Genomic DNA, 63916 nt, shown 5'->3' with positions numbered 1-63916 from the left:
ACTGTCCAAAACAGACCGAATGTGCCCCGCAGTGTGATTTTGTGTGGCATGCCTGTGGGTTTTGATTTCCACAAGCGGAAAAATAAAATAACAATTTGAACCGAATGCGTATTAGATATTTTAATTCTATCACTAATCGATAATCTCGATGTTGGTAATTTTATTTCGTGTTTTTACATCACTATATAAGGTGTTTTTCAAATATTACAGTGTGAGAAGTCTTCTTACACTGTTTTGTTCTAATGCGCATGCTCCGCAGATCACGGGTTACGTGAGCGCGCGATTAGTGTTGTTCATTTGTTTAGCTATCGAAGTTGTTGCTGCTGCCCACTAAACTACTAGATACGCACTGGATGCGGCACTCGGATAAATCTAGGGGAGCATGGTTCTTGTGGACATATAGTGCAAAACACAGGGAAATGATCAGTTTAATAAATATTTTTGACATTACACATGGGCAGTGGAATGGCAGAGAACAAACTGTAAGATCTATTGCAGAATAGATCTTACAGTTTGTTAAGTGGTTAGGCAAATGATCCTTCAAAAAGTTAGCCTCTCCCATTTGTGTTCATGCTACACAACAGTATTTAAAAAAAAATTATAAAATTAAATATTACAAGCAAATATAAATAAATTAATAAATATATTTATATATCTAGAAAAATTGGGGGTGCTGCAGTGCCCATGCACGAGCTGCCCCTGAATGATTGTGTTCTGAGATTTGTTTCATCCATCTTATATATATAGTATTTGCCGACGTATAAGCTGCACTTTTTTCTTTGGAAATAAGTCTGAAAAACAGGATGCATCTTATACGCCGATACTAACAGAACAGATCTTAAAAATCAACTCAAGGAATTGAAAACTCAGCTGTAATTCCAGGAGGTCTAACTAGTCAGCTTCAACCTTTAGATGTCTGTATTCATAAATTTAAGGGATTTATGAAGGACAAGTGGAACAGCTGGATGCAGTCTTCAGATTTTGAGGTTATGCCACCAGGAAGAAGCCTAGCATTTCGCAAGTTTGTGAGTGGGTCAAAACTTCATGGGATGTATAAGCTGCACTTTGGTTAAATCATTTAAGAAGTGTGGCATTAGTAATGCACTGGATGGTACAGAGGACAATTTGTTGTATGATTCTGATTTAGGAGAGGTGTGTAGCTCAGTGGATGTGGCGTTTGCACACCATTGCGCTAGGCCGCACGAAGGAAGTCTTGGTTTCGAGTCTAGTCGGCGACTAGAGGAAATTTTTCTAAGCCTTTTTTCGACCGGTTCCCGAGTTAGTCGATCTCTGGCACGGGCAAGCAGGTTTTTCCTCCCGGAAACTCGGGTTTTTCGTCCTGTAAACTCAAGAAAATCGACCGTAGAACCCACATTATTTCAGACATTAAATATATTGTGTTAGGGTTAGAGACCACGAGATGGCGGCACATTTGAACCGTCTCTCTTCACTGCGTACCGCTTAATTAGTGATAGCCTTGGGCCATCTGTCTCTGATTGGGTACCAGTGGAGATTGAACTGCCCACTCAATCTCCAAAAGTTAGATAGGGCTAAATGGCCTCGCCTACTCCCGTATATACCGGAATAAAAAGGCGTTAGCTGATTCAAGTGTCTCTTCATTTACCTCTGGAGATGAATTTCTGGGTTTTGACGAAGATTAAAAGGTGGGTACTCTTTCCTAGTTAGATTAGTTATTTGTTGAAAGTAGACCTACTTATTGCTTTATATTTGCAATACTGTAAATTCATTATAACATTCAGTGATAAAGTTTTTTTTCCTAAAAAATGTGTACAAAAAAGGGGGTGCGTCTTATACGCCGGCAAAAATACGATACTTTAAATTGATTTTATATAATTTAAGCTGGTTTTTACTTAAGGTTCAATTTTTAACTTCATAAGTGAAAGTTAAAAATTCTTATCAAGTTCCTGTCTATAAATATTTTACTGATTCAAAGACGTCATCATGAAATGAAATCTATAAACAAGTATAGAAATGATCTATGTGAATTAAATTATCATAATCACATCATGCCACAATCCCAAAAGATCTATTTCTATAGAGCTAAGTTCTGATGTCCAAACTATTCTTCAGTGGAGTTCCGATCATCTTATTAATTTAATGTTAGAAGAGCCCAATATCCTGTCACATTTCTCATAAAAAATAGCTTATTTTCTAATCTTAATTTGACAATTACTGATATCTCTAGGAGATGAAAATTTTCTTTCTAGGATAATATTAAACTTCAAAATTCTTTGGCATAAAAGTATTGTTTTTATAAGTATTTCATACTAGTATTGCTCCCTTTAAATTAAAATGTTAATTTTTCTCTTCCATTCTAGGCATTACTTTATACCTCTGAACAACTAACTCTACAAATTCATCCAATTACTGAATAGTGGGAGACTATACTCAAGAGTCCCTTAAAAATATGACTCACTAGAGAAGAGAGCAATTAGGCTGATAAATGATCCAACTCTCATAATTTTTTTGTCAATTCACTCCTCTTTCACATAGAGATTCAGTATCTACCGCATGCATTTTATAGATATTTCCATGGTCACTGGGTAATCTAAATTCCACCAATCTTCTAAATCTGTTTAATCTTTGTAGCTACTAATCATCGTATTTTCAGAAGTCAACTCTAAACTAACCCAATAATTTTTTTTTTAAAATTTCCTTTTCATTCATTCCCTTTACTGATTCCTTGGAAAAGCCTTCTACCTTAATATACATTCTGAAGAGAACTCGAAAAGTCTTCATATCAGTACTAAGATGTGTCTTATACCTCCTCAATTTCTTGTTCATTTTCGCAGCAACAACAAACATACAAGATGAATAACCTCTTGTGTTTATCATTAAAAAAAAAGCCTAAATTGATATAAAATTTGTTTACACTATACAATATTACTGTAGAATGCAAATACAATTGTTTAAATTAAATACATTATTATTATTAGACACCTCCAGGGAGTCCAAAGACTCATCAAGGGAGGGTACTTTAATAGCAGTGTAATTTCATGTCCTTTTTGTAAAACTGATGCTAACAATTGTCTAAATTAAATGAAAATTAAAGTGGATTGAGAGATGTTAACAAATAAACACTCTTGGGAATCTGTAATTAAATGTCACTATAAAACTATGAATTTCATGTTTCTCCAATGATTTCATTCAATCAAGGAAATTTATTAAATGGCATGCTTTAATTAGATGTTTTTAAATTAACAGTTTTTAAAGAGGATGTGGGATATTTTCAGTGCCTTCACTAATTTTTGCATGTTTAGTTTATATTTAATACTGAGAAATAGAAAATAACATTTAAACTTCACATTCACTGCAGCTACTGCTATAACAAGCTGCTGGAAAGTCTTGACAAAAGCTTCAGAAGGTAAAATGTTATGCTAAGAGAAATTCATCATAGCAAACCATCTGCTATAACAAAAAATTCCTGTGGTCCCTATGAGTTTGCTACAGTGTGAGTCAAATGTATCTTAAATAATTTGGGAAGTCAATAAAAATCACTTCATAAAACATCAATTTATTTAATAAAAATCTTCAAATAGTTGAACAAGGTAATCACAGTAGTAACATGCAGAAGTTAACATTGAACACCATTATTATTATATGTGAAAAAAACTGCTCTAATGTCTTGCACGTATTCTACAACATTAATATCTGAAACCGGTTACAAATGATGTAAATCCCTGCACTGAGAACGTCATGCTAACTAGCATTCTATTCTCAACTATTACATGTTATTCCAAATGGCCTTTTTTCCCCCTTTTTTTTTATTGTTCTAAAACATGATCTACAGCACACTTATTTGACAATTATTTATAGCTGCTGGGCAACAGCTTTTTTTTCTTTTTTATGAATTTCATAAATTTCATACAGAAGGCCACTTCTACAACACTGTTCTATGAAGTTATAAATGGACAATGCTAAGAACCAATGCTCTAGATCAAATATTTATAGCTCATACATGGCAACTATAAACTCATTTAACTCTAAGAGATGCAGTTTAATAATAATAAAAAAAAACTAATAGACTACTTATATATGAAAAAAAAATCAATGAACTGACAATAGAGAGCAGGTGTTTTGATTATCAAATATTTAAAAGAAGACAAGGAAACAGAGTTGCTGTTTAAAACTATCTGAATATCTTTAAATTGTATTTAATCTACTGTTCACATGCACTTTTAATAGAAGCTTAAGAAATACTTATTGTTAAAGTATTGTTATATTAAAGCAGCATCCCAAGGTTTGAATAAAATCTAATTCACATATGGCGTTTAGGTTAATTCAAAAGAATAGCTATAAATAACAGCAAGAAGACAGAACTTTCACAGAAATGTATTTATGTAACAATCAACCATAAAGGTTTCATATTTCAGAAATGTATTAAGAACTTAGGTGACCGTTTTATGCATCATGCTTTGCTATATTTAAATTTGCTCACAAATTATTCCATCACACAATAACATTAACATTGACTGAATTGTTTATTCACCTGACATTTAATAAAAAAATTAGCTATCTAAAATATATAATCTTATTATCCTATGACAGTTTCTTCAACTTCAACCTTGTTTCTTCAACATTTTCCTAATTAAAATGTTACATAAAAAAAGTAATCATAGTGATGGAATAATTTGTTTAATAAATGACTGACTATCTCTATATATAATAAACAAGTTGCAATGTTGAACATACACAATTGGAAATTTAACCACTAATAAAAATTATGGAATGAAAACATGCCTATACATTAAGTAGTGAATTTAATATTCAGTGAATCTTGACAGTTTTTTCACTACATATTTATCTCATGGAAACACAAAATTACTGATGACGATTTTAATTTCTGTTGCAACATTTCCAACATATAGGAAAATTGCTATTTCCTATGGATTTGGCCTATAAACTACATCAAACTGCTAAGTACAGCAATAAAAAATATGCTCCAGTTTGTGCATTATAAGTACTTACTCAACAAAGTTGAGACCTCCAAGGAGCAAACACCCAAAGCTGCACCATATATATATTTATATTTATATATATACTACACTACTCCACTCAGAGGTACGAAAATATATCTGACCATGCTAATTTATTTATTCAGGAAACTTGGCAGGTGTGAGGAAAATTGAACTGTGCTACTCACATTTATATCATGAATGGCAACTATACCAACCATGTACTACAAACACCATAAAAATGTGTTAGGCAATTCTAGTAACTACCAGTTAAAAGTTAGTTCAAAGATATTAATAAAATACTCACTGTAGCAAAAAAGCATTTACTTTCCATCACCTGAGAACACACACACACATCAACCAGTGTATGCCTAAATACTAAGAGCTTTTTGTTTGTTTAATTCATGGCAAAGTTTTTTTTTTTTCTTTTTTCTGAATAGATATTTTAAATTATATATAATATATAGGTATGTATATAAAAGCAATATTTTATTTGAAAGACAAATGCTAGACAACATCTACAGTTTAATGGAATGCAAAAGCATGTATGTATTCTTATTTAATTTTTCAAATGGCACATTTACAAAATTTCACACCACGGAGTTAAGACATGGCTAGGACTAGAAAAATACTTAAAAGGAACACAGTGATATGAGAAAAAGTTAAGTGCCAAACTTACAAGAGAAGTGTTCTAAGTGTTTATGAATTTCAAGAAAACATTTACAAAAATCAGTTGACTAATGTAAAAGACTAAAATTAAATAACCTTTGATGTGTGTGAGAGAAGAAGGGGAGAGAAAATAATGCAGTATAATGAAAAAACTGAAGAAAAGCTTATTATTCAAGTTTTAGAGAAATAACAAATTTAAAGTAGAACTTCTCAAAAACTGTATATACAAACGCTGAAATTAAAGTTACCCATATATGTTTAAATATTAACAATGATAGTCAAGTTCTAAGATAATGCTGATACCGAACAGAGATGAATACCATAACCATAATACCTGAAATTAAATATAAATGCAATAGCAGCTATACACAACAAGAATTCAGCAAATTACAACAAGAAACTAGGTACCGTGAACACATCTGAGATTAAAGGGCACCTTCTCGTGATCATTTGTACTATCTAACAATCACAAGTCTATTGAATGGACAGACTAGTTTCAGTACTTATTAAGAACACTTTTCACCGTATAACATCATACAAGAAAACTGCACATCTGAGATTCTATTAAACAGCATAGGCAGAAAAAGAGGTCAAATACTAGCATCATGTATTATTCATAATGTAAATGGAATATATATATATATAATATACAATTCAAATAAAAATTTGTTCATATAAATGCCATCCTTTATTTGCTTTAGAATTCTTATAATTTTTTAAAATCCCATAAATACAATAATGTATGGCAATATTAAATTCAGCCACAGAGGAGATTCTCTTGTATTTGATTATGCAATATATATTAGTTTGCTGATCAAAACTTACTTCTCAGTAGGAATAAGAGTACACCTATATACATAACACACAAAATACTATAAAAAAATAAAAGCTGAAAAAACAAATATTTCCCCTTTTTATTTAAGCTAACTAATGACTAATTTCTTATTCACTCTCACTCCATATTAAGAAAGATTTGCTGACATTTTTTCCCCTTTCAAAAATTAGCATTTGTAATTTTTAATTATTAATCTCTCACACTTACAGGAACAAACAAAGATGGATAAAATGTGCAACTTTTTGTATATTACAAAATTTTTATTTTTATTTTATTTTATTTTTTTTACTTTCAATATGAACTAATAAAAAGGCTAAGAAAAAACAATGCCTCTGATTTTATCTATTTATTAAAAAATCTCCGCAGTTCATATTAAAATTTGCAGTATACGCACTGGCTGAAAAATGAAATCAGTGGGAACACACACAGATGTACACACGTTTAAATATATATGATAGTAAACATATAAACTTTTACTAAGTATATAGACTGAGTCTACTGAAAGAATCTAGAAAGTTGGGGAAAGGAGAAAAGGCATCATTCTATAAAAGACTGTGGGATTTTGTAACTATTTTAACGAGTCTGGCATTTCAAAATTTAGGTAAATGATATTGTTTCTCAGAAGTTAATGTGCTGTATTTACTCTAAAATACACCAAACAATCTAAGTTATTTTCTTTTAGAATTTTCACATACACAAGCACAAATATCCTTGATATGATTGGCGATGAACAAACATTTAAAGGCAAGTCCATAATCAATAAATATTGAAGTGATATACAGCTATATCAATTCTATAAGCAACTACATTCAACCACAAAGGTTCTTCTCAGGCATTTATATGTATACTAAAATTAATTCTATTTCAAATGACACAAATATAATTTAATGTACAGAGAGGAGAAACCCATAATATATATTATGTGAAAAAGCAATCAATATGCACATAAGTGAAGTTTATATTATAAAAACCATTCATTATTGCCTCTGACAGAGAAATAAATGTAAGTATAATAAATTATAAGTTCAGTAATACTTTCACAAATATATCAACAAATGCAAAAACCTCCTTTCTCTGTCACAGTGATTAATTTCACAGGTAACAATTATCAGAAAAATAGATGCTGAAGCGCAACTCTATAACGAAGGGCCTTTGCAATGCACACTAGTTTTTACTAAAAATTAAATATATACAAACAAAGAAAAAAAAAAGAGGGAAGAATACAAAGATTACATTTATTTATCAAGCAGAAGTATCCACAGAAAACTAAAAAATCCTAAAAACATTGGTTTGCAAGGAAGACAATGATAAGTATTATATACTGTGACAGGAATAATTATATTACAAGACCAGAACAATGTGTTCTTTAACACCTTATGTACTAGATGTGAATATCAAGAATCTGCATATCTGACTTAAAAAAAATGAAGCATTCAAATTACTTTTCACTAATATTTACAGATGCTGATTTTATATTTGTTTAAGAATCATATATTAACTTATCTAAATATAACATATATTATCATATATATATAACTCTTGCTAGGTTTACTTAGAAGCTGCAGGAATTACTAGAATAAATGTTCATACCCGCAACTGTCTTTATTCCTTACATCAAAGTCCATATGCACTAAAGAAATGGATATTAAAAAAAAAAAAAAAAAAAAAAAAAAGGAAGGGATGCTGAAAGACAATGTAATCAAAAATCAATAAAATGAACTTATTCTGAACATCTGTTTTATATTTAAGCAATCTATTCTCTATTGAGATGGATATAAACAACAAATATATTTAGTTGTATGACTACTGATATGACTTGATGACAACTCAGTAAAAACTACCATGACATAATTTAGCATGAACAAGCTGTAAGAATTTAAAAGCTGATTAATTATTAAATGCTGCAAATTATTATGTGAATGTTTCTGAATAACATGCAATCATGCAAATTTAAATCATTCTTTATCTGTTATCCAACAACAGAAGTCATGCAGACAATGTATGACTATTGGTTGTTCATTAGTCACAATAATAATAAAAAAAGTAGCAAAATTTTTTACAAGTGAAATAAGGTAATTAAAATAATTAAAAAAAAAATCCAAGTATTCAAATCCAGTTCCTGGAGTTGACAAAAAAGAATTAATTCTTAATTACAATTGATATAAGCTAGGCTTATGCAATCTGACCTTAGTCAAAATCTGCATATCTGATTTACCAGAAATCAAGCATAATGTGCTAAAGACACAAAATAAAAACTTAAGAATATATCACTGTTCAAATTCAAAATTAATGAAATTGTCTAACTTCGGTCAAAATAAACTGTAAGTAACTTTAACAACTTAAAATAGCACAGCGATACATGAGAATTAAAAATCTATGGTTTAATAATATTAAGTACAAAATTTCCAAAGACAATGGTAACTGGATTAAGGCCAACTGATATTAAAAGCTATTCTAAAAATCGTACTTCTTGTGATTAATGGATACATAAAAATAACATCCAATCTCATGAAAAATGTAGACAAATTGCTTATTTCAAATAAATGTTATAAGGTCATTTATTTCATAGTTATATGAAATAGAATTCTGCTTACTAGTAAGTGAATGGTTAAATTTTTTAAATATTCTAATTAATAATTAACTTTTTTGATTTATGCTGAAGGTGTTAGTATGTCTTATGTACTGTTGATTATTTAGTTTTTAAAAATGATAAAATTGATAATAGTAAGGTTTTAAAGTTTTAGTTTTAATATAATATTAAAACTAAAACCCTTTATTTCATTTACTACAAATAACCACATTTTAATATTTGTGGGCTGTGTTCTGTTTAACAGAACTAATAGCTTTTTTTTTTTTTTTTATAATCTTTATGCTCACATAAATGTTAATTAAAAAGAATAAATATTAAAATGTAACTACCTTGGATAATCATTTAACTGATGTATCTAGCATCTGTAAATAGTTCTGATTTGAAATGTTCATAAATTTACATGAAAAGTTATTTTATATTAAAACAGACATACTGCATGATTGTTCTGCATAAATATCAGTATGACTTGTTGGAAGTTTTTCCACTTGGGTATAATATAAATTAAAGATGCCAAGAAATTATATTCTTGGTTTAATCCTTTATCCAAGTGTAAGTAAAAAGTTTGCACCTGAAGTATTTTCAGGATAGGACAACTCATATATAGAGGCTAATGACTTCACATCACTTGCCTTAGTATCCCATAATGCAAAGCACATATCCTTGCGGGCATGCATAATGCTATGCCCTTAAGGATATGTGCTTTGCATTATGGGATACTAAGGCAAATGATGTGAAGTCATTAGCCTCTATATACAAGTTTTAAAAGAGGTATACCGTGAGTAGGCATATCGATACAAAATAAATAATGGAAAAAACTCATGTTATTTATTTTGTATCGATATATACAAGTTGTCCTGTCCTGAAAATAGTTCAGGTGCAAACTTTGTTTGCTTACACTTGAATAAAGGATTAAACCAAGAAATTAATTTCTTGGCATTTTTAATTTATATCAGTATGACCTATTTCATACAAAATGTTTGAAGAAATAACTTTAAAATGTGTTATACTTGAAATGTCACATAGTAATAGGATTTGTAATGTGATATTTAATTGAACTTTATATATTTAAAAGTGGTATACACACAAGATTGAAAACATTTATTATATACTGAAACTATTAGTGTGATTATCCCATGATACAGAATTATCTAACTAAATCAAATAAGTGCATATGAGAGAGTTTTAACAATAACTAATATATGAACCAAATAATGTTTAGCTACAATAATATAATAATAGCAATAATTCTTTAAACATTAAATTTATTCAGGTTTGCTGCAAAAGTCTTGCAGAAAATGTTAAAAATAATGCAAATATATCTGATTAAGAAAAAGGCAATGCCAGATTCTTTCACATTTGATTAACTACACACACACACACACATACACACATAGAGAGAAAAAGAATAATAAATACATCAATACTGGATGGCACATTTCAGATCTAAAGGCAACACCTATTCGCAGTTTTGTGTCTACGGCATCTGACACAAGGACAGGAAGTTGGAAAATGCAAGCTGCACATATTTTGGAATATAGCAAGATTTGAAGAGTTTTTTTTTTTCCCTTTTTTTCTCCATTATGTAATACTCAGATTCAAACAAGATTTAACTATTCCTGTGCAGTGCTGTAGGTATGCAGATAGGCACTTGAATTACTTTCAGTGTTATTCATGATTAACTTTTATGAATTCATGCTTATTAAAATGTATCTTTCCCCCCCCAAAACACATTTTAAATGCATTAAGCTATTACTACACACTTTAAGAAGTTGCTTCTGTTTATAATACAGTTCCAACTTAAAAATATTTGGAAGTCCACTTAGTCTAGACAATTACAAGTTGCATTAAAAACTGTTGATTCTAAAACCTTAAATAAATGGTTAAATGCATTAATGCCAACATTAAATGTGCATTACATTTAAGTTAGAACTGTAATATAAACATGGTTTGACTTTAAGGCTAAATACATATCACATCATTAATCATGTTGACTCTCTTGTATGCTTCATAGTTGCACTACAAAGGGTCACATTTTATTTGTTCACTACGATAAAACGACTACTGGTATGCCAGAATATGCCAATGCATGCAACTCTTCCATCCAGTCTTTTATACCTGATGAGGATGATATCAAGTACTTGTGCAGGTGAGAAAACAAATCTATTTAGTCATATATATATATATATATATATATATATATATGTATATAAAACACACACACATATATATACATATACACACACACACTATACTAGTAGCAAAGCTATAGCTATACAGGAACTTTAAAGTTGGTTAATGCATAATTTCTCTCTCTCTCTATAGGCAAAAACAACAGGCAGTTGAAATTACTTTCATCATACAACTGCATATACAACGTTATGAATTCACAGTGTACCTATTTATCGATGCACTTATACCAATTTTTTTTTTTCTGTTTGTTTGTTTTTACTTTTACTGTTTTAACTGCCGCTGACATGTATATTAATATACATACATTTTACATAAATCTCAAAGCTAAACAGCAATTCTTAAAAATGGATACATTTTAACATGTGCAATGAAAATAAAAAATAAAAGTAATATTGCACTGAGTATTTATATACATTGAAAATTACTTCTATGAAAGTTATCACACAATCCAACAAAGACTGAAACAGAGTTATTGCATTAAAAAAAAAAAGAAGAAAAAAAAAGACAAGCACTTAATCATGAGGCATTATTACACTTTTGAAGGTTTTTCTGGCATAGTATTTGTAATGTTTTTAGTCACCTCCTGTGCTGATGGTAGATGACATGAATGGCCAATAGTACTACTTGATTTTTTCCCATCAAAAGAATGTAAAATCGCTGGCTGTGCAATAGCTCCATTAGGGATCGGTGATGGCTTATTAGTAAAAGAAATACACGCAGAAGTAGTCGATGGGAGAGTTATGGATGATGTAACTGCTGAGGCAGAAGATGAGGAAGAAGGGACAGCACCTTTAGAATCAAATGTTAAGCCAGGTGATAAAGAATGTCCAGAAGCAAGAGCAGGATCTAAACTGAAGAAGATGGTGGTGATTAAGGCACACCACATGGCGGTACGGGCTTGTCGTGAAGCTTTGCTGAGCTCCAGTATGCTGGCTGCCAATGCCACAACATCTAGAAAAATATGATAAATAGCACTTGTATAAAGAAAGTCTTTAAAGATCAATCTTGGATTAAAAATTTCATTCAAAGATATATTTATATTCAGAAGCTCCTATAAATAAATCTGAAAACATGTTAAGTTTATTCTGGTCAACAGAATAAACTGAGATATTAATATAGCACATGGAACTATGATATTCCTAAATAATATGACAACTCCAATAACCAGCGCAAGTGATCTGCAAATACTTTAACAAAATCCAATAATACTACTACTCACACAGTGTTATCTACTGGATTCATGCATGTTTTTGATTAAATAACAGAAATAAGCAAAGACTAATAAATGTGTTCTTTGCTTATTTGATCATTAATGCATACTTTAAACATACTCTTCAAATAATGTAAAGCAGTTGAAAAATATACCAATTAAAACAACTTGCTGCATGGCCTATACAAGCAAATTTCTTACTAAAGAGGGATATAACCCAACTAAAACTGATATTTCTTTTATATAAAGAAAAATGAAAAATGCAGATGAATACTGAAGCAAGAGATGAAATAATAAAATCAGCAGACAATTGAGATAAGTTCCCCCCCCCCCCCAACCCAAGGAGCCAAGATTAAAAAAAGTAGATCTCTAAAGAGGAAAACATTTTTTTTTTTTTTTTTTTTGAGAACCCATTCACTAGAGTTTGGTCAACCTATATAGTACACTAGTACCATGGATAAGCAAGAAGGAAATTGTTCACATTTGATATAAAGAGTTGTGGATTGTATTCCACAACTTGTGGGAATACAATCCACATGGATCAGTCATTGTTCAGGCATGCACGATAGTTGGCAAAAAAAAAAGTTCAAGTCTAATGTGTTGAAAGATCTTATAAGTGACCTTATGATAAACCAAAGATGACCACCAAAGCCTCTTTGATGTTGCAGGTGCTGAAGTTGTCCTCTATGTAAGGCATGGAGCTCTTGTCCCATTCAAAGTTGTGGTGAGTGTCAGAGAAATCAATGCCAGGCCTTAGCTGTCTTCTCTGTTGTTACTGACATCTTCAATATGCTTTTTTTGCCTAATTTTCAAACTTCTACATGTTTTCCTTATGTAAGGCCACAAGAACACAGAATATTTTCAACTCCAGGATGTTTGTTATAGTGTTAGTTATCTTTTGTTACTTTAACTATCTTTTCAGAAGTTACCTCAGATATAAGGAATGGAAATAGTTTTGTTGTAATCTTGTGACAGGTGTAGGAGAAAGGCACGCAGCATTTTGTCATTTTTATACGGGTTATAGCCACTGGCTAAAAAAAATGACTCAACGATAACTATGGCAAGGGTTGTGTCACTAGAACAAACAGCCCTGGCTTCTGTAAGTGTTTTGAGGTTCCATACTGGGAGGATGGATGGTGGAGGTACAACTGCTTATGTAAATACATGTAGGTATAGGTTACCCATAAGTAGAAAAGGATAATGAACGTTTGGTAGAGATGTAATTAGTGTCTAGAAAAAGAAGACAGCGCCCCCCCCCCCATAGTAAAATTTAATTTTGGAGGTTGGCTGTTTAAATGTGCTAAAAATGTATGCAATATGTCTAGGCTATGACATATCGCATATCACACACACACACACATTGTCTATACGATGTTATATGGTGTTAAGTTTTATATGTAAAAATTGGCTGGAGGAGGGATGGGGGAGAATCCATTGTAGCCTTATTTAGCTGTTTGAATATTTTTATTTTCCTATAGTTAACTAAGAGGAACTATGAAGATAATAAAATTCTGTGGTTTCTAAAATAAAAATTAAAATAAACTACATCACAATAAATGTTTATGATCCAAGTATAGCAAACCTGGAATCTGTGGCTACTGTTATTTCTTCCAATTTCTATTATTATATATTATATATGTTTTTTTTAAAACATATATAATATATAATTGATTTAGTTAAAAGAATCTTTTAATAGGTAAAAGAGTAGGTACAGCTTCATGAATTCAGCACACCTCAGAATGGTTGGGGGGGGATGAAGAACATTATTGACTATCCATACTTTTTATGTGGAAATGAATTTTGGAGCCTCTTCAGGATCCAAAATTTATTTCCACAATCCAGACAACAAAGGAAGAGGAAGAAGGGGACTGTATATCAGGTGTGTAACAAATTTCTGACATCTAACATTATTATTATTTTTTTCTTTATTTTTAAAATAACAATACAACCTGCAAAAGGTCGTAACTATATGGTACATTAGTACTGGGTGAGCTAAGGTTTAGATAACCTTGAAGCCCTAATGTAGAGACAAAATGCAGTGCTTTATCAAGCTATTTGGTATCCATTTATCAAAGTGGTAGTCTTACACCAACACCAAGTTTTTTTTTTTTTTTTTTTTTTGTTAAGAGCAAATCTAAAAGATATCTCACTGCATTTCTCAAATTTCCAGTGTAACTTAAAGATGACTGCAAAACATTAATCACTGACCATTATTTGTGATGTGATGGTCTTATCTTTGTGGTTCAGATGCTAAATTTCCTTTCACTGAAACATAACTACAGCATCTATTTTGAGACACCTCAAAACACAAAGCACTCATGAAACTTTATTGGCCAATAGTCTTTTAATCAGCCATTGGTTAGTAAGGTATCCCTGAGAAGAGTTTCAAGTTAAGAAATATGCCATATTCATTGTTGAGTAAATTTCTTATCTTGGTCAATGAAGTTAAGTTCTCAGTATTAATATCCTAAAAGAAAACAACAAAATCTACCAGAGATTGCACTAATACTCCCTTTTTTCTGTCATAAATTCAGTAACCTTGCTGTTTCAAGTTTATGTAAAATAACTGCTTGTGGATTGTAATACAATTTTAATTTTTTTTTGTCAAATCTCCTCCATCAAACTAATGGCTTACCCATAATAGTAATGTACCATGCGTGAATGTAAAGGTCAGATAATTCAGAAATTCTGCTCTATACCAAACATGCAACTTTTTTTTTTCCAGGTTACTTCAGACCTCTAATATATAGCATGACTAATAAAAATTATTTACTGCCTAAAAATGTTAAAAAAAATCAATCTATACCATGGTGAGATTTGAACCCAAAGCTTGTATATTGGAAAGTAGATGCAATATCTACTCAGTGACACCGGAATTCAACATTAAACCATCTTCCTGTACTTCCTTCAATTCTAACTGCTGACTTACAACTAAAATAAAGACTACGTATTGCTTGATATAATGTCCCCAACTGACACCATATAACTGTAGCATTTTGAATAGCTTTCTTCTTAGCACCTTGTCATGCTTTTGCGGGTCTACAAAGAACTTAAATACAGATCTTTGTTATATTCCAGCGATTTCTCAACTATTTGTTGTAAAGTGAAAATTTGATGCTGACAATCTCTATTTTGCCTGAATCCAGCTTGTTCTTCACTCACTGGGCACTTCTTCAGTACTGGACTTTTATTAAACAGCCAGTCAATGGAGCTGTCAGTTCCTCAGCACTTTCTCTTAAAACATGCAATGAAATCCAATTCAATCCCACTGCCTTATTGACTTCCAAAGAACTTAGTATTTGAAACACATTCTTTCCATGCCCTTCTAAGCCTTCAACCCTTCACATCCTCCTTAACAGGCTTTGTTAAGCAAGTTATGTGGTTTTCTGGAATTCTCAGTTATTAGAGATAAGCCTGTCTCCTCGACTTGTACAGGTACTGCAAATGCTCTCACTGTAGTTAATTCTACCAGGAATTTTGTAATATTCATCTTCCTAATGTATTCCTAAGCACTGGAAGATGATTCACATCAAAAGGTGATCAGTAAGCACATGGACAGTACAAGGTAAAGGCAAGATGGGTGTGATAGGGAAGGCCAAAAGAAATCACAGCATTATTTCATTATGTGGGATGACTTTAATGAATGCTGGGGGCAGGAAGGTGACAGAAGCAAATGAAATAGATGAGTTACTGAGCGATCATTTGCAAATGCATACTACCCAGGTGAAGATATTCCACTGCCAGGAACACTAACTCATGGAAGAATAGAAGTAAATCAAGCTGTTTGTGTCTTGGTTCTGGGATGGTGCTAAGGGAATGGAAAGAAAGCAAAATAGATAAACTGTGCAAAGGAGGCTCCTAGACAGAAGGTGCAAATTATAAGCAAATCAGTATCATGGAGTAGTGGTTAAGGTATTAGAGAAGTTGGTAAAAGATAAAATTCAGGACTGCTTGGACAGGAATACAATACTTTATAGGGAGCCACATGGTTTTGTGAAGGGTAGATCTTGCCTTTGTATTTTGCTTACTTTTTATAATAAAGTAACTACTGAGTTGGATAAAGGAAATGACTACTCTTAGGACTTTGTGAAGGCACTCAGCAGCATTTAATAAAACTCTGTTATATAAATTGGGATGTGTATGAAGCTGGTGATTTGGATAAGAGAGTAGTTGATGGACAGATATCAGTGTATGGGATAGAGAAGAAAAGTTACTAGTGGTCTACTATAGGACAGTTCTTGGTCCACTGCTGTTTAATTTTTACATCAGTGATATAGGACAAGATTCAAGGGGAAACATTTCAGTTGTTTGTTGAAGATGTAAAGCTGGGAAGAGCAACAGTCAATGAAGATGGTGCAGAGATCCTGCAGGATAACTTAAACAGATTGGCTATGAGCCAATTATGACAGTTATCAGATTAATACATTCAACACCAGGGAGAGAGGCTACTTCTAATGATGCTGAACCAAGACATAAGACGTTTTTTCATTGTTTGTGTATCAGTGAACATACCACAAATTATGATGGGTCTTCAACTGAAACCAACAGTTCAACTTCAACTTTTCTCCCTACAGCTACAAAACTGTAGGGAGAAAAGAATCATGATATGTTATTCGTGACATATTCACCTCATCTTCCTTTTACCTTGGGTTTCAAGAGTTTGTTAATCATCGGACCTCAAACCCTTCACAGGATAAGGTGATCAGCCCTATGCCCCGGTGTATCCCATGTCCTGTAGTGTTGAGTTCTCAAGGCCGGTTTGCCTGGTTTGCAGGATGAAAAACCCCAGGATAAACTAGGGAAAAAAACCCCACTGTCCATGCCCAAGACTGGCTAACTTGGCTATGGCTGAAGAAGATCCTTCAGCTCCTCACGTCACTGGCAGGAATCGAACCTAGGACACTCCTTCCCCAGGCATATGGTTGCAAAGTGCACAGCCACTAGGCTAACTGGGCAGACATTTGTGACATATTAGAAACCATAAATTAAGGAGAATAACATCTGAATGGTATATTTAAATTGCTAGATGGTGTAAATATATGAACCAACATCAATGTGATGTGAGCCATGTAAAAATGGCTTGCAGATATAAGGGAAGGAAAGAACAGTTGTGAATAGAAATACTTTCATTAGTGACAAATGAATTACTAATAATTCACAGTTGCAGTATTATGTGTGTGTCCAATAAGTTGCTGTGGTATGGGATGAGCATCTGTCATCTAGAAATAAACGTTTGCATTTATGATGGGCATAATAACAATAAAAAACTTATGAGTACAATAATAATAAACAGCACCTATATTTATTGTATGCATAGTGAATTGTTATAGGAATGGGCTTATGAATGAACTAATGATGTCACTCAGATGATCCATGTAGGTATTTCATGAATGTGGGTAAGTTGATGAAGTAATAAGTGAGCAAATCATCTTGTACAAATTGGTGTGCTTGTTATATGCATTTCTATTAATTTTTGCTTTGTTTTCTAAGAAAAATTTTCTTTTATTCAGTAATAACTATTATGATTATGTATATTTGATACATAAATAAATTTATTTTAAAAATTCACAATTCAATTATTACATTATTTTGCAAGTTGTAAATGATGTCATGTCTATGCTATTTTGTAGGAGATCATCAGATGCTGTTTCTTATAAAACATAGGATTCATTTTTATTCACAGGAATAAATAGATTTTTGCTCACTATGCCTATTCTTTCCTAAGCCTGGAATGACAATGTTCCTGTATAGGAACATATATAATACTGAAGATGTAAGAGAAATTATGTAGCTTTATTGTATTACTAAATACAGTACAGAGATAATTACAGATGGGAATGAAGACTGCATACAAGCAAGCAAAACAAATTTTTGCTGTAGTGTCAAACAGTATCTAACTAAACCAATTTTGAGTTATGGAAAATATGTGATAACATCTGTTTATAATGCAGGCATTGGGTGCAAAAACCAACCAATTTATGTAAAGCAAATTTTTTAAAAGCAAACAAAGATATATGTATCAAAATCATTTGAGATTTTCTATATCATTAAGACAGTTCACAAACACTAATTTTACAAACAGAATTTAACTGCAAACATTCAACCAAGCATGCATTACTAAAAACTTTGTAAAAATGTGCCTGCTTAACGTAGTGGGGGACATAATATACCATCAAGCGAGGTTCCACTTGAGTGAAACACACAAGACATTGCCTGACATGAATGTGTTAACATGCCAAGTCTAAGGTTATACACTCTGAGATAAAGATATCACAAGTTGTGTATTGTACTAATGGAAATGAACTATAAGAAACTGATGTGGCAGAGATTTGGAATGGGTGGGGAATTATTGTGGACAGGGAGTTGAAGATAGAGGACATATTGCAAAGGTGGCCAAAACAGGACAGATTATGTGGCTGATGAACACGCAGACAAGTCAAGTCAGGATAAAGAGATTATTTCCCTTTATAAAGCTTAAATGCCTCATCTGGTTACCTCATACGGATCTGGTCTCCTGGACTCTAAACAAATGAAGTATTGAAGAGGATCCAGATGTAAGTCACCAAGATTATGGCAGATATGCAATGTTCCTTATGAGAATAAAGTTTGTGGCTTCAAAAACTAGCCGATAGGTGAATAAGAGGAAACATGATAGAAGCCTAGAAGTTTATTAATGGGGTTTAATAAGATTAACATCAAATAGTTTTTTCCAGTACACAACAGGAAGGGAGAAAACAAGGAATCACCCCTGGAAATTTTATAAGAGTGCAGTCAGCATGGGTTTTAGGACTAGCTGTTGTAAAATCTCACACGATAAGTTAATTTAGTTAACTTATCGAGCTCGGTTTTACAAAGGTGTCAAATCAAAATATTATAGAAAATACGACGCATTTTTTTTTTTTTTGATATAAATTAACTACTTTGTGTAATGTATCAGATATTACCTATGCAACTATAGTGTTTAAAAACAGAGGCCTTATTAGTATAGTGAGTCAGCAAAAAATAAAAGAAAGGATATTAAGCTGGCCAGATTAAAGAAGAAATAAGATAAGCACATCGAAAAGGAAAGGTTCACAACAACGTGCAAACATTTAGGCACCTAAAACAAAGACTTTCAGCAAAAGAGAACACGAGTGATGTTTTTGCGCCGGAGGGTGATAGCAAACACTTAGGAGTCGAAACAAAGAATGAGGAGGACTTTTAAGGGGCTGTAGAAAGAAGAAATGGGAGTGAGGAAGGGGAAGAGGAGATGAATAGGAGTTCTTTGCTGGAAGTTTGGTTGCTTGTACCTCTTGACCCTGAGAGAGGACACTCAAGATGTTTTGTTGGAGTTTTGTCGATGGTCCTTCTCCCTGAAGTTCTCTGGGCAGTTCCCATGGCATGTCCACCGATGTATCCTGCAGTATAGCAGGCCACACTCCCCATAATCTGAAGCATAACTGACCAGGGGCTGATGGATAAACATCGAATGCGAAATTAGTCTCTCCACTTACCTACTAGTGTAAACAACAGACAGTGGCCAGCCCCGAGGAAGAAAAAAAAAAAAGAAAAAAAAAAAAGAAGGATATCGTTTGCTACCTGGGCTAGGACAACCCTAACGGTATATAATGGACAGAACAAGTTAAAGAAAGAAGTATCCAGATCAAGACAAAGATATGAGATGTCTTGCTATAACCTTTGTTTTTAGTAAAGGACTGTTTATAAAGGAAAAACTGTGAGTAAGCACATCATATCGATGTTCTTGGATTATACGAGGGCTGTTCAATAAGTAATAAGACTAATTTTACTGTCGCGAAACCACTCATCGCAATATTAATTTCTATGGAATAAAGAAATGTTGCCCATATTAACAAAAGAGTTGATAGATGGCATATACGGGCTGATGTGCCAGAGTGTCACATGACTAAACGCAAGCTTGTTTCGGCGCGCCTATGAGCCGCGACCAGTCGTCGAAATGGAAGCGTTCTTAGAACAGTGTTATGCGATTAAATTTTTTGTGTTTACAAAAATCGGCATCGGACACTTTTAACATGATACGCGAAGCTTTCCACGATGAAACAATGTCGAGGGCAAGTGTTTTTTGCTGGCATTAAACTTTTAAGGAAGGAAGGCAAAATGTGGAAGATCTTGAATGTGAGGGAAGACCTTCAACGTCCATCACAGAGACAACGATCAACTCAGCAGCGATTATCATCAAGGAGGATCGCAGAATTACAGTATGCCAGCTGCATGTTGTCCTGAATATTTCTGTGGGAAGTGGTCACTCAATCATGGTTGAACATTTGCTGGTAAAATTATGACCGGCTGGTAAAGTTATGACCATAATGTTTTTTGACTACGAAGGCATTGTTTACCAACACGTTGTAGAACCCGGGAATACTGTAAATGGCTCATACTATGCGGATGTTTTACGGACAATGGTACAGCACGTCAAAAGGAAGCATCCATTGCTGAAGAATGGTTTCTTATTGCACCACGATAATGCAAGGCCACATATTGCTGGTGGTGTAGTGGACGTTTTGCAGAAGAACAACATAGATATCCTACCACACCCTCCATACAGTCCTGATCTAGCACCGTGCGATTTCTGGCTGTTTCCTCAGCTCAAGAAACCACTAAGAGGCCACCATTTCGAAAGCAACAAAGCATGTGTAAAAGCTGCGGAGGTGGTTTTGAAAGAACTCTCAAAAAACAGACTTTCACATGTGTTTAAGAAGTGGACGCAACGTTGGGACAAATGCATCACGTCTCATGGTAGTTACTTCGAAAAAGACCATGTAAATGATGACAGTTAAAGGTAATCTGTTTTCTGTATAAATATAGTCTTATAACTTATTGAACAGCCTCCGTAGATATGTATAACTGCATGTATTTGTTAAGCAAAAGTCTGTGCTAAATTTCTAAAATATTGAGTAGTGTGTTAGAGTTGCATGTAGGCAGAAATGTATATGTTGTATTTGTGCAATGTATTTTCTGAAATTAGCTATGTTATTTTAAAAACAGTTAATCCCCATCACTTGTCTAGTATGTAATTACAATTTTCTAGTTAGAATATATGCTTCGTTGAACAACAATTTAATCTGATCATTGCCAATGCACTATCTAGAAAAAAATTATGAACCTGTTTGTTAATTAGATATTGCCATGACTTGCTATATAGTTAAGAGAAATTTGACTAGATATTGCCATTGGTCCATTTCTTTGATTCCTCACTCTCTATTATTCAGTCTGACTGGCACAGTCATAAATCAAATAAATTTGTCAGATCGAAGAGTGTGAGAAACTGAATATACTGCAATCGCATAGCTGGCGATAATTATATTCAGAGTCTGCTATACATATAGGAGGAACAAAGGGTAAGAGCAGGAAAATTGGGGAGGGGGGGGACAAAAATTAAGATAGAGGGAAAGAACATCATAGTGAAGATAAGCTTTGTGAGGAAGTGCAGTCGATTCAGTATAGAGGACTAAACATAAGGTAAATAATAATTTCTTTAAACTAGCACAGTATAAGGAATGGAAATAATTAAATCATAAGAACAAAAACTCAAATATATAAACAAAAAAGGAATCAATAATCTACACCGTAAACAAGCTCAAGGGGAGGTATAATAGGCATCATGTTGGCTCCATGGAGATACCTGAGAAATAATAATAATAATGTATAATAATGTAATTTTATGAATTCCATATATGCATACTTTGCATTATCATCAACAGAAAAGCAAAAAAAAAGTACAATAATGATAAAGCTGTAATTAAATATGACTTTTTCCATATTAAAGGAGACTATATAAAATGGTAAATTTGAAGCGAAGAAATAGTGAGTTACATGATATCTCACTACCTCCAAACTAGTGTTAGGTTGCAAAAAGTGCAAATGGAATAAATGGATGATACAGTGTATATGTGTGTGGGAAGCAGAACTGACTATCCACATTTACTGTTCACTTTATGGAAGGTATTTATAGCACAATGTTATAGATTCATTAATTTTGCATTTTACTGTTAATGAAATACACACTAACTTTCCAATGGACTTATATTTTAAAAAAAGAAAATAACAATACCACAAATTTCTGTCCCTGAATCCATTTATTCATTGGACATCAACAGATGCCATATGGTCACTCAAATGCTCGGTGATGTGCCACAACAGTCCTCACCACATGTTCCTGTTGTATGCTTTTCTGGAGGCTTCAATTCTCTGAAGATCAATCACTCCAGGACACACCATCCATCCATCTGAATGATGGATGGAAAATATCCCTTAATCTTTTTTCAGGAACTTTACCTTCTATTACTGCAGAAATAAATAAATAAATGATGAGAAGTCTTCTTTCCATCCTTTCAATATGTCCAAAGTATTTCAAAGTGCTCAGTAATATTCCTTAATTCAGAAACTTCGTTGCAAATCCAACAAAGGGATAAAGGACCATAGGTCCAATCAATCCATCTTGTAAGAACAGTTAACAGTAATCTTGGATCTGGCTCCCACTGATGACATTTAATAATGTTTGTCTTGGGGTTCGCTTGCTTTCTGCAGAGTACAGGGGTTCTACTCAGTGGCAGGTTTTTACTTGTCACTAAGTGAAGCCACTGCAGAGTTTCCTGTCCTGGAGTGATGAATTTGGTACTGACCCTTTATGTCACTCAAAGAGATTTAGAGTGAGCTTATTACTCAGTTTTTAGAGAGGTAGTCTTGCACTTTAACAGTACCTCAATAAAGGTCGAACCCAACCTAGGTAGTGGCCCTTCCCATAATGCATAGTATTATACATGTCTGAAAGGATGTGTGTATTGCATTATGGGATATTAAGGTAATTAATGTGAAGATACTTCACATGCAAACTTTGCTTATAGTTATGAGAATATAATTTCTTGGCAAGGGTATATTTATAATGCATGTGTACTAATACTAGGAGCATTAAGAATAAGAGGGAGGAGTTTTGATTAGTCAGTTTGATTTAGTCAAAAATTATAGGCATTAGCAAGACAAGTAGAAGATATAGTCACTAAAACAGAATGTGAGATTTACTGCCTAATGGGGAGGATGGAGAGAACAAGATGACATGAGGATAGCAGCAGAGTCAAGAGAGGCAGTCATTTTACGCTATCTGGTGTGACAAAGGATCAACAAGATAAAAAATATATAGGCTGTTATAGGACCATGATGGGGGGGAAAAAATGTAGATGAATGAACTGACAAGTAAGATGAATGCAGAGCAAATGATCATTCTGAAACATTTTAATTATGGGGGACAGAAATTGAAAGGAGGAAAGAGGATATGGAATTTGTGAAGCTATGGGAAAGAATTAAATTACCTTAACCTGCATGTGATGATAAAGCACTTAAGAAATGAAAGTGCAACATTATGGGCATTAAAGGATGTGCCCATAATGTTGCACTCAACTGAAAAAGTGACTGTACAGATAGAGCACATAATTAAGACAAACTCAGAATGTGGCTCACAGCAATACTGCGGCATCAGAAATGGTCAAGTAATTCTTCTTCTTCATGTAGCTTCCTCAGTGAGAGGGTGCAGCACCATGTCCTTCCAGTTCTCTCTGTTGGTGGCTTTCCTTTTTTTTTTCTGCATAGCCATGTGATCCTGTCCATGATCTCATATCTTCAAGCCATATCCTTCATTTTTTACTTCTTGATCCTTTTCCCAGAATTTTTCCTTCTAAAACTGTTAGCATCCTCTGTACTGCTGAACCTCTGTGTACATGTCCCGCCAATCTCATCTTTCTCTGGATCATTTCCTGTAATAAAAATCTTTGTGTCTCATTCTCTGTAGGCCATCTGTATTTGTCGCATGTTCTGTCCATGATTAAGTGATTAAGTTTGACAAAAACAATATCAAAATGAATTCACGATTTTGGGAATTATATGGATGAGTAATAAATTAAGCAGGAACTGCATTAAAAGAAAATACTGTCATAGGAACATAGGAAAAAATGTGAAGAGCAATGTTACAAGCAATACACAGTGCAGGTGAGAAGAATAACCAGTAAGGAGAAACCCTGAGTTCTTTTGCTATATGATGAATAAGAGGAAGAATGATTATGGAATAACTAGCTTTAACAAAAGCAGATAGTAAAAAGGTTACATCAGCAACAAAATTGGCTTGAATTACTGACTTTAATTTGTCAATGAATCATTCAATGGGAAAGTTCTTCTACTAATAGTTTCACATCTGTGAGACTAGAAGTAGAACTGCAGGTTCTTCCACCTGTAGTCTCACATCTATTCACACTGCAAAATAACTATGTGAATACAGCAATGGGATTAGATGAAATATCGGCTTCTGTGTTAAGATAATCTATAAGTGAACTGCAAATTCCTGATCAGATTTTTCATCTTAGTACTGGCAGGGTCTCATGGAAGTAGAAAAAAGGTAAGATAGTTCTTTACATGAAAAGAATCCACTACAGCAGCCAAAGTATAATCCAAGACAAATTGTAAATGGTACGAGCCTTTGAAATTAGGAAACAGTGTCATCTTACTTTAAGTTCTGTATCAAATAACTTTTTATATATCATTTAAAAAATAAACAATATTTAATAAGCAAATTTTTAATACAAAAAATGTTAGTTTATTAGTTATTACTATTACGAAAAAGCATATTATACACCAACTATTTTTGCACACTAATGACCAGCTTCTTTCAGGTGGTCAACTGAGAAAGGATTAAAAAAAAAAAAAAGGAATGAAATTCAGATAAACCATTACAACAAACAATCAAAAGGAGGCATGAATCAGCTGACTCTTTGGATAGTTAGAGAAGTTGAATTCTAGTCAGTTGAGAGATCTTTTTAATGATTTCCATGCATAATTTGAGATGAGAGGCCGGTTTTTGTCAAAGGATCACATGAATGAATGACTGCAGTATACTCCTTGAATTAGAATGAAAGGAAACTGTCCTCTATATAAGAACTGGTGGCTGTAATCCAGCCTGCAGTGTTATTTGTGGTAAGTGAATGATGTGGAAACCCAGATTTTTCTTCTAGTCTATATTCAACATCGGTCAAATGTTTCCTTTTTCTTATTTCAAAATTTCTGGTTGTCTGACCTATGTAAGCTAAATCATAAGGACACAAAATTCTATAAACTTCCAAATGTTTATAGAAGGAACCAATGTCATTTGGAAATCTAAGGAGACTACAGACAGGTTTGTAAGCTATCCTAATAATATGATTTTTGAGCAGAACAGCAATCTTGATGGAAAGATTTTCAAAGTATGGGATAGAAGCAGAATCTCAATACTGAACATTAGGATTTTGGCAAGGAGGAGTATTAAAAATCTTCTGGAAGGTGTTCATGGAATACCCACTGAGAATAAAATAGCAAAGAAATTGGAGTTCCTATTTTCAGTTGATCTTCATCTTTTAAAACAGAGACTGCTTGTTTCTTAAGGTGTGAATTATATCTAATTTTTGGGAGTTATGGCAAAAAGAGACAAAACTGTTGAAGGGCTTCTCTCACTAGATGCCACAAGAGTGTTTAAACAACACCTTCAGTCTAAGTTCTTTAAATGAAACAAATGTCTTACATGTTGTAGAAAGTTTTATTACTGCTTACAAAATAAATTAAACTAGCCGTAATGCAGCTATGCCACATCATGCCAGTTCCAAGCCCAGGTAAACAGGTGAGGGTTGAGCAAAGGGCTAGCAACCCATCCTTGTAAAAAAAAGTGCTTTGCTATAGAAACCAGGACCAGAGAAAAATCTGACTATGGCATCCCCCCCTAGCAAAAGCTCTTATGGAGAGATTACAAAAATGAGGAATACAAAAGAAAATTTGGACAAGACTCAAAAACCCAAAGAGAGAGAAATTATTTGGTGCCAAAAAACAATACAAACCAGATATTGGAAAGTGAGGACTGTGTAAGAAACATCAAAAGCAATCAATATAGCCAAAGAAATGGGAGAGTACAAAACTGAAATGTTGGGAATAAGCGAGACAAAATGAAATAGAGAGGGAGTGATCCAGCTAAGTTCAGGAGAAACAATAATATATTCTGGAAACAAAGATGTGGGCAGTGAACATGCAAAAGGAGTGGAAAAATTATGTCCAGTAAAGCAAAAACACAGTTGCAAAACGAAAATGAATCCTCTCAGTGGAATAGACTACAAGCAGCTATCATAACATCTGCTAAAAACCACATCAATAAACAAGAAGGAAGAAAGAAAAAACCATGGATAACACAAGAAGTAATCAACCTTTCGATCAAAGAAGAACATGGAAAAGAGGAGCAAATGAAGAAGAAAGATTAAGATATAAAACATTGGATAAAAGAATCAAACAGTTATGCAGAAGATTGAAAGAAAACTGGATAAATAGGCAGTGCACTGAGATAGAAGAATTACAAAATAGGAACAAAACCAGAGAAGCATTCCTGAAAGTGAAAGAACTTAATGGAAAAGCAAAATGTACACAGTCTAATAACATCAAGGACAAAGATGGAAACATAATCATTGATAAGGAAAAGATAAATGGAAGATGGGTGGAGTACTTATCGGATCTGTATGATGATGATGATGATAATGGTAACATGTTAGATGATTCACGACACCTTAAGTTAAACTTAACAGCAGATACCACTCTACCAACAAGAAAGGAGATAGAACACATAATTAAGAATCTTACTAATAATAAATCCTGGCTGAGCTGCTGAAAGCTTTGACTGGCAATAATAATAACTATTTAGTGAAATCCATTCAGGACATCTATAAAACAATAGAATTACCTGAAGTTTTTACAACATATATTTTACCAATTCCAAAGAAAAATAATGCACAAAATTGCAAGGATTACAGAACTGTGAGCCTAATATCCCATGCATCTAAAATTATTTTAACCATTGTTAACAAACAAATTGAAAGAGCCTTAATCGGTGAATTGAGTGAACAACAGAAAGGCTTGAGAAGAGGTATGGGAACCATTAATGCTATCCTCGAACTAAAAATACTAATAGAAAGATCACTTGAAAGAAACAGGAACATTTACAAATGCTTCATAGACTTTCAGAAGGCTTTTGACTAGGTAAAACATAATAAAATGTTCGATATATTAGATAAATTAGACATGGAAGATGATGTACTTAAGATTATAAAAATGATTTACACCAAGCAGAAAATACAACTGTTTAACTCTGAGACTTCTGTAGTGAAAATAAAAAGAGGAGTTAGACAAGGTTGTATCCTTTCACCAAATCTATTTAATATCTATAGTGAGACAGTGATGAAAAAGATTGAAAAATAAAAAATAGGAATTAGTATCAATGGTATAAAATACAACAATCTTAGATATGCTGATGATACCATTCTAATAGCAGAAAACAAACAAATTAATCAAACTACTGCAGCTACTAATTGAAGAAGGTAAAGAATATGGATTAGATATAAATGCAAAAAAGACCAAATTTATGAAAATCTCAAAAGAAAACAGATCCGAGCCAGAAATATTCATAAACAATATGAAAATTGAACATACAACAGAATACAAATATTTAGGCACCTACTTTACTGCAGACGTAAAGCAAGATAAAGAAATAAAAATAAAAACAGCTATAGCTAAAGATGCCTTCTGGAAAAATAAAGATATCCTAAGAAGTTTTGCGAGTATCGAGACAAAGAAAACAATGATAAGAACATTAGTGTGGCCAGTTTTCACATATGGAGTGAGACCTGGATATTCAAGAAGAGACTAAGACAACAGATAATGGTCTTTGAAATGTGGTGCTATAGGAGAGCTCTGAAAATCTCATGGACTGAATATGTGACAAATAGAGATGTCCTACAGAGAATGAGAACACAGAGATCTTTATTACAGGAAATGATCTAGAGAAAGATGAGATTGGTGGGACATATACGGAGAGGTTCAACAGGACAGGGATACTAACAGTTTTAGGAGGTAAATTATGGGAAAAGAATCAAGAGGCAAAAAACAAAGGACATGGCTTGAAGATATAAGATCAGTAAGAAAGTTTTAAAGAGAATAAAAGTTGAGAAGCTCTCAGATGTGAACTGTAGACTAAAATACAAATATTATTCAAGAAAAAATGAAAGAATTGGAGAGCAGGAATCAAACCTTGGAGATTCAGTGGCAAGCCCTGAAGAAAACACTGACTGATTCAGCCAGAGAGGCATGTGGTGAGGTTGTGTACAAGGATAGAAAAAGCAGAACTCCACGGTGGACACAGGAAGTTAAAGAAGCAGTGAAAGAAAAGAAAAAAGCATATCAAAAGTTCCTGGCAAATAAGTCGGCTTGTGCTCTTAGAGAATACAGGGACAAATGTAAGAAAGCTAAACATTGTGTAAAACTGGCTAAACAAAAGTCAAGCGAGGACTTTGGCAAGAACATAGAAAATAAATATCAAGAAGGTGGCAAGATATTCTGGAGGTTGTTGAAGAAGCTCAGAAATGGAAGAAAGAGTGCTGTAAAAGGAATTAGAGACGATAAAAGTGACATGAAAACGGGAGAAAAAGATATCCTTGAAGTATGGAGTAATTACTTCGAAAAATTGCTAAATGAAACAAGCAGTGATAGCACAGTGGTTAAAAACACTCAACAGGCATGCAATCAGGAATACATATCCATACTTGAAGTAGAAAAAGCCATTAAAGGCTTGAAATGTGGAAAGGCAGCAGGAGTAGATGATATTTGATCAGAAATGATCAAGTAACAGTGGCTGCACTACATAGTTCAGAAGGCTTGGACAGAGGTACGAATTCCAGATGATAGTACCCATATATAAAAAGGGAAATAAAACTGAATGTGAGAATTACAGAGGTATTTCATTACTGTGTGTTCCTGGTAAGCTATATGCAAGTATACTTGAGAAGGATCGTGGAAGAGAAGCTTGGTGAAGAACAAGCTGGATTCAAGCCAAACAGAGGCTGTCAGGTTCAGATTTTCACTTTACGACAGACAGTTGAGAAATTATGGGAATATAACAAAGATCTGTATTTAAGTTTTGTAGATCTGGAAGAGCCATATTACAAGGCACCAAGAGAGAAGCTATTCAAAACGCTACAGTTATATGGTGTCAATGGGGCATTATATCAAGCAATACTTAGTCTTTATTTGAGTTGTAAGTCAGCAGTTAGAATTGAAGGAAATACAGGAAGGTAGTTTAATGTTAAATCTGGTGTCAAACAAGGACGTACATTATCCCCTCTGTTTATTCATTATATCTATATGGATCACATTATGAAAGAAAGTGGTATGAAACCTGATATCAAAATTGGAGGTGTTAATCTCAGCTCTTTGCTTTATGCAGATGATGTTATGCTTCTAAATAAATCTGCTAAAAGTCTGCAAAATTCCCTGACTAAATTGAATAACTGTTGTAATAGATATGGTATGAAGATCAGCATTAAAAAGACAAAGACAATGAAAATATCAACTGCATTATGAATGGAGAACCTATAGAACAAGTAAAACATTTCTGCTACTTAGGTACGATTTTTAGTGAAGATGGTAAATTAAATATGGAAATAGACAACAGAATCAAGAAAGATAGTATGGTAGGAAGTCAATTAAATAAATTTAATCGCACCCTGCTTTCTTCTCACTAGTCATTCGTGAAGGATTTTTCATTATGTATCTCAAGTCTTGTAAATAACTAGCAGTACCATCAACAAGGTAGCATAGAGGCAGCATGCCTCATGATGCAGCTTAATTAAGGGTGCTCGTTCAAGCATATTGCAGTAGGCGAAGTATTAGGGCAACAAGATATTTTACATCTGATGTAGATGCAATAGATTTATTTAAAGAATTAAAAATTCTCCCAAAAATAATGAAAGAAAAGTGGTCCTCACCAAATTTTATCTCTCACATACACACACACACACACAGTCGGGTCTCTTTTTATGCAGTAGATATGTTCCACAGAAAACCGCATATAAAAAATCGCAGGAAAAAAGCCTAACTTACTATAAGAAGCCAAAAGGCTATTTTACCGGTGACATAATTAAGTTTAAGGGAAATGATAAATCCCGTATTATTCTACAGCCGGGTACAAAACTAGGATCGAAATTCATCGTAATCCTAGAGTTTCATGCCGAAAAAACTATCTGTGAGCCCAAGTGTAAGTAATCACTTGGGTAGTACAACACCAGGGCAACTCAGAGCAAAGGTGGAGCAAGCTCCGTCACTGTCCTTAATATTCTCTCATAATGTAAAACACAGCTCCTAGGAGTTTGGGAATTGCTAAAACTAACGAAGTGCTAAACTCCAGTTTAGCAATTCGTTAGTAGAGGTATATGTAAGTTCGGTTCACTTAAAACCCTGATATTCCAGGTCTACCTACTCTGATGAGACCTCGAAAAGGGTTGAAACTGGCCTGGGTAGTGACCTCTTCTCGTAATGTAAAACAGTAACACATCTCCTAGGAGCTGCGTTTTACATTATGAGAGAATGTTAAGGACAGTGATGGAGCTTGCTCCACCTTTGCTCCGAGTTGCCCTGGTGTTGTACTACCCAAGTGATTACTTACACTTGGGCTTGCAGATAGTTTTTTCGGCATGAAACTCTAGGATTACGATCCGAGTTTCGTACCCGGCTGTAGAATAATACAGGATTTACCATCTCCTTTAAACTTAATTTATGTCGCCTGTAAAATAGCCTTTTGGCTGCTTCTTATTAGTAGCAGTAGTAATAACAATATATAGGTACATCAGTTTAGCAATTCGTTAGTAGAGGTATATGTAAGTTCGGTTCACTTAAAACCTTGATATTCCAGGTCTACCTATTCACTGATGAGACCTCAAAAAGGTTGAAACCGGTCTGGGTAGTGACCTCATCTCATAATGTAAAACAGTAATACATCTCCTAGGAGCTGCATTTTACATTATGAGAGAATATTAAGGACAGCTACAGAGCTTGCTCCACCTTTGCTCCGAGTTGCCCTAGTGTTGTACTACCCAAGTGATTACTTACACTTGGGCTCGCCGATATTTTGGGAAGAGACAGAAGTCAGAGGAGCCAAATCTCAGGAATAGGGTTGATGTTCCAACAATTCATAGTGCAGATCCCTTGATTTCCCCATTGTCGAAACAGCTTTGTGGGCAGGTGCATTGTCCTGATGAAAGATGATTTTTTTCTTCTGCAAACTGGGTCTTTTCTCCCAAATTTTTTCGTCTAGTCTGGTTAAAAGATCAGAATAATATTCCCCAGTTATTGTTTTACCCTTTTCAAGATAATTAATAAACAAAATGCCTTTAGCATCCCAAAACACCAATTTCATGACCTTTCCTCTTGATGGAACCAACTGTGTCTTCTTTGGCACTGAACAACCGACTTCTGTCCACTGTTTTGACTGTTGTTTGGATTCTGGTATGTAACGGTGAATCCAAGTCTCATATATAGTAATAAATCGATGCACAAAATCAGTTTTATTCTTCTTAAAATGCTCCAAGCACTGTTCAGAGATTTTCATGCATTTGCGTTTTTAACCCTTTAACTGCTACAGCGAGTTAACTTGAGCACGGAAAAAATGGCACTCTCAAGTAGACACTGCTTGCAGATTATGGAAATTTTATAAAACACTATTATTGCCATTTTTGTGAGTGAACAAGTGTATATCAAGAATGTATGATGCTGTTCAGACTTTTTACTTGGAAGAATTTTAATTGATTTTAATTATAATTTTTTTTGCAAAATTAATCCAGCACATGGGACAATGTCAGTAGAATATAAAATCAGCAGTTAAAGATTTAATCTGATGTGAGCAAGCCGGCACCCATCTTGCGCAAAGCCTTTTCATTTGCAGTTTTTCATGCAAAATATATCCTACATGTTCTTTTGAAATGCCTATAGTCTCGGCAATTTCACCACTCTGACTCACCGGTCATCCAATACCATATCATGCACTTGATCAATGATTTCTGGCGTCATTACACTTTTCGGACGTCCTTCACGTGGATCATCTTCAAGGCTGGTACGGCCACGCTTGAACCCTGCAGCACATTTCTTAATTGTCGAAAACAAAGGAGAAGAGTGCCCATAAACCTTTATGAACTTGGAATGAATTTTTTTGGCATTAAACCTTCTTTTACAAAGAATTTTATAACCGCACAATACCCAGTTTTATCCATTTATAGGGATACAGACAGCACTTTTGCTTCAGACAGCTGTATAAAACAAACTACTTGATAGAATGACTTGCAATTTTGTATAGATGATTATGACAGATATACCAACTTAGGGAAAAAAAAAAAACTTGCTGATAGTGTTGTCATCTATGAGAGGTGTAGTGAGGCTATGGCCAACGTGTCCCCGGTCATAGGCACAAAAATTGAGATTTTTAGTTTTTTTTTTTTTTTTAAGAATGCTGCAATTTCCTTTCCTGGCTATAGGTGCCAAAATTCCTCACGACGTCTCTGCCATCTATGGCCGAGAACTTTTCAGACCACCTTCATACACGAGAGACATCCAAATAGTAAGTTCCGTTTTTAAATATTTTTACTGCAGCACTGCGATCGCAATGGTGCGCATGCATGCTGAGTTCGTTGATTCCTTAACAAGGCGTTGGTGCCATTTTCAGACATTCTTGCAGTGCATATGTTTCTTGGTGTGTTTATAATGTCTAAGAAAATCAAATCACCCATGAAATTAGGTCAGTTATCCATTTCTTGAATGCGAGGAACGATGTAGCAGCTGAAATTCATCAGCAAATTATTGAGCTTTATGGAGAACATACAATGAGTGATTCAATGGTACGAAGATTAGTAAGAAATTTAAGGACAGGTGTGCACGATGGTGAACAGAGAAGATGACCATCTTTAGTGACTGACAGAATAGGGGGATTCACTATGACATCACTCTCGCTGCAATTTCCAGAACTCATGTTCATGTCTTCATGAAATTGTGTTGGAGAAACTGAATTATCAAAATTGTGTGCATGCTGGGCGATGAAGTTGCTTAGAGAACAATGCAAAGTGAATTAATTGGCTGGGCACTGCGTTAGAATTCTTGATCTGCTACCATGAGGATGGCAATGCTTTCCTGAGCAGACGTCACCGGGGACAAGACTTGGGTGTCGAATGCAACCTCTGAATCCAAACAACAGCCCATGGAGTGGAGGCACACCTCATCACCAGTCAAGACGAAACCGAAGACAACAGTTTTCACTCGGAAAATCATGTGCATTGTGTTTTAGGACAGACAAGGAATTTTGCCGGTAGACTTCTTGCATCAAGGCTCCACAATCAATGCGAGCATGTACTGCCAAACCCTTAAGAAACTGTCGTGCAATCTAGAATAAATTGCACGAATCCAGGGGCACTGTTTTGATTCATGATAATGCCTGCCCACACACGGCCGGCATAACACAACAACTTCTCACCACCTTTGGCTGGGAACAATTCCAACATTCCTCATATAGTCCTGACCTCGCGGCAAGCAACTTTCACCTGTTCAAACCTCTGAAATCTTTCCTTGGTTGCTGGCGGTTGTTTCAAGACAATGACGAGGTCAAAGAAGCAGTCAATATGTGGTTTGCATCTCAGGGCAGCAACCTTCTACGATGAAGGTATACAACTCTTGGTGCCCCGTTATGATAATTGCCTGAACAATGGCGGAAATTATGCAGAAAAGTAGTGAAAGATGTCTACTTTAATTTCCAATAAAGTTTTTTTTGTAAGTATATTTTTGTTTCTCTGACAGCCAATCGGAACTTACTTTCTGGACATCCCTCATAAAATCTTGTAGAAATTTATCCAAAAGTAACCACCGCCCTAAGGATATTGTTAACAATTCCTGTTGATGTAGCAAATGTGGAAAGAAGTTTTTCCAAGCTTAAACTGAGTAAAAATTATTTGTAAACAACAATGACCCAAGAAAGATTGGTCTAGCAACTATATTGATAGAGGCGGACATAGCTTATAATTTAAATTTAGAAGAGCTTATAAAGTTTTATTGTGTGATATCCCCATAGAGCAAAGATTTAATTAATGTTATTATGTAATTAATTGTTTTGCATTAATGTTTCTGTTGTAATAAAAACAAAACAGCAATTGGAGATTTTCTTATATTTTTGTCTTATAATCCATCAGGGACGATATTTAATTGTTTACCTCAGGGCACGATCTAATTTGGCGATGGCCCTGATTACTGGTAACTTTTGTTTGAAATAATGGGAAAGAAGATGATGCTATTTGGGGAGGATGCACACAAGGAAACTGCTCTCTAGGCCAGAAATAGCAATAGCAAATGGGAGATTCTTGGTAAGTCATACCCATGTTCAGTTTCTTCCTGAAAACTTTAGTTTCCGAAAATCCCTGCATATATCTCACACCCTGATTTTTTTAGCCTTAATTTTTTGGGAAAAAAGTGCGAGTTATATTTGAGTAAATATGGTACTAGGCCTAGATAAACACAAAAATATTATGCGATTTTCTTTGTGCTTCTCACAATGATGAGCTCTGATAAACAACTGCTAATCTACTGTTGGTTATTGACAGTGCTGCCAACCAGAAAAGACAAAATATTGCTACGAGTCTGTCAAATACTAAGCTGCAATAATGTTTGCTTGTCAATCGCTGCAAGATAACGCATTACAGGAAGCTTCAAACTTCCCTGTCATCACACATTCGTAATGTGGCGACTATTGATATTGACTTTATATACACATTCAAAACTGTAAACAATTGTTGAATAATAACACAATAATGTAGGCAAAATTACGGTAAAGGGAGAAAAGTCACAAAACAGAAAAAGGTCTGGCCTGGTGCATAAAAAAGTTCAGGGGACAGGCCCCGGCTGAATTTAACCACTGGTCTTTGATGAGTCTTCAGACTCCATGGAAATCTGAATCTGATTTTCCATTTCAGTCATTTCCAGCTGTAGGTGACTTTGTAGACATTGCCCAAAGTATTCGTGGTGAGATTTTTACAGAGTAGTTCACCATTGCTTTCCCCAACCCTCCAATTTATTTATCCATGCTCAGGACCAGCATATGGCTGGGACGTATTCATGATTGTAATCCAGGTGTGTTCACGGGACCAGTTTGCCTGTCCTGGGGGGACAAAAAACCTGAGTTCCAAGGTGAAAAATCCTCCTCCATATGAGACCGGCTAACTCACTATTAGTTGAAAGAGACCAGATAAAAGGTTTCTCATGTCACTGATGGGATTTGAACCCAGATCTTTCCGACCAAAGGGCTTCATCTATACTGACTGAGCTATGGAGGCTCTTGTTTGTAGAAGACTTTATGAAATTCTTGTCCCAGTTATCTAAGAGATGTAAAGAAAAAATACTCATGGAAATACCCATGCAATAATAACAATAATAAATAGTATTACACTTGGCAATTGATGAAGTCTATTCAGAAATATAATGCATTTTTGTGTGTGTGTGTGTGTGTGTGTGTGTGTGCATGCACACAAGCATTAAACTAAATTCCAAGCGTTCAAACCTTTATCCTCCTGTATGCGAGTGGTTGCATTACGATGACGATTTGTGGCATTGATTATCTCATCTCTACGACGTGCTTGAACGTTACGAATTGCCTCTAACCATTTCTCCATGGCAGTGTGGATGTTGGTGTGAACTTCAACACCACGAAGTTGTTCCATTTTTGCAACAAGTGTTATTACCTTTAAAAAGAAAGAAACAAGACCATTAATTAAAAAAATGGGGGGGGGGGAGTATTCAAATTATTTTTGAAACATTATCAGGATTTATATACCAAAGATAAAGAGCAACACACTTTTATGTCAGTGTGCAGAGAAAAAAAAGACAAAAGGTCAACAAAATAACAGCGTTTAAATATCACAGATTTTATATACATATGAAGATATGGATTTTGAAATAATAAGAAATTTAATAATAGATACTAAAAATATTTATGCATTCACACCACATGCTAGAAGTACCAACTGATGGTATCAAATCTGATGTTTTTTCACTTTTTTGTTGGACAATTATTTATTTTTATTTAGGAGAGAGTAGGTTGTAAAATGGATTCAAAGGTGGAAATGTCTGATATGAAATATTTTCATCTGAAAATAAAACCTGCCCATCTTTTATTTGAATTCTGTTTTCAAAATTCATAAGTTTCAGCTTGGTGTTACTCTTTTTTGTATTTTGTATAGTGTCTTTTTTTAAAATTTTTTTTTATTAAGATTTTGATATGGGTTTGAACAAAAATTAAAAATTTATATTTGATTTAAATTCAAACTGCGTTAATAAAAAAACTTAACACATGGATATGTGAGTGCAGAAATAAAAAGTATACAAAGAGAATAACAGTCCACTTAATAAACTTCTGTTATGACAAAGAGAGATCATTACTGAAATTATTTTTTGAAATATAAATTTAAAAAGGTCTCTAAAAAATGATAATTTTTGGGAATTTTCAAGCTGCAGTTTTCTTTTTTAATCTCTGCCTTTAATAGAGTCTGTAAAATTTATCAGAATAAAAATAGATATTCACGGTTAATAATGAAAATTAGATACAAATATTTTGGTTTAAGTTTCATAAATCAACAGTGTTAATGAGTGAAATATTAAAAAAAAAAAATTTAAGTGCATAAAAAATGGTATTTCTCCCCCCCCCCCCTTTTTTTTTTGTGTGTGTGTGTGTGTGTGTGTGAGAGAGAGAGAGAGAGAGAGAGAGAGAGAGAGCATTAGCTTATAAATTATTGTGGTATCAGGATCCTTTTCATTAAGAAAAAAAAATACAGTTTTTAATGCAAATTTTCCATATTTTTAGCAGAGATAGTTCATCACTGAGATAGAGATTTGAATAATGAAGAATCTGGAACTTTCTATGTAAAGACGTTCAAATTTGTAGGTGCTTAGCATTGTCCCACAGGATACTATAGCTAGTGTTATCAATTTTGCATTCGGTAAACTCATAACGCTTATTTAGTTCAGCATTTTACTAGTCTTCAGAAATATTTTTGTGAAAGAGCAGCCAGTTTTCTTGATAGACTGCAGGTAGCAATAACTATGGTACTTTATCATTTGGAGATGGTAAAAGGATATTGATTGGGTTGATGATTTTTGTATGTACTGAAGATGGCATTTCTTTAAGATATGAGCAACAAATTCAGAGGTTCCTGAATAGATAGATATCTTATGCTCATCTTCTCTTCTTATAGAATTACAAGAAAAATAGTTGATGATTTTGTTTATAATTCTCGGACTGTTTATGATTCCTCTTTGTTGTCTTTCCTAAATCTAAATATCAATGAATGCCAAAAGTATGAGAAAATGCTATTAAAAATCATATTGTAAAAACTGTATTTTTTAATATATACACAGGAACTGAAAAATTTTGTGCTATAGTTCGCCCACCATTTCTAGATCCCTTCTTGGGTTGGCGCCAAGAATAGTCGATTCATGCTGAAGGGGAGAAAGAAATTAAGGATGTACGAATTGGTCGCCAACATGCAAAATCACGTGCTTTCTTGTCTGTCGCTATACTAGTACTAGCTTGATTTTTGTTGTTCTCTTTTTGCATTATTTTTGTATTATTAATTTGTATGATGGATCCAGTACAGTCAACAAGTTCTATTGTTACACGTTTCAGTAGCTCTTGCAAAAGAATATTGAATAATGTGCTGACATTCTGCAAAAAAGAAGGCCGTCTTCTTGTTCCCCTTTCTCAAGTCATAAAACGTGCAAGTGCAATTACGGGCGTATCGGGGTCGACTGTTAAAAGAATTCGTAGGGAATCAAAAGGTGAAGGTAAGCCAAAATTTAAATCTCCAAAAAAAAAAAAAAAAAAAGCGCCAGAGCAAGAAAATCATCGAAACCGTAGCTTTGAATGATTTTGATGTAGACATTATAAGAGCTATTCACGAATTTTACGTGGTCAAGAAAAGAGTGCCAACTGTTCCGAAATTGATTCCTGTGCTTAAAAAAAAAAAATTAATTTTCCTGGGAAAAGATAAACTTTAAGGAAAATACTTCATGAAATCGGATTTTGTTTTAAAAAGTCCCAGAATAAAAGGAAACTTATCATGGAGCGAAGTGACACTGTTTTATGTAGAACGCAGTATTTGCATGTATTAACACTCTACGTACATTTTTTCCAACTGTTATACAAACAAAACAGTTACACTTTAAAAACAGCAATGTTCGTAAAAGAAAAATTAAATTTTCCGACCTGTAATAATAAACAAACTCAGTTTGTTTATTATTACATCCCAGAAGACAGACTGATTACCCTATTATCGGAATGGATTCTCCTTTTTCTGACATTCGCAGAAGTGTCGAGGGACATCAAATCGGTGGGCGAACTATACCCACCAGTTTGGCAAATTATATTGCTAGTCACCTGAATTTACTAGTTTACGATTGAACTGTATGTTCAATCGAGACCTAGAAAAGCTTTTTTGTTAAAGCTATGGGCTGAATTTTAACCTGCTTATCTATCAGTGTTGAAGGCAATAAGCTAATTACTTATATATTAGTGCATTTATCAGTCTATGAGACATGAAGAAAATAACTTATATTTTCTTACTGACATATATTTTCATGCAATAGGCCTTGAATCATTTCTACCATTTCTTCTGTGCCATTATTATTATTATTACGGGCAACTCCAAGGAGTCGACAGACTCATCGAGGGAGGCCCTAATATCATGTCAAGAACAACTATTCGTCTTTCACACAGTATCTATCATACCTCACCTTAAACTCATTCATGGTCATAGCACCCACAATAGACTCTGGCAGCTTATTCCACTCGTTTACCACTCTCCAAGTAAAGAACCTAGCTCTAACACCTCTGTTAACCACATTTTTCCCAGCTTCCATGTATGGCCCCTAGTCCACCCACCACCAGCCCTATTCTCAAAAATATCTTCTGGATTAATCTTATATTAACCCATCAGTAATTTCAATGTCTCAATCATATCACCCCTTTTCTGCCTATCAACCAATTTTTGCAACCCACAAATCTTCAATCTGTTTTCATAAGGTTCATTCCACACACCTAGCACCATCTTGGTCACTCGTCTCTGGATCCTCTCCACCTCCTCCCCCATCAAGAAGAAACCCTGGCACTCATATCTGGGCACAGTAGTCAAGATGGGGTCTAATCAGGGCTCGATATAGAGGAACAATAACTTGTTTGTCTCTGCTCGTTAAAGTATTTTTCAGTAACCAAGTGATTTGATGAGCTGTTTTAGCCACTTTTGCAATGTGTAATCTAAACTTCAATTCCCTATCCACCAACACTCCCAAATCCCTGGCCTTATCAATCTCCTGGAGTACGGGTTCACCAATGTGATATACCGCTGCTAATCTTTTCACTCCAAAATGCATACTGCCACATTAAATTGACATCCATTTTCCTTAGCCCAGTCCTCCAAACTATCCAAATCATCCTGCAAAATTTTGACATCCTGTGCACTCACAATTGCTCTACCCAACTTTGCATCATCAGCAATCAAGTGAACACTTCCTCTCAGATCCTTTCCTATATCATTAACGAACAAATTGCAAAGTAGTGATCCAAGAACAGAACCCTGCGACATACCACTAGTCACAAGCAGTCTTTTGGACTCCACTCCTGAATAAACCACTCTCTGGTATCTCTCCATCAACCACCCTCCTATCCATCTCACCAACCCTATATCCATCCCCATCTGCTCCAGTTTACTGATTAGAGTTCCATGTGGTATCCTATCAAAGGTCTTGGCAAGGTCCAGTAGAATCACTGAAAACCCATTACCCTTATCCAGTTCAGTCGTTACTGTGTTATAAAACGTGAGCAAATTATTGAGGCATGATCTACCCTTCACAAAACCATGTTGTCCCCCATACAGTATCACATTTTCATCTATCCAATCCTGTATTCTTCTCTCGACTAGTTTCTCCAAGACCTTGACAACGATTCCTGATATGCTAATCGGACAGTATTTTACAGCAGTAGTCCTGGAACCTCCTTTATGCAGTGGAACTATTTTCCCCTCTTTCTACCTGCTCGGGACTAACCCAGACCTGAGACTCAGAATGGTCAAGGGTACTGACAATTCTTTAGCCGCTTCACGTACGACACGAGCTGGTATACCATCCAATCCCACAGCTGTATTGACATTGAGGTTTTGTAATAGACTACTCAACCTCCACTTCATTCACCACAATTCCTGTATAAACTTTTGGTTCATTCGTTTCTGCAATGTCACCACCTGGATGATATACTCTTGCAAAGTGCTCGCTCAGTAATTCAACTATATCAACTAATTCAGTTACCTCCCTACCATCGGCATTCTTTAAAATCATTCTGCCATATACATTTTTTCTTTTACTAGCAACATATCGAAAAAACTGTTTAGTAATCCTTTTTTGCTATTCTTACCACACTCGTTACCCTTCTGGCCTGGGCTTTATACTGTTCATGTGTCTGCCGGTCACCTTTTTCCTTAAATTCCCTCCATAGTTGTTTCTTTTTTTTATACAGTCAGCCATTGCTTCATGCAAACACTTCTTAACCGCCTCCCATGCACTGTCAACTTCTAGCCCTTGCAGTTTTACATGCCATGGCACTGTACCAATCAATCTCCTAAGCTTGTCATATTTACCAGCCCGATAATTCCACATGCACCCTGTCTTAATTGTAAATTCTACACCTTAAGCCACCTCCCAAGTCAAGACCCTATGATCGCTCTCGCCAATTGGTTGCAACGTGGTCATATTCGTTACAGACAAATTCTCAGATGCAATTACTAGGTCAAGCATTCTCTGACCCCTAGTATTTTCCATTACATTCTGTCGCAGACAGTTATCCCTTAATAACCACATAAAATCCAATTCCTTCCTCCTATGTGTCCTCTCCTCCTTCCAATTAATATTACCATAGTTGAAATCTCCCAGAATAATTACCCTCCTTCCACTCATTTCTTCTATTTGCTTATGCATACTATCTCCACCATCTATTCCATCACCTGGTCTATAGCAGCACCCAACTGTATATTTTGTTCTGCTAGTTTCAATCTCACACCAAATAGCCTCAAAATGTGCTATTATCTCTATCCTGCGGTTCCACTTCTATTCTCCTTGGTTGTAGCTCACCTGCTATCATCAATACCCCCCCCCCCCCATTTTATTCTCCCTGTCGCTCCTGAACACACCATACCCCTCACATTTAATTCTACTAGCTGTGTCATCTTCTGTCAGCCATGTTTCACTAATGCCAATAACCTGTAGTCTGGAAGTGCCAACCAAGGCATGGAATGGTATGGAATCAAGTGGAAGATAAATGACAATGTAGAGATGATGCATGGACAATCAATTATAAAAAAAGAATATTGATGCAAAAATCCAGTTCCAAGTTGGGTACTTGGAATATTCCAAGTACCCAACTTGGAATCTTCCTATTTTAACCTTCCCTGGCTGAAAATCACTGTACCCATTCTATCAAATTTATTTGATCAACTTTCCTTACAGCAAAGTCATCATGCTCGGTAACCTAAATTTTTACAACATGAGCTGACTGCTCTTTCTCCCAATTGCACAGATTAAACAGGCAAAGAGACCGAGTCATTTGCTATACCAGACAATTCCAAACACTCTTCAAATACTATGGAAATTACCTTTCCATAAATGTTAATTTTCTCTGATCAACTTTCCTAAAAGCAAAGTCATCATGCTCAGTAACCTCAATTTTTACATGAGCTGACTGCTCTTTCCCAACTGCAGAGATTAAACAGGCAAAGAGACCGAGTCATTTGCCATAACAGACAATTCCAAACATTCTCCAAATACCATGGACCTTCTCACTAGTGACCACCATCCAAGTAGTTCAGACCACAATCTCATGCTGACCTTTTCTCATTATGAAACAACATGAACACAATCACTCACATCCATGCATTGTATGGCCGTACAAGAAATGCCAAGTGGGATGATCTACACAACTATTAAGCACCTTTTCCTTGGATGAATTATTACTTCTGGCCATCAGATCCAAACATATGTACTGAACATATCATCAAAATAATTCTTATTAGCTTGGAAACATTTATTCATTCCTCAGGTTTGAGGCTTAATGGAGTGAAACAGCACTAAGAAAGGCTTTAAAATGTTATTTAATTGTTCCAATGTATGGTTCATCTCAGTCACTGAGACACTGTCAGGGGATATAATGAGACCTGTAATACGAAACTAAGTGAAACACATGGACAAAAGGCTATAGTACTAATTAGGTGGGGGCATCCTCTGTGGGAGCCTAGGATGTAAACTACGATCTCGAAGTATTGCTGTTTCACATATTTTGGGAACTTTTATGTTACCATATTTATTTAGATTAGGATGATTTTTCAGAGCACTGCAGATTTCAAAAATAGTCTTTCTCTTCTAAATTATTGCAATGGAGCATGGTAGTCTTTTTCCAATCGATTCTATGAACTGTATCTAAAGCATGGTTCGGAAGGTCTGATTGACCATAGTCATAACTGCAGATGTATTTTTTTGTGTTCTTCTGAGCAGATTTTGGCTGATCTTCTCTGTGCACAGTAGGCCAACTTGTAGGAACAGGGCACTTCATATATACTCCAGGCACAGAGAGAGGTGATCTTTAATAGGATGTATAAGAGTAGCAAGCTCTTGGTAGGGCTTGAAAGTCATGCAGAGATTGCATTTTTTTCAGATTCTGGCTATTTTTTTTTTCTGAAGTGCCTCAGATATATGGAATGATGATAGCATTATTAAATTCCTTCTGAAGAGAAGGTCAAGGATTGAGGAAATGATTGGTCATTTTTTTGATACTGTGGGAAATATAGCCATTAGATAAGAAGGTGTAGTGAATATGATTAAGTTCTGCTGTAGAGATTCAATAGCTCAGTCGGTATAGACAAATCCCTTTGGTCAGAAAGACATGGGTTCGATTCCTGTCCAGAATGTGAGGAACCTTTATCTGGTCTCTTTCGACTAAAGGTGGGGTTAGCCAGTCTCATATGGAGGTACAGGTTTTTTCACCTGGAAACTCAGGTTTTTCGTCCCTCAGAAAAGTCAAACTGGCCCATGAACACACATGGATTTACAGTCATAAAATACATACTTAATCCCTCACTAGGAGGGCTCAAGCAGTCTTAAGGGATGGTTGAGGAACCCCACACGAATAAATAAAAAGTTCTGCTGTAAGAGAGCACTTACATTTTATTGTCCATTTGGTCTCATGGCCCAGATACATTAGACTCTTTTCTCTCTCACTTCAATAGTCTGCATCCTAGAATCCAGTTTACCATGGAAAAAGAAACTAATAATAGTTTAGTTTTTCTAGATACCTTGGTAATGTGCCTACCCAATGGTAACCTGTCCTTTTTAGTATACAGGAGGCTCACCCACAAAAGCAGATACATTCACAAACTCTCCCCCCCCAACAATATGGTATCATTAAAACACTAACTAATAGAGCTTAAACCTTTGTTCCGGTGAGTCTGCTGTTACAGCAGAACTTAATTATATACACCACACCTGACTAGAGTTCCCACAGTATCAAAAAAATAACCAATTCTTCCCCTAATCCTCGTCCTTCTTTTCAGAAAGATTTTAATAATACTGTCTTAAAATTGTAATCCCTAATGATGTCGCAGTGATTGAGATAAAATAATGGAAGAATTAAATAACATTTAAATTAATCCTTTCTTAGTGCTGTTTGACTCCAACAAGGCTCTAATATGAGTTTCTTCCAGCACTTAAGCTTTAACACACAGATTTATTCATTCCATCCTAAGTTCCCACCCCCTAACTAAACCTTGGTTCTTCCACAGTTGTGCCAAAGCTGTACAAGAGAAGAATCAACATACCATGACTAGTTTGCACCCAAAACTATATCCATCTACACTGTTTATACCAAAGCCTGGAATAGCTGCACGAAACTTGCATCCTGTCCAAATAGCAGCCATGGATTCTGGTCTCTAGGAGTGGAGACCACTCCTAGAGACCTGATGGCTCTGCTGCATCATCACCCACAGAGAAAAAAAAAAGTCAACCTCCTGGCTTCCTACTTCTCCTCCAATTCTTGTACTGCTAATTTTGGTAAATGCTCCAACCATGCAACACACACTATACTCAATACCAAGTGTATCCTTTTTCCAAAAAAGAGATCAGGAAAATTTTCTCAAAAGGGATACCAAAACATCTCCTGGCCTTGATGGCATTCCTCCAATTGTCTTCAAGATCTTGCTCCAGGGTTGGCTCTTTCTTGTGTATGTGCCATCTTTTTACACACTCTTATTCCCTGCAGTCTGGAAAGTAACCTACCCGTAAAGAGGGCAGCAAATCTATATCCTCAAACTACTGTCCAATTTCTCTTACTCCAGTTTTTTCTAAAGTAATGGAAAGAGCTTGTCATACTCAACTGCTACACTATCTTGAAGATTCTTAACAAATAAATGATCAAATATGGATTCGTCACTCTCAGTCAACAGGTGATCTACTCACTTGTCACCCATATCTGGACAATGAAAAAATTAAGTGTTTTTGACTAAACGCTCACTTAGGGGTGATGGTTCATTATCTTCTTATATAACCAATGCAGGGTCCCACAAGGCTCTTATTTCTTCTACATATAAATTATCAACTCCAGAAGACTACCAACCAAATGCATAATTTTTCTTGACAGCACACTGCATTCCTTTTTTTTTTTTAATTTAACAAATCTGCAAATGCACAAATTATTACAATCTCCAGAGTCTCAACCACTACCATCTTAAGTACTGATCTCCAAAACATTCACAACAGGGGGTAAAAACTTTCCCCTGCAGCCTTACTTTTGATAACATCCAAATCCCTATGCATGATGAGCTCTATCTTCTTGGGATAATTCTAACCTCAAGTCTCTCTTGGCACAAACATATTACAAATATTGCCTCCTCTGCCTCAGAAAAATTAGTTTTTTTTTTTTTGTTTTTTTTTCCCCATTCAAGACAACTTCTAACTTGATAGAAATCCATCCGACCATCGAATATCTGGGGTGGTTCCCTTAAGAGTTCCTAAAGATACTGGACTCTACAGAAAAGAATGATCAGACTGATATATCAGCCAATCCATTTCAACATGTTCAACAACTAATCAACACTCCCTCACAGTGTATCTCCAAACAGGATATATCCCTCAAAACATGATTTTTGCTGATATACAAGATGAGAAGGGTTTTCTGTCAGAATCTTCATATATCCCAAAAATCATAACAGGATGGTCAGATATATATATACGAGGTTACATACAGAATTATCTTGTATTTCCTGTGACACTATCTCCAGTCTTATTCATCATCTATATAGATTGCATTAAACTTGATATTAGAACTGGAAATATCAAACTTAGCTCTTTGCTTTATGCATATGATGTTGTATTCCTAAACACATCAAGTGCAAGTAGTCTCCAGGATTCTGCAACTAAATTGAATAAGAGCTTTAACAGATTTACATGAAATTCAGAACTAAAGAAAGACTAAAACTATAAAAGGTGGCAGGAACATAGAAAACTTTAATTGCATTCTGAATACAGAATCTTTTTATGTTGAGCCCATACACAAGAGGTTAGTAGATCAACCTATAGTATACGTTGTACCATATATGGGTAGGTTGGGAAAGGAAAAACTTGTTTACATTTGATTTAAAAGCCTGTCTATTGTATTATTTGGGAAATATATCAGAGGAAAGAATGTTCTACAGTACAGCAGTAGCAGGGATGGAGGATGAAAAAAATCTTGTTCTGTGGGTTTCAAGGTGTACTGTGAAAGGATGTTGAGTGGCAGCTGCATGTGTTCTAATGGACTTAGTAACGGGTGGGGGAATTATTGGTGCTATTTCAAATGAACAGTTGTCATGGAAATATTTACAGACTACATAAATTGCAGAGACCAAATGTCTATGTGAAAGTGAGAGGATTGAATTGGTAAACGATGGCTCATTTATCAATCTAAATGCTCTCCTCTGTATTGAGTCAAGCATTTTGAGGGAACTTTTAGGAGCCCCACTGCAAATGTGAGAGTAGTATTCGATAGCTAGGCAGATTTGTGATTTATATAAGGTTAACAGCTGCTTGAAAGTGAACTAATGTCTTGAGCAAAAGAGAATTCTTAGTTTTTTGAAAGCTGAGGATGCAATGGTTGTGATGTGTTTATGCCAGGAGAGGCCTAATGTCAGGGTAATTCTAAGAGAAATCTCATCTTGTCTGGAAATTTGAGTGTTATCAAAAATAATACTGGGGGAAAATGGTTCTTTTTTGTGGAAAATAAGACAGAACTGGGTTTTACTAGCATTGAAGTTGACGAGGCTATCTGAGCCCCATTGGAGGTTAGAATTGAGGGCAGTGGTGGTGGTTGATGTTCTGTAGGTCGAAGTGAGTTGTGTAGGGCAAGATATATCAAATGAAAGGGAGGAGTGCAATGTGCTGTCATCTGCAAAACTGTGTATTGGGTTGGAGGTCAACTGAAGTAGGTCACTGATATACAGAAAGAAGAGGGTTGATGAGAGAACAGAGCCTTGTGGAATCCCAGCATTAGTTGGATGGTGAGAAGGAACCACTACCATCACACATTGTGTGTGTGTGCGTGCACACATGAGCAGACAGAAAGCTGGCAATCCAACTGCAAGGAATGCAACAGTCCAAATGATAGGAGTTTGCTTAGTAAGCTTTGTGCCGGATCCAGTCAAAAGCTTTGGAGATATCAAGCGCAACCACTTGAGATTCGCCAAATTTCTCTATGGCATTTGTCCAGAGATGGGTGATGTATGAGAGTAGATCTCCTGTTAATTGGCAGTGACAGAATCCATACTGGTGGTCACTTAATAGCTGGGTGCATTCAAGGTAGTGTAGGAGTTAAGAATTGATAGTTTTCTCCAGCACTTTAGACAGGGATGAGGTGAGTGAGATAGGGTAGTAGTTAAAAGACAGCGATTTGTTTCCCTTCTTAGGAATGGGTTGAATATAGGCCAATTTCCTGGCTTTGGAATAGATACTAGTGTAGTAAGAGAGTATACACAAGTGGCATAGGATGGTGCGCAGGAGTGGCATGGGATGGTGGCACAGGAGTCAGTTCTGGTGCACAGACCTTTGGGACAACCGGAGGAATGCCATCAGGGCCAGGAGACTTTATGTTTAATTTAGACAATACGATTCTGATCTCTTTCTGGCAAAAGGATATAGGGGACATTGTATGTTGGGCAGTTGGAATGATTGAGGAGAATTTGCAGCTGTCAGTTATGCATGCATCGGGGGCAAAGTGTGAAGCTGTAATAATATAGGGTTACGCTGCTGTAATTGTAACAATATGGGAGGGCTGTTCTCTATATATTCTTATATCTTAACTTATATGTTTCTTTTACTTAATATTCGTCTTCTATTATTTCCCTTCTTTATTGTTCTACCTTAAGTATAATTTTTCTTGCCTGGGATCTCCAGATATTTGATTGAAGACTGCACCTCTGAAATTCCCCTATAGGCAAAAGAAGGTTTTTATACCCTAGTAGATCAATTAATCACTTATATCGTATTTTTGGCAATGGTTTGCAGTCATGGCAAAATTTACTCATAAATCACTACTAATCAATGGGGTTCCGCTATCAGGTCCGAAATAGTTTTTTTTTTTGAATCAGTGCATTGCAAAAAGATTGAATCGGACAACTATTTTTATCAACAATAACAACAAGTTTAATTTCTGATCACATAATTATATATATCACTTGAAATCACAACATTCATTTATGAAAAGTAATTCTTAGTCTTTCTCAATCACTCAACTTGGTTTCTATTAAATTCTCTCGCACTTACTTAGTTGGACCTTCAACAAGCATACTTTATAATACAAATATCAGGAAGTTATACCTATAACATGAAATCGTTAGTTGCACTCGACATTCCTAATTTAGCATCAATCAAAATACAACACACATGTTTACAAATATATCTCTCAGAATCTCATTCCTTTCAAACACTTAATCATAATCTAGGCAAATATATTTATACAATCCACCTCATTGAGTTTCAAACATTCCAATGGTATGATATCAGGAACATACTCTATTATAAGATTCAATCATAAGTACACATATAATCAATCAAAGAAATTTCAATAGCTCAATAATTTCTCCTAGGGAAATTAACTGCACTCATGATGTTTCACTAATTTTTGATTACACACATTTACGAGAAATATTAACACTCTAAATATTATCTCCTTAAACTAGACAATTTAGCAGTTCGATAGGGAATTCTTTCTTTATTCACAAACAATAAATGAATGTATAGACTCACATGGGTCTCTTCCTATCTTACATGTGTAATTCAATCGTAAGTACACCAATAATTCATTAAAGAAATTTCAACAGCTCAACATTTTCTCCAAGGGAAATTAACTGCGATCATGCTTCTTTCATTTTGCGATTACACACATTTGCTCTAAATACTATCTCTTTAAACTAGACAATTTAGCAGTTCGATAGGGAATTCTTTCTTTATTCACAAACAATAAATGAATGTATAGACTCACATGGGTCTCTTCTTATCTTGTATGTGTCTTCCGTCATTCTTTCCTTATTCTGGCGCTTGAGTGGCGTTTCTCTCCTCCGTTCCGTGTTTTGGGATTCTCCTCGAAGTGACACCAGGCACCAATGAATAGTCACAGCAGCAGGCGGGATATAGGGTAGGCGCTCCGGCCTCTTGAACTGCCCGACGAAGGATTTCTGCATAGGCCTAGTCGCACTTACTCTACTACAGGACCTTTACGGCAAGATTTCTCCTTAACTATCGCCTTCGGATATCTTCGGCTGTGACTGGAATGACTTCGGTGGATGGGTCTCTCCACCCCCCCCCTCTGGAAGTTACAGCAACTCGGATCCTCGATCTCTTGTGGATGGTTCACTAAGGATGAAGAAAAGGAAGCCCTTCTCACCTTCAAACCAACCCTTTTATACAACATAGTCTCTGCACCTTTGATTAAGTTTTTGGGACCCCTAGTGTCGCCGTGCGAGTCTTGCTAGTAGTTTGGAGAACCCTGTATTATGTTTCTCAAAAATTCGCCAACAAATCTTGCTTCCTCCCTTTACTGCCTTAATCTTGCCTACAAGCCTTTCTTTTTGATTCGCTCTGTGCCCTTTCAATATTGACCTTCAAGGTCACCTGCGATGGGTCTTGAAAACAATCTTCAAAAGACATGCCGAATTTCAGGCATGTTCTTGGTTTCAATACTTCTATATCCCTTCTTAAACAATGAGCGAGTTAATTCCCTTTGGGCTTATTTTGCTCTTTATACAGATGGCTTTACACAGAGAAATAAAATATACATTTGTACAAGAAAATTAAGGTGAACTCCTGTAAAAAGTCGATGTTTTAGATAATTTATTTGGAAACATCGAATTTTTACAAAGTCAGGAGATTAGCTTTTCCTTTGGGTGATGATGCAATACAGCCATCTGGGCATGATATGGGTGGGACTAGTGTAGGGCAAAAGTTATGACCTATTGCTTTGGCAAGAGACCAAATGTAACGACTGCCATTCGGGCGGGCTGCAAATTTTCTGCTTTTTTGCCATTTAAATTCTGTTTTGCAAGAATTCATAGTTTTCTTGCATCTATTTCGACTTCAATATAAGCATTGACTTGATTTAAGCCAGTTGTAGTATGCTTGATTTTTCATTTGTACAGCCTTGGCACATGTTTTAATATCCTCCGTAGCTCAGTCGGTATGGACGAAGCCCTTTGGTCGGAAAGACCTAGGTTCTATTCCAGTCTATGATGTGAGGAACCTTTATCTGGTCTCCTTCAACTAACTCACCTTTTGTCCCCCAGAACAGGCAAACCAGCCCTGTGAACACACACAGATTACAGTCATGAATACTTACTACAATATGTGGAAGAGATAGGGTCCTCACCACATGTCATTAAGCCATGTGTCACATCATGGTAGTCAACCTCCTAGATAGGAGACGACACATGAATGGGCAGTTATGGGATTGCAGTTCAGAGAAGTGTGAGGAATGTATGTTTCCATGACAGCGAGGATTACTTTGGTGATATGTTCGGTGCATATGTTTGGATTGGAAGACTGGAAACAATTGTCCAACTATGGGAATGAAGCATAGTTCAAGGGAGTAGTTCAGGTTATTTGGTTCACAGATATGAGTTCTGAGAAAAATTAGGAAAAAGAACAGATGGCATCAGCAGCTGAATCATATTAAAATGAAGATATTACAAAGAAATTTGACACTGTTAGCATTCAAGAATGTGTGAGCAGAGCTAATCTAAATTAGTATGGTCACTTAAATAGAATGGGAGAGGAAAGATTAGCAAAAGAGGTGTTTGATGCCACAATGGAAGGAAAAAGATCCAGAGGAAGACCTAGGGCGGACTGCCCTAAAATATTAGATATGACAACATTGAAGTTATAACAGACTAATTTGAAAGAAAAGTGTTGACAGGAGATTAGTAATAATGTAAACTTAATAACCATAATATCCTATACACCCCTTGAGGTACATATCAGGAACCTAACGATAAATTTTTTTTTAAAAAAGTAGAATTTTTTTCTTTGAAATATTTTCTCCACTTCTTTTACTTGTAGCAGTTGGAAGCGCACGCGCACGTGTGTGTGTGTGTGTGTGTGTGTGTGTGTGGTTTTTCTTCTTATTATTTTTTTAAATATCAACTATGCACATTGTAGGTTGTAATAAGTACAATACATCAGTGAAGCTGTGTCTGAAGATTTGGATCTGCTCTGCGTTTTTGCCACACAGATACACTGGCAAGAACTTCATGATCACCCCCCCACCACCACACACACACACCCAAATCTCCTGATTAAGTTCCTACATAAATAAAACTAAATCTAGTAACCCTGGGTTATAATGCAACATAAAAATCAAATTGCGTTTGCAACAAACTGAAGTAGGTCACTGACACACAGAAGAGAATGGATAAATGAGAGAATAGAGCCTTACAGAAACCCAACATAAGTTGCATAGTTGCATTACAACCTCCTGAATATCAGCCTCTACTACTCTAAATTCTGATCTTCAAACCATTCATCAGTATGGTCTGGATAATGTCATCAATTTCAGTGCTAACAAAACAGTTCTGCCATCTTTTCACAAAAAAGAAGTATTTTCTTTTAGTCTTACATATGACTATGGCCACAGCAAGACAAGAGATTTCTTTTCTTAGGTTCACTCTAACATCTAATCTCTCTCTCTCTCTTGGCATAAACAAGATTACAATTACTGCCTTATCTGTAACCAAAATAGAGTTTCTCTATTGCTCAAGGTGTTATTTCATCCATGAACAGCTATTAACTGTATACAAATTACAAATCTGCTGAATTGTTGTGCCCCTAAAAATACTTGATTTAGTATGGGAGAGAGCAAACAGAGTGATTAATGACCCATCTCTCACCAATTCACTACCCCCCCCCCCCACACACACACAGAAAGCCATCCACTTTCTGCTGCTTGTATCTACAGACATTTTCATGATCACTTTTCATCTGAACTGGAATTAACGTCTCTGTTAAATACATGGAAACATATGCAGCAACAGTAGTGAACAAATTAATTTGAACACTCACATTTTAAAGAAAAATTTTAATTTCACAAGAAAATAAATATAAAAATTCAACTCCAACTTTATCTGATGATTTATATATGCTCCTCTGTTCCTAATAAGTTTGTTAATTCGCTTAGACATGGACTCTACCAACACAGAACACATTTTTCTTATTTCTGCATCTCGAAACCATATTTTTATAATGGATCGTATTAAGTTATCCTTTGTATCACAATTTAATTTTCTAAGTCTCTTTTTCACTATTGCGGCCAAATTTTCTATTGGGAGAGTTACTTGGCCACTGAAGAAATTGGATGTTGTGATTTTCGAGGAACTCTTTCACTTTTTTTAAAGTGTGGCATGGAGTGAGATCCTGGGAAGATGAGTTCTTCGTCTTTCTGGATCTGTGGGAACCCCCTCTTTCCTCTAATATTTTTATGTATTAGTCACTTTTCATCATACTATCAACAGGCACAAGTAATCCTGGACCACCATGTGCAAAACAATCGCAGAAAATCTTTTAACTGGGTGTTTAGGATTTTGTTGAAGGTGGGCGAGAGAAATCTTCTCAGCTGCTGATTTGCAAACATAGGGTACTCACTCTCCTTGGACAAAGAAATGGCTAATCTGAGAATATGACCTTCTTCCACTTCCCAACAGTCCAATCTTTGTATACTTTTGCCCACTCGAGCCTCTTTTTATGCATAGCCTTCATCAACAGTTGTTTCTTTTTTTTGATCTGTGGGCAGTCCTTCCTGCTTCCAACAATCTTTGACAATCTGTCATGTCAGAAACATTAATTCCACTAGCTGCAAAGTCTCTATTTAAGTCTACAGCAGACAATCTTGGATTCATTTTGCTTTTCCAAACTAGTAAACGATCTTGAGCAAGTCTAGTTTTCCTTTTCTATCAGGAGAAAAGGTACCTGCCTCCCTAAACCCTCTTTAAAATCATATTAACAGTACCCAAACCAAAACCACACTCACTGGCAATCTGTCTTTGAGTCATGGATGTGTGCTGAGAAACAGTACATATTTTTGAATGCTTTCTTGGAGATGTATCCATTTTAAAGCTACACAAAATGAATAAAACACTATGAATGTCAACTAGTTTACACTATTAATAAACATCAAAGAGACAGTTATAGCATGCAGTATTCAACCAAAATAGTGAACTAGAACTAGGAAGTGAGCCCTCTATGTGCATTTAAATTAAGCCGGTTTTTAAGGCACCATCAAAATAAGCATTCAAGAGAAAAGAAATGGAATTAGCAGAAGAATTGGATAAGTACAAGAGTGACCAAATAGTTGTTACTGAAACACAAAAACGGTGAAATTTTTCTAAGCAACAAACAAGATGCTATATTCAGACAACAACAACAATCAGAAAAAAGAAAGAATATCTATAGTATTCAACATTAAATGTTAACATAGCCTTCTTGCATGGCAGTCAATATTGAGTAGTGATGTGGACAAATATCAGAATGGGAAATTGGACAATGAGACTTATTTGTGTCTATGATCCCACAGAGGGTTCCTTCTAAGGAAGAAGTGAAGGAATTTTTGGAGACATCAGAGAAGGCAGCCAACACTCCAACATAATGACATTCAGAAAAGAAATTACAATATGATAAGAAAAGGCTCAGTGACTGTTATCATTAATAGAGATATCATCACACTGGTTTAGGACCCAAGAGTATACAGAGGATTTGAAATTGGAAGTGATCACCATAGTTTTGAGCAGGATAAAATTGTATATTATACTGGAAAAGACAAGAGTGTAAAAAAAGTTCTAAAATAAATTAAAGTTGATCAGCTTTTATAGATGATCTGTAGACTCAAATACACAAATATTATTCAAGAAAAAATAAAAGGGTTTTGAAACAAGAACCAAACCTTTGAGATTCAGTGGCAGACCCTGAAAGCGAACGGTGAATGATTCAGCAGGAGAGGAATGTGATGGTATTGCTGCAAGGACAAAAAAACTCAGAAATCCAATGGGATATTCAGGAAGTTAGAGGCAGTTAAGGAAAAGAAGAATATTTCAAAAGTTCCTGGCAAGTAAGTCAGCCAGTGATCTGATAGAATACAGAGAAAAATGTAAGAAAGTGAAGGCACTGTATAAAACTAGCTAAACAAAACTCAGGGTAAGACTTTGGTAAGAACATAAAATATAAATATCAGGAAGGTGGCAAACTCTTCTGGAGGTTATTAAAGAGACTTAAAATATTCAAAGATGAAAACGGTGGCATGAAAACTGAAGATAAAGATCTAGATGTGTGGAGTAATTACTTTGCACAATTATTAAATGAAACAAGCAGGGACAGAATGGTGGTAGAAAATGTTCAAGAGAAATGCAATCAGAAGTACATATCAGTAATTGAGATTGAAAAAGCAATCACAAACATGAAATGTGAAAATTCAGTTGGAGTAGATATCTTAGCAGAAAAACATTCAAATATGGAGATATAAAAGTGTTAGAGTGGATACGCTGCATAATTCAGAAGGCATGGTAGGGGTCAAATTTCAGCTGATTGGAATAGAGATCTCATAGTGCCCATCTATAGAAAGGAAAATAAACTGAATGCAAGAACTTCAGAGGCATTTACTTATCAAGTGTTCCTGGTAACATTTATGCAAGCATACTTGAGAAACAACTAAGAAAAACTGTGGAAGGGAAGCTTAGAGTAGAACAAGCTGGATTCAGGCCAAATTAGAGGTTGTCATAGATTTGTCATTTTATGACAAATACTCAAGGAATAATGGGAATATAACAAAGAGTTGTATCTAAGTTTGTAGATCTGGAAATGGGGTGACAGGGTGCCAAGAGAAATTCATGGAGAGAACATGGAGAGAAGAAGCAAGGAATAAGTCTCATTGACTATGTTATTGTTGATAGTGATGATTTCTCCCTGGTGCAGAACACCAGTGTACAGAGGATTTGAAATTGGAAGTGATCACTATTTAGTTTTCAGCAGGATAAAATTGAATTTCATATTGAAAAGAATAACATGTAAGAAAGTTTTAAAACGAATAAAAGTTGAGCAGCTCTCGGATATGAACTGTAGACTAAAATACACAAAGAATATTGAAGAAAAAAGAAAGAGTTTGAGAACAGGAACCAAACCCTAGAGATTCAGTGGCAAGCCTTGAAGAAAACCTTGATTGATTCAGTCACAGAGGCATGTGGTGAGGTTGTCTGCAAGGATAGAAAAATCAGAACTCCATGGTGGACAAAAGAAGTTAAAGAGGCAGTGAAGGAAAAGAAGAAAGCATATCAAAAGTTCCTGGCAAATAAGTCATCTTGTGCGCTTAGAGAATACAGAGACAAATGTAAGAAAGCTAAACACTGTGTAAAACTAGCTAAACAAAAGTCATGGGAGGACTTGGGCAAGAACATAGAAAATAAATATCAAGAAGGTGGTAGGATATTCTGGAGGTTGTTGAAGAAGCTTAGGAGGAGGAAAGAGTGCTGTAAAAGGAGTCAGAGATGATAAAGGTGACATGAAAACGGGAGAAAAAGATATCCTTGAAGTAGGGAGTCATTACTACGAAAAATTGCTAAATGAAACAAGCAGTGATAGCACAGTGGTAAAAAACACTCAACAGGCATATAGTCAGGAATACATATCCATACTTGAAGTAGAAAAAGCATTCAAAGGCTTGAAATGTGGAACGGCAGCAGGAACAGATGATATTCAACCAGAAATGCTGAAGTATGGTGGTATAAAAGTGTTACAGTGGCTGCACTGCATAGTTCAGAAAGCCTGGACAGAGGGACAAATTCCTGATGATTGGAGTAGAGCTCTCATAGTACCCATATATAAAAAGTGAAATAAAATTGAATGTGAGAATTACAGAGGTATTTTCCTATTAAGTGTTCCTGGCAAGATTTATGCAAGTATACTTGAGAAATGGTTGAGAAGAATTGTGGAAATAAAGCTTGGTGAAGAACAAGCTGGATTCAGGCCAAATAGAGGCAGTCAGGATCAGATCTTAACTTTACGACAAATAGTCGAGAAAGCATGGGAATATAACAAAGATCTATATTTAGGTTTTGTCGATCTGGAAAAGGCATATGACAAGGTGCCAAGAGAGAAGCTATTCAATACGCTACAGTTATATGGTGTCAATGAGACATTATATCAAGCAATACTTAGTCTTTCTTTGATTTTTAAATCAGCAGTTAGAATTGAAGGAAGTACAGGAAGATGGTTTAATGTTAAATGTGGTGTGAGACAAGGATGTACATTATCCCCACTGTTATTCATTATCTATATGGATCACATTATGAAGGAAAGTGGTATTAAACATGATATCAAAATTGGAGATGTAATGTCAGCTATTTGCTTTATGCGGACAATGTTATGCTTCTAAATAAATCTGCTACAAGTCTGCACGATTCCCTGACCAAATTGAATAACTGTTGTAATAGATATGGTAAAGAACAAGGTGAGCAATAAAAAGACAAAGGCAATGAAAATAGGCAGAATCACTGAAAATGTCAACTGCGTTGTGAATGGAGAACCTGTGGAACAAGTAAAACGTTTCAGCTACTTAGGCATGATTTTTAGTGAAGATGGGTAAATTAAATATGGAAATAGACAACAGAATCAGCAAAGCTGGTATGGTTAGAAGTGAATTAAATAAATTCACATGGAATAAGAGAGAAATTAGTCAGAACACTAAATTAGCTCTATACAAGACAGTATTCAAACCAGTTTTAACTTATGGATCTGAGAGCTGGGTCAGAAGTAAAACACTTGACCAAAGACTAGAGACCGCAGATATGAGAGTCCTGAGAAAGATTAGAGGCGTGAACAGATGGCATCAATGGCAATATCAAATTAAAAACGAGGATATTAGGAAAGAACTTGACATTGTCGGCATCCAGGAATGCGTTAGCAGAGCTAATCTCAGGTGGTATGGTCACTTAAACAGAATGGGCAAGGAAATATTAGCAAAACAAGTGTTCTCTGCCAGGTTGGCAGGAAAACGAACCAGAGGAAGACCAAGATATAGGTAGATTGATACTGTACAAAGTGCCTTAGACGATAGAAATATAAGATCTGATAATGTTGGAGTCTTGACAAGTAACAGACTGATTTGGAGAAAAAATGTAAATAGGAAGTTAGTAATGATGTAAATTTGTCATGTAGTACTATCATATCCTGTACATCCCTTGAGGGAACATGACAGGAATTTGATGATGATGATAATAATTATTCCTAAATTACTGCTATCAAATTTGTGTACACTTGGAGTAAATGCATAATCACGCCACTTGAACAATACATCTTCGGTACGCATCCGCTTATGCATGTTTGTATCGAGACTTTTGTCACTATCTTGCTCACTTGCAACACTTACATCACCAGGATCTTCTTCATCTGAAGTACACAATTCACTTAACTCGGACAATTCTTCTCCCGATTCATTTGTTGTTAACAATTCATCAATTCGATCATCAGTAAGATAACGCAGATATTTACTGGTAAACGCCATATTGTGACATCCCTGAAATCCCCGCAGTCACATGGTTTATGCATCGTGCTGCATATGATTAATTGCACCAGTTCAATTTTTTTCTCTTTAGATGTCATACAAGGACAGAAACCTACCTGCGAAGTTTGAATATCTTACGACGATTCTTTCCATACTAAAAAATTGTCTGAATATGGGAGGCACGCCAACCGTACATATACAGCTCAGCAAAGTAGGCATGTATTTCCGAGCCCATAATAATACGTTCTCAGAAGTTAAAGGGTTAAATTGAATAACTATTGTAATCTTTTGTAGGAAAATCAGCAATTAAAAGACAGACTATGACAAAGGAAGGAACATTGAAATTATCAACTGAATGGAGAACCTATAGAATAAATAAAACATTTCAGGTATTTAGGCACAATTTTTGGTGCCTGCCACCAAAAAATATGACTTTCTGCCACTGTAAGGTGCAGTTCCCTTTGTAAATCAGTAGGCCAATAGTTGGCAAGCTGCATTCTTGAGTTGTGTGTATTTTTGTTACATTGGGTTTTAGTGGTTTGGCCATTTTCTTCTCCAACTGAAAAGGCAAATTTTAAGGAGCAAAGAACCTGAATCAAATTTTGCTTCAACCTCAAAAAAAGTGCTTCAGAAACCCAATGATGTTTAAGGAAGCATTTGGAAGCTGCCAAATTCATTGTAGTCTAAAAAAACTCATCAAGTTCACAGCAATGTCATGTCAATGTTAAGGCACTGTCTGCAAAGAAGTCATCCACCCTGGTTAAACCATCAGTGGCAAGTTTTATTGTGAGGTTTAGAAACGGTAAAGGAGAGCATTCAGTGTAAAAGTCCAGACAAGTGGAAGAACGATAACTGGGGTTCTGAATCACGAGTTGCTGTTCGACAGTTCCTGACTTCCAAAAACACGACAGTCACTGCCCTCCCATTTACCTGAGATCACTCCTGTTCCCCAAGATGAAATTCCAGCCAAAAGGGCATCATTTTGACAAATAACGAATACAGATTCCCGAAGAATAGCAGGAGGTGTTCAAATGCGGTCACACTTAAGGACTTCCAGGAATGCACGGAAAAAACAGCCAGGATCACTGTATACACACACACCCAGGGGGACAGTAGAAACTAGGACAGTGATGGTGAACCTATGACATGCATGTCAGCACCGACACACTTAAGGGTTTCAGGTGACACACCTTGGATGTTGAAAAATATTGGTATTCTGATGAAAAAACTGTGATAAATCGTGTAAGATCGCTCTCAGTTAAGGTGAAGGTAGGTTTGTTCATTGAAAGAACTTTCTACCAGTACTCAGCAACAGAAAAGTCTTTAAATGTAATGTAAGTTTGTAATTTCAGTTTATTAAATTAATTGTATAATATGAATTCATAGATTTTATATCAATGTCCTATTAAATAAATAGCCTAATATGATATGTAAGTCACCATCTACGATTATGTAGTTACATTTATGCATATATGCAAATGGCACATCAACAATGTCAATATTTAAAAAAAATTTTTTTTTGACACACCTGGGTAAAAAGGTTCGCCATCACTGAACTAGGAGTTAGTTCAGTGATGGCGAAATTAAAAATGCCAAAAAATTATATTCTTGCCCTTTCTATTCTTATGTAAAATACTGTATCCTTACACCTGAATAAAGGATTAAACAAGAATATAATTTTTTGGCATTTTTAATTTATAATTAAGATTAAAAAAAAACAACTTTCATCCAATCAACATATGCCATCTGATTCTGGTCTGAAGGAAAACATTCAAGTACAAATTGCAAAGTTAAGTGGATAGAAGCAAAAGAGGTGTGACAGATGTTTAAGTTAGTGAGACTTTTTTTTATCAGATTAACCCAGAGGGGATTATAAAAAGAGTAGAAGGTGAGAGGGGAACTAAGAAGAAGGAGAGAGAGGTGAGAACTAAGGACTATCCCTGGAAGTTATGTAAGAGTGTTTGGTGAGGAGGGTTGTGAGGAGTAGATTTTTTTACATGGGGAATTGTCAATGAATGAAATGCATTAACACTCCCTGCATTACGTTGTTAATGCAGGGAGTGTTAAGAATTTTAAGATGCTTGAATTATGCCTCTCAATTAAAAAATAGGGAGGCAAAGTTCAGTTCAACCTACTCAAGAAATAGAAAAGGTAAATCATTATTTTTGGAATAAACATATCTTTTATTTTTTCCCTCCTTAGTTCACACACCAATATTGACATGTAGTGAATAAACTTACCTTTGCATGTTCTCTCAATTCATCAACTATCAGTCTGTCAACACGAGAAGGATTTGGTGGCAACCTTGGAATTGGAATGTTGTTAGTACTTGATATCTTTTTACCGGGATTCTGACGAGCAAGTTCAGCCTCAGTCTGAGAAAGAATAAAGCATTTCTAATATGACCATCACCACATTAGTTCAAACTTTAATACAGATTCTTCACAAATGAATTAGAAAATGAACAACCATATTTTATACAGTTAAGAATGGAAAGGAATTTTAGGATCAACTTTTATATTATTAACATCTGACCTCCACAGAGTTGGAGACTCATCGTGGGAGGTACACACTATTGCATACAATGCTCATCCAACCATGCCATTTAACCTTCCTACCGGCTAGGACGTCTATAGACGTCCAACTAAATCTGGATATGGGTGGGGGGGGGGGGGGGTGGGGGGGGGGGGGGGTGGGGGGGGGGGGGGGTGGGGGGGGGGGGGGGTGGGGGGGGGGGGGGGTGGGGGGGGGGGGGGGTGGGGGGGGGGGGGGGTGGGGGGGGGGGGGGGTGGGGGGGGGGGGGGGTGGGGGGGGGGGGGGGTGGGGGGGGGGGGGGGTGGGGGGGGGGGGGGGTGGGGGGGGGGGGGGGTGGGGGGGGGGGGGGGTGGGGGGGGGGGGGGGTGGGGGGGGGGGGGGGTGGGGGGGGGGGGGGGTGGGGGGGGGGGGGGGTGGGGGGGGGGGGGGGTGGGGGGGGGGGGGGGTGGGGGGGGGGGGGGGTGGGGGGGGGGGGGGGTGGGGGGGGGGGGGGGTGGGGGGGGGGGGGGGTGGGGGGGGGGGGGGGTGGGGGGGGGGGGGGGTGGGGGGGGGGGGGGGTGGGGGGGGGGGGGGGTGGGGGGGGGGGGGGGTGGGGGGGGGGGGGGGTGGGGGGGGGGGGGGGTATATTATTTAAAAATATAAATATTTGACATAATATTTTCAAAGCAAACATTTGAAAATTTTAAAAATTCTAAAAAAAATTATTCAATTGTTATACGTAAAGTGAAAGAACAATCAGTGCATTTCTTCCGGTGCACTGATTTGTAGAATAAAATACACCAAATTCACTATCACTAAATAGATTCATTGCAAAAGCTGATCAGTGGGCATTTCAGGATTGATTTTTTTTTCGCATATGTGAAATTGGTTTCAATTTTTGGGAAGAGACACAAAAATCATTTTAGAGGCAAGAAAGGACAAATAACTTAGGACAGTAAATGAAATTCTAATCAACACAATAGACGTAAAGACAGGGGGAGGGGACACAAAGGTCACTCAGCAACAGTTAATCCACTAATGCTATAGAATAGCCGTAACGAGATTAACGGCGGAGGAGGGTAATGGCATGATAAAAGGTAGAATGCCGACGAAGTTTTGATCCATGAAAAAAGCTAGGGAGTGTTGAATATTTCATCCACACCGGCCGGTTGGGAGGTTAAACTGATTCAATGTGTCTACATTTACAACACACTCAGACAACGCATTCCACTCACCAACCACTTTCCATGCAAAGAACCTACTCCTTATTTCTCTGCTCACACCCTCCTTATACAGTTTTCAGCAATAGCTTCTTGTTCTACCCCTCTCTCATTTTATGAAAAATCTCTTCCATGTCAACCTGATAACAACCAGACTAGCTTAAATGTCTTAATCTTCCCTATTCTTCCAATTCATGAGGCTCTGCAACTTACGTTCTCTGAAAATCTGTCAACCTCCAAGTTACACCAGACAGGAAAACATAAACTGCCTCATAACCATTGCCATTATTTCCCCCTTTCATGTCTATCTTAGGTGGACTTAATTCCCCTGCTTTCATCAGCAGCACTCTCCCCCCCTCCCTTCTTGCCCTTTCTATTCTTATGTAAAATATTGTCTCCTTCCATTTCTATTCCTGTTACAATATCATCTTCATTCAACCATGTTTTACTTATTCCAATGATTTGGGGCAAATAAAATCAATCACTGAAACCATTTCATACCCCTTATTTCTGATACTTCTGGCATTTGTAAACAAACATAGCAGTTCACCCCTAGGTCCATAGCCAGTCACATCCAAGCCACGTGTTGGTTGTGATTTTCCTACCATACCTGTCCAATCACCTTTTATCACATATATCTGCTCAGTTCTCAACTTCCCCACCCACATCGAAATATACTCCATATTCATACACATATTTACTGCCACTTTCAACGTCCATACTCCCTATGCTATGTTTTCCTGTCCACCCAAGATTCCTCTGTTTCTCTGGCATTCCCATTCTCTCTTCACCTCTCACACTGCTACTATTTCCACTGCCAAGCACTTCTGTCTCTTCAATACCAATCTCCTGATTTTTCCCCTTCATCTTTGTCTTCTGAATCTCTTGCATGCATCACACAATGCACTCCCATCCAACAACACTTTTTCCAGTACACTCACTCCAAAGCCATTTAAATGCAACTCATATCACGACTGTATAATTTCATTCTTCTCTCAAACACATGCCATACATCCATAAACTGTACTCCCTTCTCCTCACACAGCTCTACTAACATATCAAGTTTTTTATTTTATTTTTATTTTAGAATTGGTGGATTACTTTTTTTTTTCTTCTAAATATGACTCCTACCCAAGAGCAGTGGGTGGATTAGTTTTTATTTATATTTTCATTAATTTAAAATTTTTTGTATTTTTTATTTTTTCCATAAACTGAAAACCCTATTATAGAGACCAAATGTAACTTTTTCAGACACATCAGGTATCTCACACCAGAAGATAAAATTCATTTCTCACCTAAAAACAATCAATCACAAACATCCATGACACTGGTAGGATTTGAACCTGCAGCTTGGTTTAAAGAGTGCTGACCTGGTTGGTTTTGTGGCTAGTGTATCCACTCTCCAGCCAAGAGGTTGGGAGTTCAAATCGTGCCAGAGGCATGGATGTTTGTGATTTTCCTACTAACAATTTACATATGTACTGCTCTAACCTGTGTCCTGGTGCAGTATGACCACTGATATCTTTGTGCCATAAAAATCAAAACTAACTTGATTTAAAGAGCAGATATACTGACCATTCAGCCAAACAGACAGAGAAAAAAAATGTGCATAAAGAAGTATGACAATTTGCTGGCTTGGTTGGTCAGGTGGTGTACCTTCTTTCCATCCAATGCATTGTAAATGGATTTGGGTGGAAGATGAATTTCATTGGCTAGTATGAGACAACTACCCTGCTTGTTGGAGGATCAAAGCAACTAGAAAAAGTTTCACATATGATCTCTAGAGCAGAGTTTCTGGATTATGTTAATAGATAAAAATAATTTAAAATCTTAACTCACCAACAGAAGTAATGTACTATAGGTTTATAACCTTTCATTAGCAGGAGTTGCATAAAAAATGATACCAGAATGACATTTTTGTAAGCTGCTATTTTTATGGAGCATTGAATCCTCTCCATGAGTAACAGCTCTATTACTCCATACTAAATAAAGAGCAGACTCATAAATAAAAAGTATTCAGATTTAAACTTTTTCTATAAGCTATCTTCCTTCCATAGATCATAAAAAGATTACATATCTGTGGACATTTGTAGCTGCTACAAACACACATGCACGCACGCACAGTGTTCTTAGATGTGCAATGATTCTTTGTACCACTGTTCAACTTGGAAGACTGAATCAAGCAATACAATTTTCAACTTATTTTTCACCAACAGATTTCAGAGTGCTGAAATCTGTTGGTGGAAACAGATGTTTCATACTGAAATTAGGACTATATCATTTAACTTGCTGATTTCACATTGATGATATACTTTTAATTTCAGTAAGAAATATATTATAATTTTCAATAAATTTACTGCTGAAATGTTTATACTTAATGTTATGCAATAAATATATATTTGTGTTTAAGTTGCAAGCATTTTCCTGGTTGATGTGCTTGGTTGTTGGATGAAAACCTGTTTCTTGGATTATAATCCTGCCACCTCTATATCTGACCAGCTAACTCACTTTCACTGAGAAGCCCTGATAAAGGTTCACTGTATCCGACAGGATTCGAACTGCACCATGTTGGGAGCACAGGTGAGGGCTGAGATAAAAGCTTACTGATTTTTTTTTGAAAGAGTTCATCATCATCAAATTCCTGCCATGCACCCTCAAGGGGTGTACAGGATATGATAGTACTACATGAAAAAAATTAC

General features: G+C 35.7%; 1 protein-coding gene across 1 annotated transcript; it reads right to left on the bottom strand.

Annotated features, from left to right (window-relative positions):
* Nucleotides 1-11789: 11789 nt before the first annotated feature.
* On the bottom strand, nucleotides 11790-62084 carry LOC150098776 (uncharacterized). The gene is made up of 4 exons (XM_090405751.1): nucleotides 61896-62084; nucleotides 59724-59858; nucleotides 35896-36076; nucleotides 11790-12211 (listed from the first exon to the last, which is right to left on the bottom strand). The coding sequence occupies exons 1-4, from the start codon at nucleotides 62082-62084 to the stop codon at nucleotides 11790-11792; spliced, it is 927 nt and encodes a 308-aa protein (XP_090261877.1).
* Nucleotides 62085-63916: the final 1832 nt, after the last annotated feature.

This window comes from Typopeltis vanoorti, chromosome 15, assembly GCF_054136105.1.
Source record: "Typopeltis vanoorti isolate ZY-2024b chromosome 15, IOZ_Tvanoo_1.0, whole genome shotgun sequence".
NCBI lineage: Eukaryota > Metazoa > Arthropoda > Arachnida > Uropygi > Thelyphonidae > Typopeltis > Typopeltis vanoorti.
Note: the sequence above shows the minus strand (reverse complement) of the source record. Positions and strands in the feature narration are given on the sequence as shown.

What these genes read in the sequence shown, in the direction of transcription:
- LOC150098776 (XM_090405751.1), bottom strand. Translation starts at nt 62,084, where the DNA reads ATGAAGGGGAAAAATCAGGAGATTGGTATTGAAGAGACAGAAGTGCTT. An exon ending in AATATGTGTATGAATATGGA is followed by an intron (nt 59,859 to 61,895) that starts GTATATTTCGAT and finishes ATTCTTTCTCAG; the next exon opens with ACTGAGGCTGAACTTGCTCG. An exon ending in AATTGAGAGAACATGCAAAG is followed by an intron (nt 36,077 to 59,723) that starts GTAAGTTTATTC and finishes TTCTTTTTAAAG; the next exon opens with GTAATAACACTTGTTGCAAA.